The sequence below is a fragment of the Cyanistes caeruleus genome, chromosome 1 (assembly GCF_971803275.1).
Source record: "Cyanistes caeruleus chromosome 1, bCyaCae1.hap1.1, whole genome shotgun sequence".
NCBI lineage: Eukaryota > Metazoa > Chordata > Aves > Passeriformes > Paridae > Cyanistes > Cyanistes caeruleus.
The window spans coordinates 8,320,049-8,378,602 of record NC_141701.1 but is presented as its reverse complement, the minus strand read 5'-3'; the positions used below and the strand labels follow the sequence as shown (position 1 = coordinate 8,378,602).

Below are 58,554 nucleotides of genomic sequence, written 5' to 3'. Positions count from 1 at the left end.
CTGGGCAGAAGAAAGGTTCTGTCAGGACCTTTCTGTCTCATCTCCAGCTCACCTCCAAATGTATTGCAAAGCTGCACTACGAGGAATGGTATGAGAGTCTTGTAATGGGAACCTTGTGCACTTCCTCCTTCCCTTTCCATTGGCACTGGAGTGATTGAAGGCTGTCTTTCCAGCCCAATTCAGACAGAAGTGACAGATGAAATTTCAGTCATTTCAGTTATAAATGGGCACCAAAATCAAAATATGTGTCTCTAGCACCAAAGGAAAAGCAGCATTTGATACTGAAGGAGAGTTTGTGACTGCTGCCATATGTCACTTCTAAAAATGGGCAGCAAAGGAGACTAAGGGCCCCCACAGAGGGGCAATGAGAGAGGACATGTCCTTCATAATAACCCAAAAAGGTCTCACAGGTCGTATTTGGAGAGACTACTTTTCCTAGTATACCTTCTGCAAAGTTAAAATTTCTGCTGATTTCCTTTCCCTTTCCCTTTCCCTTTCCCTTTCCCTTTCCCTTTCCCTTTCCCTTTCCCTTTCCCTTTCCCTTTCCCTTTCCCTTTCCCTTTCCCTTTCCCTTTCCCTTTCCCTTTCCCTTTCCCTTTCCCTTCCCCTTCCCCTTCCCCTTCCCCTTCCCCTTCCCCTTCCCCTTCCCCTTCCCCTTCCCTCTTTCAAAGATGTACCCAGAAGCACAAGAAGCTGATGATTTCTTTTACCTTTCCAACATAAGTGAACCAAAAGATTCACTAGTGAAAGAGCACTACTGGCAGCCATAAATTAGATTCTGAAAAGTCAAATTCCTGCTGTTTTATCAGTGAATATGGTTCTTGTTGCACATGGGGCTTTTTGGAGAAAGAGGGCTGCAGGGAAGGATGTCAAGGCAGTGAGATCCTTTTCCCAGGCTCGGTGGCAGTGATAGATGTGCAGTGTAGGGTTATCACATCCATTTATTTTCCAGTGTTTAAAGGCTGTAACTCACCATAAAAATATAGTTTTTGCCTGCCCTTTCATATCTTCTTATAAAATATAGGTGATCTTCTAGTCTAAATTTGGCAAGTACGTGCTGTTGGCATAAAAGGTTACAAATAAGAAGTGATTTGGCAACAACGATAATCAAAACCTCTGTGGAATCAGCTTTCAGGCAAATCTTGAATGCAACCTTACAATTCATTGCTTTTTTTTTTTTTTTTTTAAACCAACCCTAAACTAAACTCTTGTTTGGGTAAAGGATTTCCTTGTCATCTAATTGTGTTCTGCTCACATCTGATCCCCAGGGACATTCCCTGCTGATGTAATGATAATGATAACATTCTTTACCTGGAAATTACCTGTGATTGCTGTGGTTTTGTTCTGTGATAGTGGCTCCACCGAACCCTTACAGAGAGCAGCCAGAGAATGACTTGTGTGCTCTTCACCTCCCCTGGGGGGCCCAGGGACATGTGAACATCACTGTTTGTTCTCCTGGGGTTCAGAATGTCTTTGGGAGGGGACAGGTGTGCTTGGACACAGGTGTTGAGACACTAAAGGTACCCACTGTTGCCTGTGGGATGGACTCACCTTGCAACAGCTCATGGGGAACTGCTGCTCGTGAGATGGACTTGGAGAAGCTCATGGAGACTGAATGCTAGAACAGATATAGGGGTACAAAAATGTGACTTGCTTTACAGATCTACTTTGCTGGTCAGTAGAAATACTAACAAATCAGAAAAACAAGCCATTCCTTCTACACCTGGATGTTTCTAACACTGCCTACTCACGTGCCTTCCCAAAATAAGAAACACCTTATCCTTTGCCTCACCATCTGTACAGAACACAGTGCAGCAGCAAGGTGAAGAGGTGCAGGACGTTTTCTGACCTCCCCTGACTGTCACAGTGACACTGGTGGCTTGGTTCTTTTCCACAGGACTGAGATTGACAAGAGACAAATTGTTTTCTTGTGCTCAGGCTCAGTTTATTCTTTCTTATCTATATTACATATATACAGACTACAAGGAGCTATGTACACTAAGCTAGTAAGGGAGAACAAAGAACCTCTCCAAGGTCCTTTATGTGTTGATTTACCCAATAATAAAATGCCAAGTAACTTATTTTCTTTAGTGACCAAATTACCTGACACCTGTGTGCTACACTGTGGATTTCTCTATCCAATCCCCTAATATTACCCAAAAACCCCAGAAGACAAAGAAGAAGGAGAAGAAGAAAAAGGACAACGCTCCAAATCCTCCATCTTGCATCTCACATATTAATATAACTAAAACTCCAAACTCTAACTTTTTCACCCAGTGGCTTAAGATAACTCTATCTAACTTACACACTCACATTATTGGTGTCTTAACTTTAGAAGCTGTCTCTGTAGTTTTAGGCTAAACTCAGTGGTCTCTTGGGTGTCAGAGCCTGGGAGCACAGATAGTGGAATATTTCCTGTACCTCTGACTCCAACACTTGACCATGATATTCTGGCCTCAGCATGAGATATTACCCTTTTCATGCCTAAATTTGCAGAGCTACTGATGCCCCAACTATCAAACAGACAAAACTTGAACTTCCCTTGTGCCGACACACAGAGGAGGCACTAAAGGCACTGCAAAGTATTATCAACAGAACTTATTAACAAATAACCAAGCAGAAGGATTTATTGCACATAAATTCTGAAACCAATTATATCTCCTTTGGGCCTTGGGTAATGAAAAGTCTCCTGTGTGTGCTTTCAAAGCACCATAAATCTGATGTATTCTTCAGTGCCCTCACCTAGAAAATGTGTCGAGTGTTGTAGGCTGCAGCAAGCTGGATGCACTGGTTATTGCCACCCAGATACTCTGAACTGGCAGCAAAACAAAGGATTCTATTTATGATCTGCACACCTTTTAGTAGTTTGAGGTTTTTTAGTTGTATTTTGATTTTTGGTGTGGCTGCTGTTGACTTGCCTTTGGTGAGGGTGTTTGTCTGTTTGATCATTTAAAAAAAACCAACATAATGGCTGCTTCCTGAAGGACCTATTTTGAGATGTATTTAATTTAATTTCTACTGTCGCTGCACATTCCATTGTTGGGAGGCAAAGATTTAGTTTCAAATAAGCATTGTTAAAGTGGAGGAAGGGCTGAAATGCCCAGTTAGTGTGTATTTTGACCTCCTGCTTTAGGGGAGGCCTGGATGAAGTTGTCCTACCCCAGACCCCTTGTGAGGAGTGGCCCAGGAGTTCTGATTGGGTTTGAGCCCCTGGAGTTCCTCCTTTATTGTGTTTTTAGTGGTCCCTGACACTAAACTCCACCCTTCTGTCCATCAAAACCCCTCACCCTGCCTGTGTTCAAGGCTTTCTGTCTCTGAATCTGAGTTTGTTCCCATGCTGAATAAGTGGTTTCATGAACAGATGCCCATCTCATTCCTATCCTGAGCTGGGTCCCAGTAACTTCCCTGGACGTGATCCTGTGGTTTCAGACTGCAACATTCCAGGATGCATGTGGATTCCTCTCCATGGCTAAACACTCCTCATAGCTGTAGTTGTAGAGAGATGGGAGGACAGAATCTTCAATGTACTTAAGTCTTTTCATCTTAAAGCATCTGAATCTAAATTGATCATAAATTTAAATTTCAAAGCGTTCTATATGCCAATCCCTTTGAAGAAAAAAAAAAATAGGAATAGTGGAGAGAATGTGTTTAGTTATAATAATTACAAGACTAAGTATATCTATATATAGATATAGATAGAGATATGGACATAGTAGCCTGGATAATTTTACAGATGGTGAGGGAAAGCATGGCTGAGAAATTGCCAGTGTCTGCAACTAGATCCAGCAAATAGGAGAGGTGGGTCAAAAAGCTAAACATAATGGCCAGGGTGTTTGTGCAGGTAGCCATTTCTGCTTGGCAGTTTTAACTTGGGGCTTGGGGGAGTGAGCAAGAAAGCATTAGCTCATTGTAGCTCCATTCTTAATCCTGAAATTACCTCCTTCTTTGTGGCCTCACTTTGTTGCCATCTTTCTTGATAGTAGCATTTGGGACTAAAGGCTTTATTGCTCTGCAATATGTCTTGCAATGTGCAAAATGTATCCTACATTTGCTGTACCAGGTCCAAGATCAACCAGACAACTCGTAGGGCATGCTCCAGCTCAGCCTTTTTTCCAGGTGGAGTTTTGAGCAGTGCTCTTTGCTACTTGCAGCAGTCATCCAAATTTTAATTGATTCCTCAACAAGACGGAAATGACAGACTGACATTTTTTCTATAGGGTCTGCTCTGTTGGATATCTGTGGAGAGACAGTCAGCAAGGTGGATTTCTGGACTACAGTGATGTAAGAGGATAACAGAGCTGAGGAATTATTTTTACTGAGAAATGATGTGGTGCTTAGCTCATGTGTGTCTCAAGCTGCTACTGCAGTCTTGGGGCAAAGGGAATGCACTCAGAAAATGTAAAACACCACGTAATTAAATCACCTGAAAAAGAATTGTTATGGGAGACTGAACTGAGGAGCAGCCATCACTGCTCTAGTTCTTGGTACTGGGTAGTACTAACCAGAGAATTAACAGTGGAGAATGTTTTGTGACTTCTGCTGCAGTGATGTGCTCTGCCTCAAGCCACAGAGCTGGGCACCACAGGGAAGAAGACAGAGAGATTTGCCAAGCTTTGGGATCCAGGCTGTAGGTACCAGTCATGACTTGGTTCCTGTACCTGGCAGCAAAATTCAAAGAGAAGAGGAGCAAAAGGACATAAAACCAACAGGAAATGGAGATGGGAGGTTGGCACACTTGACTGATGTGTGAGATTTGTTAGGTAAAGAGAAACAAGATCTGTGATTCTTTATCTTTTGACAGCAGCATGGAAGGATTGGAGAAATGCAACCAGAGCCAAAGGGGGAGGTTTATAATTCAACTTTCTGACCAGGACTACAAAGAAGGGGGAGGGGTAAGAAGATGGCAAGGGTTTGCTCACAAGAAGAAAGAACAGAAATAGCATCTGTCATAGGAAAGAGAGGTTCTTACTAAAACTCAAACTACTGAAGCTGTCAAGGAATCCCACCCTGGAGTAATTCACCTCCTAACTGTGCTGAGTAAAATGATTGCAAGATCTTAAACCATCTCTGTCAGAGAATTGCAATGGGTTCAATCAACTGTATTCATCCTGATGCCACTATGATCCCAGCTGGGTGTAAGAGCTAGAAGGAAACTAAGGCCCTAGAGGAAAAACTGTCTGTAAGTTCCTGCTAAGGGCAGAGGAGGCTTTAATTTCATTCTTTCTTTCCTTCTCAGATCCTTAGAAATATGAGGCTGAAACATGTTCCTTAGAAATGTGAGGCTGAAATGTGTTCTCAAGTCTCAAAGAGACTGCTTTTTCTGTTTTGCTCCCAGGAGAGGCAGTGCCTCTCATGTAGCACAAGAAAAGCATTTATGATGATTTGGTTTGAGATATCTGTTTGCTGCTGATGGACTGTTGCTGGGCAGGACATATCTTTATATTAATTCAGCCTGGGGATAAGGGTACATACCCCTCTTCAATTACATCTTATTTCCATGGAAACTTTTGCTGTTCTGAAAGTATTGTTTGTTTTCTTCTCTGGTCCACTCTGTTCAGCAACTTTCTCCATCTCCTTTTTCAGGCAGCACCTTTTCGTACTCTTTTTCTAATTAATTTCCTCTCGTCACAGTTTCTATCTTCTTTCAGTCTCCTCCCATTTTCTCCCAATTTGCACTTTTGTCTCTTGCTCTGGTTTAGTGTCCTTCTCTCTCTGTCCTCTCACTTTGATCTTCCATCTCTCTTTATCAGATTTGTCTTCTGCACAATCCCCTTCACTGCCTCTTTCCTTGTTCACTGCTCCCAGCCTCCCCTGGTGTAGATCACTGTCTTCTGCTGCAGCTTGTCTGGTGGCTTGAAACACAGCTGACCTCTCCACACAGGAACCAGAGATCTGAGTTTGATCCAAGAGACATCTTAAGACTTAGATGTTTCACTTGTGACAGCAGACACTCCAATTGCCTCTGGAGACTTGTCTCTCTGGGTCACTTAAGCTGTCACAGAGGTATCCAGTTAACTACTGCAGTTCTCCATGTCTGATCTATAGCTTCAGATTTTTTTTAGCCTGTTCTCTCTTTTCCTGTGAGTTGTGGGTGGGAGCAACCTACTTCCTTCTACACCTGGATCATTGGGAGGAAAAGGAGATCTCTGAAGGGAGCTTTAGTCTGCCTGGCTCTCCATGGAGACACTCACCTGAATGAAGCATGCTGCAGAAGAAGGCCTGGGCATGGCAAAGAGCATTCCTGAGCAGCAGGCGTCCTGGAAAATAGACAATTTCACAGTGTGACCTCAAATGAAAGGCATGCAAAGGCAGAGAGCTCTGGGGAAAAGTTTCTGCAGGAGACCAAGTGGTACAACATTTACAGAAAGCCACTGAGGCAATGCATTTATTAGATTGGAAGAAAATGGACAGCATTACAACTGCTGTATCTCCCAGGCATCCCTTGGCCCTCTGCCTCTCCAGGTGAGCCTCATTTGCCTACTCAGCTACAATCATAGAATGGTTTGGGCTGGAAGGAAGCCTAAAGTTCAGCTGCTTCCAACCTCTTTGCCAAGGGCAAGGACCGAGTCCACTACACCAGGTTGTTCAGAGCCCCATCCAATCTGGTCTTAAATGCTTCTGGGATGCCCAGTTCTCTGGGCAACCTGATCCAGTGTCCCATCAGCCTCACAGGAAACATTTTTTTCCCAACATCTAATCTAAATCTCTTATTTTTAAGTCTGAAAGTCTTTCCCCTTGTCATGTCTCTATCTGCCCATGTAAAGAGTCAGAGTCTCTCTTCATCTTTTTAAGTTGTTTCCTTTAGGTACTGGAAAGCTACCATAAGGTCTCCCTTGATCCTTCTCTTCTCCAGGCTGAATAACGTCAACTCTCTCAGCCTGTCTTCACAGCAGAGGTGCTGCAGCCCTCCTCTGGACCTGCTCTAACAGGTCTTGTGCTGAGGACCTGCAAGAGCAGCTCCAGAGGAAGGTCTCACAAGAGCAGAGTAGAGGGGCAGAATCCCCTCTCTTGGCCAGCTGCCCATGGTGCTTTGGATGCAGCCCAGGATGTGGTTGGCTTTCTGGACTGCCAGCATACACTGCAAGGTCATGTCCAGCTTTTCATCCAAAAGGAACCCCAAAACCTCTCTGCAGGACTTCTCTCAATGAGTTCTTCTCCCAGTCTCTACCTGTGTCTGGGATTGCCCCAGCAAAGTTGCAGCACTTTGTGCTTGGACACTTACTGAACTTTGTGAGGTTCTTGTGGTCCCACATCTCAAGTTTGTGCAGGGGCCTCTGGATGGCATCCCACCCTTCTGTTGTGTCAGCTGCCCTGCTCAGCCTGGTGTCATCTGCAGGTTTGCTGAAGGTACACTCTATTTCCCTTTCCATGTTTCTGACGAAGGTGTGGAAGGTATGGAAGAGTCCCAAGACACACCTGAGGGGCACCACTCATCACCAGACTCCACCTGGACAGAGGAGCCACTGACCACAACCCTCTGGATGCTTCCATCCAGACAATTCTTCATCCACATCAAATCCATGTCTCTCCATTTGGAGATAATCACATGACTGCTTCCATCCAGACAATTCTTCATCCACATCAAATCCATGTCCCTCCATTTGGAGATAATCACATTGTGCCATGTCAAAGGCCTTACAGAACTCCAGGCAGATGGCAGCAATCAGCCTTCCCTTGTTGCCTGCTGCAGTCACTCCATCATATAATGTCATTAGATTGGTCAGACTGAATTTTCTCCCTCAGTGAAGATAGCTAGATCTTTTTAACCCTTCAGATCTATGGACCAAGGCACAGGATGTTCTCCCTAAGCCTCATTAGTCTTCAGCTTTCAACTTTACAACAGGGCTTGACACTGAAAGCTCTTATCCTCAATTTGCAGTGCACCTCTGCAGATGAAGGAAAACGTGGTAGTAGGGTCTCTGGGGATGCTCTGCTATTGGAAAGCAAGAGGAACCCTCATTCTTCTCAAAGGTTGTGTCAAGACAGCAGGCAATTAAGCATAGTTTTAAGTGAATTCCTTTTAATCTTAATAAAAGCAGAGGAATTCCCCACAGAAAAATCATGAGTTCTTCTTACTGACAATATATGTGCCCAATATAAACCACAGCAGACTCAGAAGACATCATTTATTGTGTAAAAGTTCGCAGCTAAAGAAAAAAGAATGTCCTATATTTATAACTGGGTCTGTGCTCTTTTCCCTCTCTCCCTTGACTCCATTTAACATTCCCAGAGGACGTTCTGATACTAATGGGAAATGTTCTGGACTGGACTAAAATGACAGTTCTACTCCAGAAGATGCAGGTCATTAAACAAGATAAAGCAAAGGGTTGGTAGCCCAGATTACTACAATACTGCTCTAACACATACACAGCACAATAAAATATGATATAAACTCAGCTAATCTGTCAACACAGGATGAGTAAGTACTGGAAACCTGAAAGTTGTTTCAATTCTTCTCACATTAAAAATGCCTTCAAAATTGGTAATGTGTTAAACTGACGACCACTTGTGAAATGATACCATGACAGTATTCATGGCTCTCCCTGGATTTTTCCATCTGGCTGCATGCCTGGTGGCATCTCTCCCCCTGAAAATCCCAGCAAGCAGTGGAAGGGTGCTCAAAGACTTCCACTGCGTTCAAGTTTTTGTCCTGGAGCAAACCTCATGTCATTTCTTGTGAAGGTTTTGTCTGGCTGCAGCCTTAATACAACACACTGGACAGGACCCAGGCAGGGCAGGGAAAGGGACACAGCCCCTCTTCCTCTGTGCCCCTCACTCTCTCAGTTCCCCAACAGGGATGCTCCATTTATTCCCATACTTTGGCATTTCATTCTGCCTCTTGTTGAGTTTCTACACTGTTTTAAAGTCACTTAAAGGACTTATTTCTAAAAGATGGGACCAGTTGTACAAAAGGAAGGAAAAGTTCTTGTACCTGGGGAGGAACAACCTCATGCACCAATGCATGGTGGAAAACACCATGGAAACCACAGATGGAAATCAATTTTGCACTACAGGGGGGTCCTGGTGGGCACCAAGTTGAACATGAGCAAGCACCATGTGCTTACAACAGAGAGGTCAATTGTGTCCTGGGCCTAATCAGGCAGAGCACTGCCAGCAGGATGAGGGATGTGATACTTCTTTTCTACTCAGCACTGGTTGAGACACATCTGCAGTGCTGTATTCAGAGCTGAGCTGCCAAATATGTTTGAGAGTCCAACAAAGGGCCGTGAAGATGATTAAAGCAATGTGGCATTTTTGGTATGCAGAAAGGCTGAGAGAACTGGGACTATTCAGCCTGGAGAAGAGAGGGTTCAAAAGGATCTTATCAATACAGATAAATACCTGAAGGTAGGGTGCAGATTAGATGGAGCCTGTTTCTCTTCTGTGATGCCCAGACACAAAACAAGAAGTTTTGTTTCAGTCTTTGCCCCTGACTGAAAAGGGGGCATTTTTTTCAGGAGGTTCCCTCTGAACACCTGGAAACCCTTCCTTACTGCAAGGCTGACTGCATGCTGACACAGATTACCCAGGCAGATCAGGCAGTTTTCCTCATTGGAGATATTCAAGAGGCATTCATGCATATTCATCTGGACATGATCCTCAAGAAGTGGCTGCCTGAGCAAGGGCTTTGGGCTGGATGACCTCCCAAACTCCCCTGAAACCTCAGCCTTTCTGTGGTTCTGTGATTTAGGCTGTAGAAATGCATATGCTGCTCTGTACTTTTTCTTTTTAAAAGGAAAAAGGAAAAATGAAAAAAAGATTTTTTATTAATAGGCAGCAGCCAGAGATTCCCAGTAGCAGAGATCTTCTTCTTCCCCACACCACACCTTTGAGGGACTCCTCCATGCTTCAGGCATGATGAAACAATTCAATTTTCATGGCCAGCCAGGCCTTGACTCCTCTTCTGAGTCACAGCCTTTGCAGCACTGGTTCTGGGGAGTGGCAGGCTTTGCTCAGCAGTGTTGGCCTGACAGAGAGGAGCTGCCTGCTGGAAATAGAAGCACAAGAATTGATTGCACATATAGTGAAGGGAATAGCAAATTTCTTCAATAAGAATCAGGAATTTTTCACGCAAAGCACCCTCTCAGCCTGTCCAAGATGTTGCTGTAAGCTCAAATCAAGCCTCACTCTATCCTACCTGACAAATCCCTTTTGTTGTGCTGGAGGCAGCAGTGCTGGATGCTGGTGGCAGCAGCTGCAGCACAGCTGTGGTGGCAACAGGCACAGATTTGGGACCTTCACATCTGCCCAGAGTAGAGATCATGTGTTGTTCTTTCTCAAGAGGTTCTCCCCACAGGAGCCCAGGGCAGCTGGTTACAACAAGAGAGTCTTTCAGAGCTCAGTTTTCCAGGAAGGGATAACACAAAGTAAAATGTCATGAAGACCACATGATGTGTGGAGAAAAGCTTGAGGATCAGTAATGCTGTGAGAAAGCATTATGAACATCTGCTCTGAACAAGTCAGCAGCCCCAGCAGCTTTGCATTCAGCCCAGCTTCCTTTAGGAGGGGTTCCTCAGGCCCTGGTCCCTGCCTTGTGCAGGAAACTGCCATAAATCACTTGGATTTCTAGGTTAATGCTCAAGCTGAAGCAACAGAGCATTTCAGGATTCTCAGGATTTACAGCTCAGAGTCAATCACTTGTGTCAAGTCCTGCTTTTCTTGGGAAGTTCATTTCCCTGCTCCCTGAGGCAGCTGGGGGAGGGAGAAGCCATGTGGGCTTCACCTTTGTGGAAGCATCCTCTGCCACCACCACACTTCCCTCAGCACCTGGACTGCTGCTCACTGTCCTCCCACCTGCTCAGCAGGGCCAGGCTGTGCCAGCATCCTCTGTTGCACAGCCCACCCCATTCCAGGTAGAGATTTCTGGTTTTCATCCCAGAAATGACATTTGTTTACCAGCAAAGCAACAAGCATTCATTCATTGTCCTACTCAGGTGGCAAAAACAGTTTATTTGTCTAATACCTGACTCTAGGAGGTGACCTTCTGAGCTTATTAAATTTTATCTGTCAATTTGCACTGAATTTTCCATAATTATTAATCTGTTATCACTTGGTAGTCTGATGGAACCTTTAAGAAATACTTCATAAGAGTGCATCCAATTTCTTTTCCCCAAGCAATTCATGAAAAATATCAAAAAATCACAGCAGCTGTTTTCAGGTGCCAGGACTTAAAACGAATTCCTTTCTTTTAACTACTGTCTGAGATATTTGTGGAAAGTATTAGTAAGCCTGAGTGACCACAGACATTTGTGGCTTTGTGAAAATTGACTTTTGTTTCAGTAAAAAAAGAATAACCATTAAAATAAATATTTTAAACCCATGGCATGTTTTCAAAACCCACAGAGGTCTCTGGATGAAGGAAATGTTTTTTAAAATGCCCTATTTCAGCTGGAGGAGGGGGATTTCAAGAAGTTACAAACTTGAATATTTCTGGATCATGAAGCTATGGAGAAATGATCTCCAGCTGGCAGAAACACAGAGCAGAGCCAGCTGAGATCTTTGGAATTTTAATGTTTGCTGCTTGCCATGGGGGCAGGCTCCACTCCTCCTGGGATTTAGTGTGAGTTTGAAGGGAAGGTTGTCCCAATCCTTGGTGGGAGCAGGGACAGATTCTCACAGGTGGGTTGGGCTTTGCTTGTGCTGAGAAGTTGCTTCACATTCTGTGGGAGGCCAAAACCAACATCTCTGCCTTCTTGGAGATGGTTCTTTAATCTCCTTACAGAAAAAGCTGTGTCTTGCTCTTTTGACTCTGGATGATTTAGGGTGAATTTTTGACGATGCTATTCAAAAGAAATGTTAAAAATTGTAGCTTCAAGAGATATGGGAATTGTGTTTCTGCTTTCTTCTCTCCCCTTCACTTACTCCTTGATTTACACTGCACCAGCTAAGTGGCACATACTTCACACACTGTGCAGTTTCACTATCTTCAGCAAGGCTGCATCTGCAACAGTGAAAGGTGAAATTTCACACAGCAGTTTCCTGTCCACTTCTGAGAAGGGAAGTGTTTGTGTCTGGGGGTTTTCTTTTTTTTTCTTATTTCTTTTTTCCTTATTTTTTTTTTTTCTTTCTTTTTTGTTTTTTTTTTGGGGGGGGGGTTTGTTTTGGGTTTTTTAAAATTATTTTTTGGTGTTTTGTTTTTGTTGTTGTTTTGTTTCTTTTTTTTTTTTCCCTCCTCTCTTTTTCATTTTCATCTTAGCCATTTTATGGGTTAAATTCTGTGGCCTCACATCAATGCAAGCAGGATGTTCCACCAGCCTGACTGCAACCCATGTCACATGCCACAAGCACTGTGTACATGTATCTGTTTCCCTCTTCCTCACTCCTCTGACTCATAATGGCTCATAAAAATGTTGATTTTAGATTAAATGTCAGATGGGTCATCTTTTACACAGGAGAACTTAAAATCACTTCAAACCCTGGACTTCCTTACCAGTAGCAATGAAGTTATCTTTAAGATGTGGCTTCAACTGGATACTATCAACATTTTAAATAGGAGAAAAATATGCATGAAAGGAAAAGGAACACTGCACACATAGACAAATATTCCCAATAATTCTGGAATTACCACTGGATTGTCAGTTTTTAACTGGAGTGTACAACTGATGGATAAAAGTACATGGACAGCAAAGACAGGACAGTTGGTTGCATGACATCTGTCTAAGGAAACAAAATGTTCAAGCCCCTTCTCATTGCCCTGCTTTGCCCAGGAATGTGTAGGTGCAAACCCTTGTTTAACCAGAGACCATTACCATGCTGAGTATGGTATCAGTAACTCATCCACAGCCAGCATGTAACTCCCAAATATTTTCATCTTGGACACATTTTTCAAGTTTTTGTCGTGATAAAGTCTTGTTTATGCATCCTTTCCATGTGCTGGGCAGCAAGGTTTCATGAAAAGAATTCCCCTGGGGTTCAATGAGGGGAGTTCAATTCATTCCTGTTGATGTTCCTTGCTTCTGTGGTTGTCCAAACTAAACCAGGATCCAAATTTTTAAAGGATGACTTAAAAGATACATCTCACCCCTCAATGACACTGGGATCTAAGTGCTTAATTTACTTTTTTAAAGAACATGAGTGATGAAAAAAACATGACATGATTTTTCAGGGTGAGAAATGGATGTTTTTCTAAGAGGAGGCAGCAATGGTAGACTTAAAAATGGAGCCCTTTTAAGGATTAATATACACATTTCTTTTCCAGATTTTCAAAGCTTCATTAGTAATTCTGGGTACACAACTTCTTTTATCAGACACACTTGAGAGAGCACTGAGCATGGTGAATCCTTAAAACCCATGTCCCTCCAAGGTGTCTCAAGACACCCATCAAAAAATACAGTCAATTTGGAGCACAAGTCACTTCACAGATCTTTTATTGCTTCTAAATAGCTGCTGTCATCCTGTACCAAATCAATACAGAAACTCCAGACATGCCATCCCAAATAACTGCATTTGGGGTGGAGTTATTTGGTAGCAAACAACACTGTATGCCCTACAAAACCCTTAAAGTATAATAATGGAAGCACTGAATTATTTGTGAACTGTCATTTCTGATTTATATCAAATGGAATATTCTCCTCCAGTCTTCCTAATTACCAGTATATTTTATTCCCCCTTTTTTAAACAATATCTGGGAATATTTACTGAATGTCAAATACCTTATTTCATATAATTTTCAGTTTGGGAGATTAGATCATTGGTAGTTCTGGAGATGTTGCTTTGAATTATTTGGAAGGTATAAATCTATAACATTTAATGAATTTCAGGAGTATTTTTTCATTAAAAATGTATCACAGGGGTTCAGTGTGTGATTTCTTGAGTCACATTAGGCATTTTTAATTAATTTTTGAACTTGGCAAAGTGCTTTTTCTCCAGTGTGAATAAGTTGTCTGCCAAAGGGAGCTTGTGATACTCTGAAATGTAACTTAGGCTGTCTAGCTTGTGCTTTGACTTATAAGAAGGAAAAAAGGGTTTGGAGACACACACGTGAGTGCTGCTCTATGAGACTCAAGTGCACATTATTTCCCATTATGAAAATACTCTTTTTTTAGCAGTGACAACTTCATGATTCCTAAAATACTAAACCAAATCATAAATGAGCTATGACACAGTCCTCAGTTTCCACATAATAGCATGTTCTATATTCTATAAATTAAGCTGACAGAAATTTCATTTTAAAATGAAATCACCAACTCCAGCTTCTTTTTTGGTAGAGTTGTTTAAAAAAAGACTTCTAATGGACATGGTCAAATGAATTGTTTTTCCATTGAAAAGCGTAAGTTTTTTCAAGACAGTTTGATGTTTCACCAGGAAAAGCTGTTTTACCATCTCCCAGCAGTCAAAGAGGATATCAAAGCTGTTATGAGAATTTCAGCTAAGGGAACTGCAGACAGGATAGGGGTAAAGAAGGGACAGTGAATCTCCTTCTTTACAACTCCCAAGTATCTGTCCTGGATACAGGGAGTGAAGAGGAACCAGTGTTTAATCCTGCAGAAGCTGACAGCAAACATTTAGATTCATCAGAAAACAGTTCACAGAGGTTCTCAGTAAAAGGGAGTGTATATATGTCTCTTTGTACTTTTACCTACAGCCCTTGGAAGATGTAAAAATCTTGTGGAGGAAGTATTTGCTGATCTCTATCAGCAGTTTAATGAGATGGGTGACTCAGTGTTGCTCTAATTAATGCATGGAAAGACCTTTACTAAAATACATTTGGTATGTTTCCTCCTGGAGACAGGAGATACCTGCAACAAGCACATCCTCCCAAACCTTTCCTGGGCACTTGAACTTATTAGTGAATCCCCTACTGATACTTTTACTAGGGCAGGTACTGCTGTAACTATCATGGGAAATGTAGGGGAGCCAGAGCTCAGGAACTCTGGCAATGGTTTTTAATTTCATCTTGTGTTATGAATCAGCCATGAATCCTAGTGGTCAACCATATGCTAAAGGTCTGCCATCTCACCTAGGCTGTAAATAAAATGTTCCTGCATGAAGGAGATGGGTAGACCAGCCAAAAATGATAATATAATCCTCTACCTCTCTGATATCACCTGTAGAGAGTATGGGGTATCTTTGGGGTCTCCTTCTTCCACAAGCTTGCCATCATGAAAATTCCCTAATGTTTTCACACTGTTACTTGCACAAGCAAGATCTTAGCTCAGTGGGGAAAAAAAAAAATCCTACCCAAATGTGTTGCAATGAAGGAGATGACTTGAGTGGAATAAAAACCCAGCAGTGGCCTAGCAAAGCTTTTTGAGGCATTTACTCATTAAAGTTAGCTTCATGCCAAGATTTTCTCACTGGAAGGGTTGACAGGGTTTTCATAAAGTGTTAGATGTTCACAGCTCTGACATCTGTCAATATTTTTGGTCAGCAGGTTCAGAGGTTTTTAGTACGAATCACACAGACAGGCAGAGAGCCTAATCAGAAAAACTGAATTGCATTGGTGACAGTGGGCTTTAAAGAAAAGTAGAGACTGACTAAAAAAGGTTTAGCTGGAAACTGTGACTGCAAGAAAGGACTGGTATTACTCAGGGAACGTGAGACAATTTCTCTGTCACTCCCCAGAATTTGTATGATTGTTGCTGGGATACTTTGGCAAGAGCTACTGGCATGGGACAGAACAGAGAAATCTGATCTGGGGATGTGTCCTGCAAGCCAGGCAGAGAGAGGACAGTGGGGCCACCGAGCAGTCAGAGGAGGGCTCTCATCCTGGAGAGGAGAAGACAACAGTGCATTGTCTCTATTAACATTTGCAACTCTCCAATCAGCAATGACCCAGGAAACCACAAACTCTCCATTAATGGCTTCACTACTGATGATTTGGAGATGAGTTCACCTTCCCTAGTCTTTCCTTCTTCCTGTGTAGTGATTTTTTTGATTCTTTGCTGGGCTTATTTACCACTGACTATTTTATTTTTTACAACCATTTTTTCTAGGTGTAGATTTGGCACCGCTGATTGACAACATCTTCTGTGTGGTGTATTGCTCTCGTTTGTGTCTCAGGTGACCACCCAATTCCTCTCTCAGTTCCTCTCTTCAGCAGGACAGGGCGAGAAAATAAACTGAAAAACTTGTTGGTCAAGACAATTCAAGTTTAATGAAAGAAAGCAAAGGCCACACATGGAAACAAAGGATATAAAAAAAAAAATGAAAATCACTGCTTTCCATCAGCATATGATGTTCAGCTAATTTCTGGGAAGTAGACCTTAGTATGTGTAGTGGTTGCTTTAGAACACAAATATCTTAATAACATATGGCCTGCCCTTACCCTTTCTATAAGATTTTTTTGTTGAACATGTCATCCTGTGGTATGGGACAGCCTTTTGGTCATCTTGGTCAGCTGTCCTGGCTGTGTCACTGCCCACAGTGGGTCCTGTCCACACCCAGCCTATGGTCTTTGAGGGAGGAATTGAAAGAAAGATTTGATACTGTGGGAATTCAGCAACAGCTGAAACACAGGTGTGTTTGTTATCAGCTCTGTGCCAGCGACAAACACAGAGCACAGCACTAGCAGGGAAGGTTTCCTGCTGTGGGGAAAGTTAACTCCAGCCCAGACAGACCCACTACAGCCCCACAGAGAATCCAGGTTGAGCAGGGAGCTGCAGGTGCCTCTGCTGTGAGCTGGAAATCTGTTCTCAGATTTAATACAGCTACCATCCCTGTCAAGGCTTTGAGCTGTGACACTGAGGACAGGGACTGGTGTGAACTCTGCCTTGGGTTTCACAGGAATGTGCCCTCAAGGCAGCCTTGGACAATATTTCCTGGCTGTGTGGAAAGCTTTATTATCCTAGAGAGAGTCCTCAGGAGGGCTCTTCGCCTTCAGTGCAAGATGTATCACAGACTAATTGTATCTGCCTGGGCCAAGAGATAACAGCTCCTGCACCTGGAGTGGAAACCTGCTTGTCCTGTCCCTCTGGGGCCAGGCTTCCCCAGGCATCTCCCCACACCTCTGGGAAAACACAGCCCATGAACTCCCCCAGACTGGCATCTCTTTAGGAGCAGTGACTGTCAGGTCTCAGGCCTTTATGAAAACACCAAAACTGTTGGAGTTTGCTCCTTTTCACTTCTTTTATGGCTAATAAGAAGGAACTAGGCAGTGGGGAGAAGCTGTTCTTCCCAGCTGTTTTTAGGTATTGCAGGATTAGATGAGTGGCATCCTGCTCTCCCTGATCTCCCTCTCCACACCACTGAATGAAGGGTGCTGAGGAAGACTTTGTCAGGTGTAGCTTTCTATATGGTAGAGGTCTGTAGGTTCTCTTAAGACAGGCCTAGCAGCATGTGGAGGTATCTTTGTGGCTTCCTGGCTGTGTTGGAGCAGATGAAGTGCAGTAGCTTACAGCTGATAAATTCTTCCAGACTGCCTGGCTCTGCCTGTGCCATTCAGTATTTTATCCAAAATCCCACAGGTGTTTCCCCCACTCCTTAGCCAGATACTTGTTCTCCTTGAGTTATCTCACACTCATTACTCAGGAAGAAAAGCTGAGAGAATAACTGAGAAAACCTCTTTTAAGTCATCACACAACAAATCCAAGGTTTCTTGCTGATTTAGCAATATCTTTCTGTTGTGTCAACAGAGGGCCAGCCAGGCCAGTTCTGTGAGATATTTTTGGTCATTGACAAACACTTTGATCTATCAGATTTATAGTTGTCTGGAAAAAGTCCTCATCTGGGGTTCATCATTCTGATTTACACTGGTTGAATCCTTGCTTTGCTATGCCTCCCAAATCAAGACAGATTTTTTGAGTGCAGTTCCTTTGTTGCTTTAGGAAAAAAAAAAAAAAAACACAAAAATATACCCCACATCCCACCCTATAAAATAAAAATGAGTCCAGGATGAACAAAATAGGCCTCAAAAAGGAAGACATTGTCTCTTGGAAGAAAATTGAAATTCTTCTAAGTGAGAACATTATAGCCTATGGCACTGTCATGTAGCTGCAGTTTTATAATGGACACAATATAATGAGTGCTGTTCATGAAAGCTGGTTATTATATCCTAGCTGGAGGTCATACTTTGGCATATATAGTGCCAGTAATTTGTATACAGTGGGAGTTCTGCTGCTCTTCTGGTTTTCTTAGGTTAAGTCTATATCATATCGTGTATCATTTTCAAGCTCATATTGCTTCCTAAACTACCCCATCATCCTCAATTCAGAGATGAGCATTTGGAGCTCAGTTTCAGCCCATGCCCTTAAGCTCCATTGATGTCAAAGCTCTTTCCTTGATCAGTTTGTTGAGCAGTTTGAGTGTGTTTCTGAGAGGATTGTTGCTGAGCTTGGATGCAAGGAGTGCCTCCTCTGGTCTCACCTTTTTGGAATCTTCTGCTCCTGCTCTGGGTGATGTTGGACATCAGGTTTTCCTTATGCACATTTTTTTCCATGTATTGGAGTTTAAGTAAAAGCTGTTATTGAGCTGTTCAGTCCTTTCAGTGAGTGACAGGGTTTGGCTTATCCTCACAAGGGTATTGGCACAGAGACTGTAGGATGGCTGCAGGAAGGAAGATTTTTGGCTGTCAGTGCCTTCTGTGGTTCCATCCAGGTAACCATCTGTCTCTCTTTAGGGGCAAGGTACAAACCATTAATCTTCCACCTCTCCTAGGGTACTTGGAGGAGTCAGAGAGAGTCTCTGGGAGATGCTGCTTTTGAGTTTGTTATGTGGCAAGAATTCTACATGGTGGAGTGATCATTGAAACAAAACAACTTCTGTTGACAGGTTTGACTGTGCTCATTGCTTTTGTTCATCTTTGGGAGCTCAGTAAAACCTCCAGGGTTTTTGCTTGAAAACTTTACATTGTTGTCTGTTCAACTATGACAGAAGGGAAAATGGCAACTATGCCAGAAGTTTTATTGAAGTATAAAAAAAATGAAACAAGCAATCTAAAATGGCTAATAAAATGGTGCCCTGTGCCCCAAGCTGCAAGCAAGAAACCTTACTTTAGAACTGATACCTAATCTAGCAGATAAAGCCGCTCGTGTCCATACATAAAATTAATTAGGCACAAAATACTCTTTACAGGCAGGTAGTCTGCATTATCTGTGAGGTTTTATTCTTTTTAAGTAAAGATAAACAGACCCAACATATTAAAAATGTGGGTTTTTTTCAGTGAAGCCTAGCCTACACTATTTTTCTCTCTATCACATAGCAGGCACCTTAGGTTATGCATTAAAATTTCTGATGTGCTGTGGATGAGAGGATATCACACACCTGTGTTCTCTCTAGTGTCTCCTGATTTGAAGCTTGGACTAGGAATAAAGAAATTTTCTGGCTCTGCTCATGAGTGTGGTGGGTCTGCTCCAGCAAAGCCTGCTGAGTGTTACCCTCACCAGTTGTCTCAGAGAACAAGAAGCTGTATATCTCCACACAGCAGTAGGAATACTATCACCCACATTTGTAACATCTGTTTTCCTTCATATTATCACCATATGGCAGAATAAGGGAGGGTCTCAAGTGTACCTCCCTGGATGGACCATTATGTCTTCAATTCGTGAAAACTGTGCTATAAGTTCCTTTCCTTTATGTACCAGCTTTTTCTTCAAGTGCAGTCCCCATCTCTTCTACACAGAAATATCCTGATGCTTCTATGTCTCTCCTGCTTCTTCCCATCAGGGTACTTTGTTCTCTTTCTAAGCCCCCAGGTTAGTCAAACAATATCTGCTGCATTCCCTATGGCAGGGAGGCTCATCATGTCACTTAAGATGCCATGAACCATGTGGACCTCGAGATGAGAGCCAAACACATTTGCACTGCCCACTCCCTGACTATGGTTTAATATTGTGGGCAAGGAAAGGCATCCATGTGTTCCCCTAAAGCAGAGACAGCAGCCAGAAATAATTTGCAGTTGAGTTTTCAGATGTAAATAACATTACAGACTGCATGCAAATGTAACAACACCTCTGCATGACAGGGCACTCTACACTGTTGGGTCTACAGATACTCACCAGCACTAAGACAGGCTTAGCTACCAAAATCTCATTCTCAGCAATTTTCCTTGCTCATTAGGAGGCCCACCAGACCCATGGGAGCAGGATCCTGCAGTGCCTTCATGCTGCATTTTGTCATCTGCTTCTGGAGGAAAGCTGTGGGATAGAGTTTGAACATTGAATTGCTCATATCCAAAATATGCATCACTTTAAAACTAGTAATTATTTCTGATATATTCTGGCATATCTGGGGAAAGCTTTCAAAACACATGGAAAGAAACACAGTAAGAGATGGTCCATCCAAAGGAGCCAAGACATCATGGAACAGAGTTTCAATTTGCCTTCAACAGAAGGGGTTTCAAATCAGGGCAAGTTTGTGCTGTTATTTCTTGCTTCCCATGGCATCAGGAGAGCAATGGACAATGACTTGGAAAAGGAGGAAGATCAGCTTGGGGAGTGGTCCTACAGGGCAGCATGGCCAGCAAATCATTTTCCAAGTAGCTCTGCGTTCTCTCCTACAGCCCCAGCTATTTCCAAGGTGCCCTAAAGGAGCCTGGACTAAAGAGGAAATAAGAGTCAATAAATGCAGCTTTATAGCAGCCAAGTGGTGATGTCTATCTGTGTCCAACAAATCTCCAGTGCACTGGGAAGTAGTTTCCAAGCTTCTTTACTTTTTCCTTTTTTTCTCCAAGGAAGTTGCTAATTAGAGATAGTGAAAATGAGCAATAAGTTCTTTCTTGGGATTTTTAAGTTCCAGAAGTGCCTCAAATCAACCTGCACACAATAAAGAAAATGATAAAAGAAAACAATGCATTGCCTTATGCAAAAGTCTCCACATCCCACTTTTCTTCAAAGCCAGGCACAGTGGTAAATTAGGCACAAAGGGCTTTGTATTTCTGTGTGGTGTGGGTAGCAGCTCCTAAAACAGCTTGAAGCCCTTGCAAGGCAGGCTGTTCCCAGCAGAGAGGAGCAGGAGCAGCCGGTCTCAGCTGTGCTGCACGCAGGATGCTCAGTGCTCTGGGGCAGAGCAGATGGGAAACAGTCCCAGCCTCTTTTTTATTTGCTTGCCTTTATTTCTGAGTGTAGATAAACACTGGGGGACTGTGTTCACAGGGAAGTGCAAACACTCCCATGCAGCTGAGGAGAGCCCTGCTCCAGGGCAGAAGGAGGGAGGCACCGATGTGACCAGCCTGGGAAGGTGTCAGGGTGGGTGTTGTGCCAAGGCACGTTTGGCACCCTCTCCATCAGCCCCCAGGAGGGCACAGCCACCGTGTTAAGGGCACAGCCACCGTGTTAAGGGCACTCTTGGGGGCTGGACTTCAGCTGGGACATCTGACCTTGGTTGCCAACATCCTAATCAATGGATCAAAGTACAAGGAGGCTGCTCTGCTGGCAGACAGCTCAGTGGCCAGGCACAGAGTTCCATTTTGATCCAGATCTGGTGTCTGGAACTTTTTCATCCCTAATATACTGGTATGGCTGAATTGAAAAAACTTTTTTTTTTTTTTTTTTTTTGCACAGGTAACACTTATTTCCATTCCAAAGCAGCAATGAAGACAATGGGGCTATAGGAGAATTCAGCTGATTTTGAATGACTTCTTTCCAAAAAAATGGGAGCAATCTGTTTGCATTTTGACATAACATTTCTTTTGCTATGTTATATTTTTATAAGAAAAGGAAGGACTACATGCTTATGAGATTTTTTTTTTCCACCTGCATCATCCGATGTAATAAAAGACATTAATTCTCTCTATAAGTCATGCTTGTCCATAAAATGAAATAATTTTCAAAACAACAAAAAAAGTGCCATTTCATTACTGGTATGATTAGTGCTGCTTAGATCAAACTGCTGAATTTTCTATTTTTTATTTGAGACATTTTTATTTTCTATATTCTTGTACAACAAAATATTATCACATTATTTCCTTTCATTTTCCAGCTCCACAATGATGCATGTTCCAGCAGAAAAGTATTTTCAACTCAGCTCCTTTTAAAAACCCATCAATTATTATAATTGTCCCAGTGCATCCTAAGGACATTTAATTAGTGGTAAACTGGAGAGAGGCTGAGCATTATAATTTAGTAGTTGTCCAGTTTTCTAGAGTCCTTTGCTAAATGTTCTAAAGTATCTGTATCTAGAAAATTGAAAAAAGAAAACCCACTCACCTTAAAGTAGAGGAGAAAGGAAGCCTGTAACTGCTCAGGGGACAGATTAGTGGCTGGGTGTAGAACAGCACCATAGAGGCAGTAGGTTCAGGAATTCCAAGTTAGAACTGGAACTCCAAGTCTACCCAACTACCTGGAGTAGGAAAGGAAATATTTTAGGAGCTGGTTTCTGTATCATTAGTGGCTTGGGTCAGGTTCTCAGTTACTGCTTACCCAGATCATCCCATTCCAGCGACTGGAAGGTGGCAACTGGCACTGGTGCCTTTTATTCCTTGATTCCAGAACAGCCTTGCCATGCTTTTCATGGGGTTCCCATGCTGTGCTCCTCTCTCTGTCACCGCCACTGATGCCAAAACAAAATGATCTCTATTTTTCACTTGTGAGAACTGATTTAGTGCTAAAGCAATACAAGAAAAAAAAAAATCAAATCTATGTCTATCAAGAACTCATTATTGCAACAATGGGGTATTAATAATTTGTTTCCGCTGGAAGAAGCAGAAAGGAAATGTCAATAATATTTACCAGGATGAATACTCTCAGAATTACTGCACATTTAATTACAGCTTTGGATTTAAAAGTCTCTTTTCTCTCTCTCTCTAAGCAAACACAGTTTATTCAACCAGGAACAGAGTTACTATCTCATCAGAAACAACACAAGATATCTCATATCTGCCCTCCTGGGAACCAATTTCAAATATTTGTGAGGTAAGAAATCATTCCAGGCTGATATTTTAACTGTATTTTGAGCTGCTAGACATTGTTTCCTGACTGACTGTTTCAGCTTTTCCTCCCTTGCTGCAAAGCCTTGCTTCCATGCAGTCTGGAAGTCTAGCTTGGCCACTTGCCACTTCTCCTTCCACCCCCTGGTGAAAGGACCCCTGCTCCCAGGAGTGAGCACAGCAGTGGCAAGGAGGCTTGGGCATGGGCATTGCTCCCATCATGGACTGAGAGCCTTCTGAGCCCTGGGTTGAAGTGATTTGACAGGCAGGAGCAGCTCAGCAGCCTGTAATTGCAAGAGGAGTGAAAGAAGCCAGGCAGCACAACCACAGATGTGCAGCTGAGGTAAATGACAACACTGGCACTGAATTCACCCCGGGACTCCTCGGATGGCAGCTGCAGAGTCACCCCTGCACTACTTTCTTTGGGTTTCTTTCTCATTTAGCTTCTTCTGGAACTCTCCTTCTCTCTAGCTCTCCTTCTGAAGTCTCTCTGACTCCAGACACGTATCCCAGGAAACACGCTGGATTTCCTCTGGAGCAGGATGCTGCTTGCAGCACTGGCTGGGTTTGTGTGAGCTGACAGGACCAACGAGAGCAGGACCTGCAGTGCAGCTGGCACTCCAGAAAGCCCCCAGAACACCACATCTCACTGAATATGCCACAGATACACCTTGGGCTTAAACCCTGGAGGTGGAGCTGGGAGAAAACCCAGGGTACCTTGCAGAGTTGCACTTTGTACCTAAATATGGGCCTGTACAGGGTGAGGTAGCAATTTGCTAATTGAATTAACACCAACTTCTAAATCACACCAGAAACATCTTACAGTATGTCTGTAGCCATAGGCTGAGAATGATTTAGTTATTAGTGAAGATAATTAGGCCAACACTAGACTGTCATTGCTTCTTTTGAAACTACAAGTCACATTTTCTAGCCCACAGTATCCAGATTTCTATCTAGATCTGCACGATTTCCTCAGGATTTTAAGTCATTAAGTGAGCCATTATTTTTTCTCTTAGTTTCATTAAACAATATGACACAAACTGTGTGCAGAAAACTGCTTTATTTGCCAACAATTAATTTTCTTCAAGCATTAAAATAGCACCTGATCAGCTTCTCTTGCAACACACAGCTTGCCTTGTTAATGTTTCAACAGAAAATTTGTTCTGCTATAGAGAAAAATAAACATGTATATAGTTCTTTCTGACCCCATCCTATGACAGACCATAAGAGGTATGTAGGCAATATCTATAAATCATTAAATGCCTACAGAAAGTGAACAGGAACCAGTTTTCCCAGGTGTTTTTTTGTTTAGCAAAAACTGGATTACATCAAATTACACACAGAAAGTAACTACTATTCACACAGCACATGGAGGGATTCCAGTCTGTAGACTACTGCTACTGACATTATTTTTATACTGAATACAAGCTTCATCTGCTTTTTTCTTCTTCTGCCCAAATGAAATAAAGAAAAACTCCTCCCCTCATGGGATTTTTCACCTTGTCTCGAGCCAAATGTTCTCTGCTCTTTCTATTTTTACTGGATTTTGTAGACTGTGTTCCCTGGGATACGAATTTTCCAAAATTCCTGGAAAGCAAGTAATACCACTGCTAAACTTTCCCAGTTATCAGAAAATAGTACATGCTGTCTCAGGTATTTTCATCTAGTATCTTTACCTTCAAAAGATCCATGTCCATTCAAGACATTTTTTTATCTTTCATATTTGCATTTTAACAGGAAAATTAGTCCACCTGTGGGGTGGTGCAGCACATGGAGAGGCTCAGACTTTATCATTTTTAGCTGCATGTTGCTTTTGCATGGAGGAACAGAGGGGAACTTCAATTTATTCGGTGTCCTGTTTGATTGACATAAAAGCCTGAAAAGGGGAGAAATTCTGAGCAGTGTTTTGAATGCACCTCAGTGTGTTTTACAGCAAGTAAAACAAGGCAATCTCCAGTTAACCATAACATTATGATTTAGCATGATTAGGACTGCCTAGCTCCTTTCTCACTGTGACCAACCAAGAGCAATACAGAGACATCCACAATATTTCCTTGCAAAAGGAAACAGCTGCATCCTGATGTGAAGGAACCTGACTTGGACTGTCCACTTGGTCTTGTTATAGCTCCAGCTACACAGTCTGAGAGCACAGGAGTGAGGGACAGGCTTTGAGCCTTAGGAATTCACACTCAGGATACTCACTGGAAGGTTTTGGAATGCTTTGGAGAACAAAATGTTCTGGGGCACAGCAGGTGGGTTTGCCAAACTGTGTCTGACAACCTTTTAGCAGTTGGCATAGCTGATCAACAGGCATGGGCCTGACATTAATGTTTGCTCTTACAACTCCTTGTAGACACAGTATGTCTGCCATACATCATGGGTCAGTAATATTGAAGATACTTTGGGAAAGTTATATACTGTTTATGGGAGCTTTGCAGTACCTAAAGGGTCTGCAAGGGAACTAGAGAGGGACTTTTAACAAGAGCATTTAATCATAGAACAAGGGACAATGGCTTTGAACTCATAGAGTTTGGATGAGAAGTTATGAATAATTTTTTTTTTTTTACTTTGAGGGTGGTGGGGAACTGAAACAGGTTTATCAGAGCCCCATCTCTGGCACTATTCAAGGCCAGGTTGGATGGGGGTTTTGAGCAACCTGGTCTAGCAGAAGGTGTCCCTGCCCATGGCAGGAAGGTTGGGACTCAATGAACTTTGATCTCTTCCAACCCAAACCATTATATGGTTCTAAGTTTATAGATCTAAAGTCACCCCATCTGCTTGTGTGTATCTGTGTGGATAGATTAACATCCTGGGGCTTATCCAAGAAGAACTTTAGAAGTCCTTTCCCTTCTGTGATCCCTCTTTGACTTGAGCTGACAGGATTTTCTGAGGGCCAGGTAGACATGATATGTGGCTGACACAATTCTTAGAATTTGGCCCATGCAGAAGCTATCCTACCCACAGCTGAGAGTCAAGAGGAAGTGACTAAATCCTCACTGCAGGAGATGGTGATCTGCCAGGCTCCATAAACCCTAGGACATCTCTATGCAACCTGTAGGTGGTTGAAAACACCTGCTGATTCACTAAATGGAGAAAATGCTGCTGGGACACATTCTGCAATGGAAGTGCCTGTTGGAAGGGGGTTCACATTTAATAGAAAGAGTCATAAGGAGCCACTGACTCTGCAAAAGCCAGGTTAAAAATATCCATGTGCCGACATCAGCTTCCTTTCACTTTTTTCTTAGAATAGCAGTAATGACCTTGGCACAAAGCGCTGCCTGGAGCCAAATGACCAGCAGGGATTAATGGCCCTTGACTTAATTTCTGCCCATCAGCACCTCCCAGCCAGTCATTAATCCTGCTGAAATGCTCTGTGCATTGATTATTATTGATTCATTCATTGATTGTGTCCAGGGTCTGAAGTTAGAAGCTGAAGTACTGAAGGCACCCTGGAGACTCTTCTAATAAGATGAGTTTGCTTAATTCATAGACTATTTGAGGTGCTTTAAAATGAAGCATCATAAAAAGAGGTAGAAAAGGCAAAGAGCACTTACAGGACAATGAAACCCAAATTCCTTGGGCTATTAGAGTTGATGGCATGTATCAAACGACTTCAAATAGGTTTAGTACATAAAGCAGGAGCATGGAGGAATTTGATGTGTATGACATGTGTCACTTCCCACGATTCCAGGTAAGAAAGCCCATCAGATAACCTGGGGGTAGGGCAGGGAAGGCATTTGTGGGGTCAGTGTCCCACCTCTCTTACTGAAGACATCACTTCATTTGCCTTCAGAAATACAGGCATCCTCATTTTCTGCACGTTGCCTTGACACAGTTAGTTCTTCTTCCCCTTGCACTTGTTTCTGTCTGACCTCATCTGTTCTTCAAGGAGTTTGATCTGAATAATTAATATCTTACTCTTCAGGAAATCAGACTGACTGCTTTTAATACCTCCTTTATTAACAGGATTTGCAAATTGCAAAAGAGAGGAAAAACAGTTTGAAAGACAATATGCTTTAATAACCTGACACCTCCACATTTTTTCTTCAAGTTGCTCTTCTGGGATTCAGTGTAAAGGATAAATTAAAGGTAGCAGTATCATCTTTGGATGAGTTATTTCACATCTTTTGATATTCCAGTATATATCAAATGACAAGAATGTACACGAAAGAGAAAACCTGTGGTGGAAAGTGTTTCCAAATGTACATTGCTGAGGTGCTTCCAAAATGCTGATGGCTGCCAAGCACTCCATGGTGATGCAAACAGCATTGGACAAGTTGTCCTGCTTCTGAAGAATGTGGGTAGATTTTTTATAACAGAAAAGAAATAGAGTCATGTTTCTAAGGAATTGCTTCTCTGTTCCTGACTTGCAAGGCATTTAAAAGAGCTCAGTTACAATGACAAAAGCCCCCGACTTCCTTGATCAACAGGAGGAAGAAGTTTTGAGTTCATAAACGCCAGAGGGTTCTAGTGCCTGCTTATCTCTGCCCACTCACTGTTGACACTGTGACTCTGCTCAAGTTTTATAACTGTTTTCTGTTTCACACACTTTACCATTAAAATATGACTACTGTTCTCTTCTTGCATGGGATACATACATATTTTAATATGTAGTAGAGTGCACTGAGTCTTTGGATAGGAAAATCTCCCACCCTGCTATTGTGAACAGGCAATAAAGGGTTCTCTTGGTGAGATTAACTCTCTCCAAAATATCAAACTGTGAACTATTTATTCAGAAACTATCAAATTCACATAGTCAGTTCCTTACAAAAATACCTTCTTGTGTGGGAGAACAAAAAACAGACTTGAGAAAGTTGTACTCTCTGTGAGTCTGAGGTCAGTTCTCAAGAATATTTTGCTTGTGAAACTATGGATCTACAGTAAAAAAATGTGATACTTTAGAGATATTGTTCCCACATGAATAAATCCATCAGAGCTCATGAGGGTCATCCTCAGTCAATTGGAAGAAATAGGTATTTTCAGGATGTGATTTTATTGAATCTGTTTTATGCATCCACCTTAAGATGAGGTGGCACCTGAGATCCACTACTCTGTTTCCTTTTAACACTAATGGGAGCTTGGGCTGACTGGGTCCCTTGTGTTTTTCTAAACATCCACACTAAGGCAGAAGAATCTCATATCTAATGCATGCCAAGTGTCACTACAGTCCAGTGATGACATCCACCCTCTAGTGAGCAGGAGATGAATTGACACAGCAGGGGTGCAAAGGAGAGACTGGATCCAGATTGTCATTGAGAGTGGAACACTCTCAGTTTATCATCCCTCCATTTTTTTTGTAGAACAAGGAGTGTACAACTAGACTACTGTTTTTTCAGTCTCATAGATAAAGTGTCATATTGGATAAAGGAAGATGAACTTCCTGTACACATTCTCCTGTGCTTTAGGAAAAGGTGCAGAGTGACTGTGGAAAGTCCCTCCCTGAAACCCCAAGATAAACTCCTTCATTTGGAGAGCTGTGACGCTGTCTCAGTTTGACACCCATTAGGAGGAATGTTCACATCCTTCTGGAAAACTGAAGCAAGATAGATCTTGTGGATCTCACTCTAAGATATTTGATTCTTCCTGACCTACAGTGATAGCCTTGGAGTCTAATGGAATCATGTGAATTCCATGAGGTGGAAGACATCTAAAAATGGAGTGATGGCACGTCTACATCTAAAAATACATGATGGCAAGCTAGGAAAAATATACAGCTTCTGTGGTTTTAGCCTTGCTTATTTATGTCTCAGTGCAGCGACAAAGCCTTGCTATTTCCTTGCTGCAAACGTTTTGTCTCAGTGTGTTTGGTAAGCTCCTTTTCCAGTGTGGTATGGGATTGAATTCATCTAGAGAAATACCAAAAATGCAAGAGCTGGAAGTCTTCTTAACATATGGAGATATACATGCTCAAATATCGATGAGTGCAAAGCATGTTTTGTGACCACTTAATTTCTTCCCTTTTATTGAATCTAGTGAATTTTGTCTGGTTGGTTTTGTTGCTTTTGGGATCCTGCCACAGTTAATAGTGATGTAATTTGGCCACGCTCTGGAATCTCCACGGTCTACTCTCTCTGCTCAGATATTCAGATAATTTGTTTTTCTTAGCTCTGCTTTCTTCCCATTTTTATTTTTTAAAACTGCTGAAAGGCTTTTGGAATTTTCACAGTCCTGTTCAAAGATAAGTGATAAAGACAAGTGTTACTGACAGTGCCATCCTGAGCAGAGAGCTGCCACATCTTACCCTCATTCCCAGTGTCTTTATATCCACAAAGCTGTGAGATTCCCAAAGTAAACAAATATATTATTTTGGAAGACAAAATATATTGGCAGGTAAATCTTAATGAAATTACCCCTAATTAGCACCCCCAGCAGATGACAAATCCTTTAGTCACAGCAGAATGTCACTTGAAAATATGCATGCTCTTGTTTTGCCTTTGAAAACAAAAAAAAAATCCTATATATTGGTTTGACTCTATTGCCGTAATATTTCATTAGAAAAAGGGGGAAGAAATGAGTGGTTAAAGGCAGGAATGGATATGAAAAAATGAAAAATGGCTTTGGCAAAATGAGATCTACTTTGAATGGAGCATTGCACTCCATTCTGCAGCCAATTTCCTTTTTCTAACAGGTACTATCTCACTGTCTTCCACTCCCACCAAAATTTCTTCATGAACATTATTAAGAGGCTTAATTGTGAATTGCAATGAAAAGCAACATGTTCACATGTTTATTCAGATCCCTTATCTCCATCTGGAAATGTTAATTGGAATTCCAACATTAATTGGAACTTCAACATTAATTGGAAATTGCTGGAATATGCCCAGGCTGAGTTGGTTCTCTTTGTCAGATAGAAGATGTTCCCTCTTGAGGGCCTAGGAAGGGAAATTGGTTCACTCTTATGCCAAAACATATGGAAAGACAAACAAAACAAGAAGAAACAGAGAAGGGATGATCAAGAGGAACACAGAATGAATCAATTTTTTCTCCTGCCCTCTGCCCCAGATTTCCAAAATGCTAAGTGCATATCTCCTGTTTGCTTACACGGGCACTTACTCTGGTCTGAGAACGTATCCAGGTCTGAGTCTTTACTCTGACCACAATCCAAGCTTTGTTTTGGCACTGTAGAGTGAAACAACTGGCTGTAGTGGATTATGCATTCCAGTTTTTACCATGGCCAAACTATGACATAGTAAACCCTCAACAGTAAGGGCTATTGTTAAACTACAGAACACAAGAGTGTGAGGGCCTCAGAGAAGACAAACAGAGTCCTTGTTTCAAGACAAAGGAGGAATAGGTTCATCCCAATTAAAAGTTGCCCTTGGGTCAATGTAGAGCCCCCCAGGGCACTGCACCCACAAATATGTCATTATTTATCTTGAGCACTCCCTATGGCTACATGCCTATTGAAAAGTTATACACACAAAGGTTGATTGCCAACTCATTCTAAATGTGTCAGGCCTCCCATTTGTCATGATCCAACATTCAGGGACCACACAGACTTTGCAGCAACCACAGAGAAGGAGTTTTGCTCCTTTTGCTCAAAGCTCAGATTTGTCCATGCATGCTTTTGTTCCTGTTGTTGTTCCAAACTACCTCCCTGGGAATGAAAAGGGACAGGTATCCTCAGAGGGCAGCTGAGATCCTCAGGCTGCTGAAGTGCCTTCAGAAAATGCTGCTTTCTTCTGTTTCCCAGAGCAGGAACAGGTAGGTCCATGAGTGATTAAAAGCATCCAGAAACTTCAGATGATATGTTCTGTGTATCCAAAAGCGGTGCCAGGCCATTCCATCCGTCTAAATAATGTTTCATATCAATTCCTATTCTTTCTATCTCTAAATACAGCTGGTGGTAGAGGGAAAGCACTTTAGATCACTTTACATTCTGAATATTTAAATTATACCTGGACTGATAAATTTTCATTGTAGAGAGGAAGTCAGTAATATAATTACATGATTTAAAAATACTGGGATCTGATAAATTTTAAGTGTATTTGTGAAATTTCTTTATTGACAACGACTCTTGGTCACATATTAAGTGGGGGTTTTCCTAGGATCCTCTTTAACTGTTCAAGATAAGAAATTGTCACTGTTACAATTTAAGTTTTTATTTACATTTCACTCACTGCAATTATCCAAACTGGGATTTGGCAATACCTTAAAAAATGTGTACGACCCCTTTCCCAGTTCAATAATCGGAATTCCCCCAACTCCATCTGTTAAAGCTGAGGGGCTGCACAGGTGGCACACCAGCTGAGCATTCCACAGCATCCTCCTTCCTGCACAGGGCTCTTATCCACTGGGACTGCAATAAAAATCACATTACCATATTGTCTATACATCACCACTGAGAATATCTGGATGGTAAAGTTAACCATGTGGTTCTGTGTCTTTTTGTATCTGTTTCATGTTTTGGTTCTCCTTATTTTAGCTAGCACAAGTCTTTATGCTTCTAATTCTCCATACATGAACAGTTGCTTTTCTGTGAAATACATCTCTTTAGTGTAAATATTTGAAATAAGAATGTTTCCCTCTATATTTTTACATAAGGTTTTTAATGAAAAAATTGAATTAAAGATCTCTTTATATTCAGACTTTCCTAGTATTTTTTTTCCTAATTGCAGCAGAGCACTAGCTTTGAGTACCTATTCTTCTTGCCAAGTGATGGAACAGGTTTTCTGCTTCTTGCTTAACTGCATTTGTTAATTGCTTTTCTGGATCTTTTAATTTTGAAAATATGTTTTTTCTCTTCCCTCTGTTTCCATTTTTTTTCCTCTTTTTTGTTTATCCACCAATTTTATTCCTTCAATATCTTTGCTCCAAATTTCTTTTCAATAGGTATTGTTTTGTTTTCTTTTTATCACAATCATTGGCTTTTTCTCTCTTTACTGGAATTGTATCAAAGAATATTTTTGTCATAGCTTTGAAATTTTTCCTTTTCTTCTAGAAAACACATGAGTTAAAGTCAGTGGAGCTTACTAAAAAAGGAAAACTATGAAGTTTTATGGCTATATGTGGCAAAGAGATTTCAGCAAATACAGTCCACTCAAGGCAGGCTTGAAAGCTTCATACAGCTTATTCTGAAGTTTAATTTGATTTTATGATTTCTTCCTGCCATACTTAACGTCGTCTGAAGCTAGGCAAGGTTTAGTGGTTTTGTTTGTTTGTTTTTTTTGTTTCTTGGGAAAATTTGATTACCAGAAGTTGCCAATATTTCAAAATTCCTTGAAGAGTGACAGGATTAGGAGAGCATTAATCCTCTCGGTTTGGTGTGAGCCTTTATTGCTGCCTGTGTGCTATACACAAGTTTTGCTTTTCCTACTGCCTTGCTTAGAATAGATAACTTCAGGCTCCTAATAAATATTGCTGCCTCCTAAAACCTCTGGGTATTTTCTCATTCTCCCTTGCATTTTACATGGCTCTGCCTCAGATTACCTCTGAAATCCCTACACAACTGCATTGTCTGATCCAGCTGCAGCTCAGCTGAGTTTTCTGTGGGCTGACACAGGATCAGATTGCTGCTCATGAGCAGATGTGTCAAGCTGCTCAAAGACAGCATCTTTGCGATGTAAATTCCTCTTTAGGCACTGACTGTGGTGCTCGTTACCATAGCACCTGCACCTCCAAAACATTAATAAAGTAGACACTGCTCCAAGAGAGAGAAATATCACCACTTCAGCTTTCATGGTGCAGGAAATGGAGTTATGCTAAGCTGGGAACAGTGGGAGCTTTAAAACAGTAGCCCGAGGTTTTTCCCAGATTAAAGACTGAGGGAAGTCACCAGCTCAGCTCTGTTAAGTCCCTGCTCTGAAATTTGTCCTGGAGGAAGCTTCTACTGTTTACTGGTTAAGCACAGAGCCTAAAGATACAACCTAAATATACTAGCTAAATATCATGCTGGTGCACTGAACAGAGCAGGGATCAGCAGAGACAGTTTTCTTGTTACAGAATTGAAGTGAACCTTCCCACTGAATTTGATGCCCCAGAGCTGCCCAGCCTCTCTGCTCTCTCTCCCCCTCCCCAGGAGAGCTTCCCTACTCTGTGTTACACTCTCCTCCAGTTTGGAGATGGTTCTTTCCTCCCTGTCCCGTGTGCTCAGCAAAGCCAGCAGGCTCTGGAGCAGCTCCCTGGGGTACCTCTGGCACCCTCAGCTCAGATTCTGCAGCTCAGAGTGGCTCCCCAGTGCTAGGGGTTGGCACCTTGATGCTCACCCCTAGAGAACTGTGACCACATTCACTCTTCTGACTGAGCACAGAAAAGGTGTCATTTAGACCACTTGACTTTAACTAGACCTGCAGCTAAAAGTGTTTGATGGCAGACTTTAAAATCTTCCTGCATAACCCCTATAGCCAAGATGTGACTTGTGTGAATGCTAATGAAATTTAAATGTCATGAATGAGGTGTCATTTAGAAATTGCTAAATGTTCAGAACAGTCAAGGAGGTCCTCAAAGTCATTTGAATACTTATTTCCTCGAAAACAACAGCACCCATGAAGCTAAATCCTTTGGGACAGATGTAATTTGTGTTATTGTGGGATGTTGGAGTGAATGCAGAGCAGACAACTTGCTGCCAGGCCTAAGAGGAACCTTACGTTGCTGCGTCTCCCAGTTTTCCCAAGCATTATCTTTCAGCTCATGATGCCAAGTCTAAGTTCCCAGTGAGTATCCAGACTGCTCAAAAAGCAAAAATAAAATTTGAAAATATTAACAGACCACTTGAAATACAGGATACTGCTCCACAAGAAAGGAAAATCCGCTTTCACTTCTCGTTAGTATTTCTGCCTTTAGTGAAATAATGCTCACTGACAACCGCTTGTTCTTGCAGTTCTTCGTTTTAAGGCCTTTGCCATCTGGGATGCCTAACTCTTCCTCTTCCAGGAGAAGACATTAACATCTGCTGGCATTGACCTTGACCTTCTTTACAGTGTAATATTCTTGAAGCATTGCATTCTGCATACTTTACACACCAAATCCAAACAGTTATACACTTTCTTCTCTTGGAAAAGCATATTTTGTGACTAGTCATGTCCTTAGGCTTCACTATCTAGGAGAATAAAAATAAATTATGCTTATGTCTCCAAACTACAATACTGATATTTTGTAGGTAGATCTGTGACTCTTTCATGAATTGTATTTCAGAGTTGGGTACAATATGAAATGAAAAATAGGTATATGACAGCTTTCTTATTTAAATGCATATTGGGGGTGAATGTTCTTGTGCTTCTTCACAGCTTTTCCAGGATACAGCATCAAGATGAGCAGCCACAATGGGCAAAATCTGTTTAATTTAAGTTCTATTGTGCCAGTCTGAAACACTTGGTATTTCATAAAGTTTAAGACAACAACATCAGTCACATCACTGCTAAGCAAACATAGAAATTAAACAAGTTTATAATTTCATAGGTCACATTCCACCAGTAGTGCATTGGTGGAGGAACCCACAAACTGTTGGGATAATTGCTTTATCTCTCCACTTCTTGGTTTATTCTTCCTGATTTTTCTCTGTCCTAGATAAATTATATCTAGGCTTTGAAGGAAGCAGTTCGTCTCCTCATCAGCTGTACAGTGCCCAGGGGGAATTCAGTCCTGCACTCTTCCTTTCAACTTCTACCTCCAAAGGCAACAAAAATCAGGAATGGTGGTTCATTAATCTGTGATGCCTCAGCTGGCATTTAACTTATCTTCCTTTAGACATCTCCACTCTACATTTATTCATTTGAGATGGTCAACTTGAGCTGTCTTTATAGTCAGTGTGGAGAAGAAAGTACTTTTGTGATATTGATTCCTCTGCCTTGTTTTGGCTCTCAGCTTTAGGAAAAAAGGAATTTTACCTTCAACTCTCTGTATAATAGCTGCTGGATCTTCACTGGGCACATCAGAATAACCAGGTTAGGCAGAAGTGACTAATTTAGGCTAAGGGAAATAGTGTCACAGCTTGGTGATCATCTTCTGTTTAGGGGTGTGAGTAAGTCAGTTTTTTGCTTGTTTTGCACCCTGGGAGCAGAACAGAGGAAGTTCAGCCAAAATGTTTCCCAATATCTCTAAGCCCTACAGAAAATTTCACAGATATCGATTCAACTGGACTTTGCAAATTTGAAGGACACTGTGGTGAAAAGAAGGTGAACTTGAGGATATCAGCCTCTGATTTTATGTTTCTCTGCATTTAAACTAAAAATAGAAGGAGACTCAGTTAAAATAGAAAGCCTCATGTTAAAGATGATGTTGATAACCCCCAGTACATGGTGAGGGCATTCCCACCACAATAAATCCTTCAGAAACTGTGATTCTTGCACAACCACAGAAGTCATGAAGGATGGAAGTGAGGTCACTCAGTCTGTCACTCTGGCTCCACTTGTCTTCGACCTGACCAAATATACAGATTTATTTTTTTTCTTGAGACTTATTTTTGGTTCAAATGTGAAAGATATTAGAGATGTGGAAGATTTCATCAGAGTCTATCCAAGAATGGAAGTCTTCAGCTGGTATAAAATGCTATCACTCTTTTGAAACCATAAAAATATTATGTATCATATTATCCTATAGTGCCTCTTTTTACAAGCAAATAAATTTTCAGACTAGAGGAAATGGCAGACAATGATGTTGAATAAAAAAGTTATTTAAAATACCAGCATTTTTCATAGTATCATCTCTACATTCTACAACAACAAACAACAGCAAGATGGGGTGTAACATTTAGATTAAAAACCTGCTTTGATAACTCCTGAATGAAATGCCATTGCTTTAAGGCCAATTTTACTATTTTAGGCAAGTGACTCAGTTTTGTTTTCAGCTTGAAGAACACAATATTGTACAATGAAATGATCTGCAATGTACAAATAAGGCTCGGTGCTATTTTGGAACTACTTATTTGAGCAAAGCTACCAAAGTAGAAATCATTTGCTGATGATCAGTGCTGCGTGTTCACTGCACCACAGGAGGTGACTTCTTCTAATTTCATTTTAGCCAGAGTTTAATTTCCACTTCACTGTTTATTTGTAAACATCAAGATGATACAGTCCAGATCTTTTGGATGATACTGTTCCTGAAACAACAGCTATCTGCAATTACAAGATTGAATTAGCTTCAACTTCATCATCATCTAACTGCTGAAATGCATGAATATATCTCCCTTAATAACAGCTTGCATCAGTCATTTCCAGTCATTGTATCTTTATTTCTGAGATAAGACAAAACTGCTTCTTTCTGCTGAGCAGAGCTCACACAGAGCCGAGGCCTTTCCTGCTCCTCACCCCACCCCAGCAGTGAGGAGCTGGGGGTGCACAAGGGGTTGGGAGGGGGCACAGCCAGGACAGCTGACCCCAGCTGGCCCAAGGGACAGGCCACACCATGTGATGTCATGCTTAGTGTACAAAGCTGGGGAAGAAGAAGCGAGGGGGGATGCTCAGAGTGATGGCATTTTTCTCCCCAAATCTCAGTTACATGTGATGGAGCCCCCATGGGAAGTACTGAGTGACTTCCTGGGTCTGTTTTGTTTGTGTGCTTTTGCCTCACCTGCTGAGCTGCCTTTGTTTCAGCCCACGAGTTTTGTCACGTTTACCTTTGTGATTCTCTCCCCGTCCCAGCAGGGCAGGCTGAGCAATCGTGTGTGTGGGGCTGAGCTGCCAGCTGTGCTAAACCACGACAAACTGATGCTTCTGAGATCACAGAAACAGAGCACAGAGTGTGCATCAAGCTTCTTTGAAGGGGAAATAACTCCTGCTCTACACCGACACGTGGCATGCAGAACACTCTCACAACATTTTATCAACACGTGCTGAAAGTGTTCATCCCTCATATAGTCCTGGCCTTCGTGACTTTACAGTAAGAAAAGGTGATTTTTCTTAGAATTCAAACTGAAAGAAAAAATGTTGTCACTGATTCATGCTCCCAGTCTCATGTTGATGAGCAGCAGCATGTTTGTGGTGACCAACATCAGCCTGGCAGCCAGGAATAGCAATGCCTCTGTTGAACTATGAGATGCAGGGTCCATAACACCATCTGTTAAGCCTTTTTTGTGTCTCTCACAATTCTTTCAGGGTGTCTAGGTTTCCAATATGTATTTTTGTATTCTTTTGGGTCTGGCAGTGATGAGTGTCTCCATTCTGTCCCACCTCTGTGAATCATCAGGTCATTCTTTATCTCTGGGTCTGGGCGTGTTGTGAAGCTCGAGGCAATGTGCGGGGTCTTGCTGACTTCTGTGTGCCCTAAACATCCTGAGAGCCCTGTCCCTGTTTAGTGCTCCTGCTGGTGTCTCCACACCCAGACATCCTCCATTTCCACCACTCTTAGTCCTCCTGTCACAGTGCTGCACACCCTGACTAACAGAGCTGTGTGATCAACATCAAGTTAATCCTGCTTTATTTCGTTATCATCTTTCAGCTCACCTAGTGCACTGCATTTCAATCTAATACAACATGCAACACAGGATAAAATTTGATTTTTATTCACTTTTCTGCTTGCTTAAAACTCTTGAGAGGTTCTTTTCATTTTCCAGGTAAGGGTGATTTTAATTTTCTTCAGCTATTGAGAACTAAATTTGTACCTAGTCTTTGCCAACTGGATATGGTCACTACAATAAATCACATCTCTGATTAGTTGCTCCTTTCTGAAATGGATGTTTGAGGTGAAAGAAATCATCCTTTGATGAAAAATGTGGGTTTTTGCCACTGGCAAAAAAGAACTTAGATTTGCATACTCCAGTCAGTCGAATCTTTGTTAGTTCAGGTTGCAGAAGAACCTTTTACAGAAACACATTTGGAACCATTTCCAAATGCTCAGTGAGCCATAAAGACTCACAACATGCTCTGCCTGTCCAACACTTGTCAGACACCTTCTGCTGGCCTGAGAAGGTACAGAAAATCAAAGGAACTTCAGCCTGTAAGGCTTGAAATAATCTGCATAATAAACTTGAATAGTTTGAGATTTAGAATGCTTTAGATGACTGATCTAAAAAATAAGACATGTAGTGCCCTATTCCATCTAATCTAGCACCAGAGAAAAAAGACATTCCACTCTCCTTTAACACTGTGGACATCCAAGGTATGGGAGATCTCAGCTGGAGCCTTACTTGCCTTTGGAGTGAAATAAACTTCTACCCCAGCTCTGAAAACTTCAGGAAGATTGGGGTCTGAGGTTTGTGCATATACATCAGAACAAAAAATGAAAGTTTACCTGACCATTTCAGGGTTTTTCTTCTTGTTTTTTTCTTCAGGAAAGACAGGAAGTTGAATAACTAAGCTATGATACCTTTCCTCAAAAGCCCAGACACCTCCTGCTCAACCTGGGCACTGCAATGGCTCGCAGTACGCTTTCCACAGTCAAGGCACAGAGGTGAGCATCAAGTGTGCCACAGTTGGAATAGTCTCACTCTCTGACTTTTAACATAGCAGTACTTCAAAGCCTTGGAAATCAAGAATGATTTGAGTGTTAGATAAAGGATTTTACCAATAGGTGCTTAGGGAGAGATATCCTGTGTGAACAGTAGGCTGTGGTTTGAGATATTACCTTCCAGAAGCACTGGTATTATTTCATGTTCCCTAACCTCATGGAAGTGAAGCTTTTGGAAAGCTGTTGTTCCACTGCCTGGATGAACTGCAACAAGCAGTTTATGGAAAAAAGATTCAACCTCTCATTTGCAGCTGCAAGGCGACACAAATGCCATGGAAAAGCAGCGTCCAAAACAGAGGCAAACAGTTTTTGCAGTGGTCACCACTGTTGAAAGCCTTATGGAAGCAGCTGATACTGAATGTCCTTTTAAGCCCATTGAGCCTTGATCCAGCTGTTAAAAATAACAATGTTTTTCATCCTCCATAATAATCGGATCTTACTGGGCAGCGCTGGAGGAGCAGTTGCATAAAAAAGCTTTGGTTACATAACAGAAGTGTGCTGTACCTCCCGAGCCCCAGAGAAACCAGGCAGGTCTGTGTGGCAGCCTCCAACATCACCTCTCCCTGTGCTGCCACTGGCACCTGCCAAGGGGCCCTGGCACCTCACACCTTTGCAAAGAGCTGCAGAGTGTTGTGCCATGCCCAGGGCTGGTGCTGCCTCGCCCTGCTACAGAGGAAGGTCATGGGAAGAGGCTGCGTGTCTGCCTCTCATGATCTGTGTATTATCTTAGTCCTCTGGTGACTCTGGCTTTGTACAGATATTCTGGACTTTGCAGTCCTAAGCCTCTGCTCTCTGCTGCAGTGTCCCATGGGGAGGCAGGGCACAGAGCAGGGCATTCACATTTCCTGGTGTCACAGATGCTTCCATGGCAGCCACCTCAGCCCCTCTGCTGCTGTCTGGAGCTCTGCAGCTGAGCACCCACAGCTCCCCTGCACCACCTTCCTCACTCCTGCTTCCCCAGGAGCATAGCTGACACCCTCCTGGGATATATTCTGTGGTCACATTTTCGGGTTTAGAGATCAGAAACTCACCAGCAGCAATGCACTTAAGAGCATGCAGAAGCTGAAACATTCAGTCCCTCTGGAAGTCAGTAGGACATTTCCCACTGGTGAGTACTTCCCTGGATTGGTCTCAGCCTGAGCATGAACTTTGCTATTTCTCTTACAACAAGATTAACTAAGAATGAATGAAAGTGGAAACAGATAAAACTTTCCTTTTAAAGAAGCTGAAAATAAAGACAAATATTTCCCTGAAGATTTACCAGCAGTAAGGTTGGATAAACTGTTGTAAAAAAATGTGAGACCAATTTCCACAGAGGTTTCCTGCCTGCTTTAAGCAGCAAACTTCAGCTGATATTTTTTTGTATGCACAGAACTGCACTACATGTTGCAGTTGGGTTTTACAGGATGTAAAAATCCAGAGGCAAACGACAAAGTAATAACTGTCCAAACTAAGAGAAATTAATTTAGCTGATCTTAACTGAACATGCATAGGCAAGATGGAGTTTGTTCTATTATTATCTCATGCCAGGAAAACTCCAAAGAGTTGAGAGAAGAGACTTATCCTGTGAAACACCTGATAAATGCACTGCACCTCAGGGCATTTTTTTAGGTCTTTGAAGTCGCATCAGCCTGGTTTGTGTGAAATGCAGTAAAGATGGGCACTGTTGGGCAGTGTTAGCTATTCTCTGTTTCATTGCTCAGAACAGCTTTCCTTTTCCAATGCTGACTGTGATTGAAGCCAACCTGCTGCTATGAAAGGCTAAATTGCCTCTTTGAGGGCCCTTTGGCAGACACAGCATGTGAAAAGAGCATCCAGGCATTTTGGTTACTCACTTATACCACAAGAATGTTGAAGAGTTTCCAGTTTGGAAAGTACAGCACCAATTCCACACCCTCTGAACAGGTTAAAGGAGGACATTAATGCTGGACTGTTTATTTTCCTCAAAGACTGCCTGTCTCTGATCTTCACTGGTACCCACCATGGGCAGAACTTGGAGGAAGATTGCCAAAATCTGTCTTGCTGAATGTGTGGTAGATAGAAAGGCCATGCTTGAATGAATGATCAGTCTGAGGCAGGTGCCTTCAGATGGATGAGTGAGACTTTGCTTGTCACCTGAAGCCTTTAGAAGAAAGAACCATTGGATGTTATTCAGCTCCAAAAAGAGCAATCCAGAGCATCTCAGGACTTGCTGTGAATGTTTGGTAAGTCTCAGCAGTAAATAGATGCATCTGGCAAGATCACCAGACATTTCTCTTTTCAGCTGCACATGGGCTCTGTCAGATCCTATGGCTTCAGTGAGATGTCTGAGAAAGCAAACCCACCTCAAATAAAAGCTCATAGGTTTTGATCTGTCAAAACCACGACAATTTAAATTGGCATATTTCACACAGCCCTGGTATTTTCCTTTCTCCTGACTGCAGTTTTTATCATTTAGGGTACCATTTGCTCAATTTATTACAACGTGCTCCTGATTTCATTCTCCCACTTTGCAGCCCTGGTGCATTTTCTTCCCGAGAAGGATCACAATATAAATCACTAGGTCAGGGAATAATGAGTTTAGTATTTTTTAAAAGCCTCCCACTGTAATTCAGGATATCGACTCATGATTCAGCAGGTGATGGGATATAATAAGGGGACATTTTTTCCTTTAATTGCTGTTGAAAATGGAAAAAGGGCAAGAGAAAGACTTAGTTTTCTGAGACAAGGATTTCAGCTTCACTGGGCTTTAGTTCACTAGAATCACCTAATATGCTTGAGCATAAAGAGCTGGACAAAGCTAAAAGGAAAAATAAACTGATGAAAGTCTCCAGCAGGACTTTCTCCTCCTAGTCTGAAAAATAGATTAAATATGATTATAGCATTAGGTAAATAGACAGTGAGAAAAGGCTGACCTCACAGTCTGTGAGCTGAATGGAAGGGAGGATCTCCTGTCTTCCAGCCCTATCTCTTCCAGACCTGTTTGCTCATGACAGCAGGGGTGAGTGTTCTAAGAATCACAAACGCAAAGGCCAGGAGGGACCATTAGAGTTATCTCACTGAACTGTTGCAAACCCAGTTTTGAGGTATTTTTGCCCAGTACTTTCTGCACTGAGCCAGTTGAGTGTGGTGAGGGTGATCAAGGACACATTTGTGGGGAGCAAACGGGCTGACAGGGGCAATGGGTGGGTTGTGGATTTTTTCTCGGATTAGAGGTCGGTTGAAGTGGTATCACAGGATCTAAGGAAAGCACTAGAACCTCTCTCAAAAACAATATGCAGACAACAATCCTGCCACCAGCACCTCGTGTCTCCCTGAGAGGGGAACTCTGAGTTCCTGCACAACCCTCAGTGGGAACAGAATCATCACATTTAACAAACTCATTCCAGCCTTTGGCTGCTGCCAGGTCCATCCTTGGCCCACCCAGGGCCTGTGTCAGTGCCACCTCCAGCTGCTGACCCTGCAGCCACCCAAAAGACATCAAGATTTGACAAAGATTCTTGCAGGTAGATTTTGCTGTTACTAACTCTTTCACTGTACTAGGGAGGGAAATCAACCTGATGATTCCTGAATTATTATAATGAAATTATTTTTTGAGTATTTCCATTCCTTTAAATCAAACTTAATGCATATCACACTGCCAAAAGGGTATTGTGTGGCAGGTGGGATAATCTCAGAAATAAAAATGTTTTGACTGACAAAAAGTAGCATATTAAAACATCCCATGCACAGATGTTAAAGCATCTGAAGGAGTTGAGTGGCCATTTCTCTGGTGAAATCATGCTAAATTGTTGTAACCCACAGCAGATTTACATAATATGTTGTTTATTGTATATAAAATCAAGGAATTCCCCTATTCAAATAAGTATTAGATATACTCAAAAACCTCCTCTGTTACCAACCACTTTACAGAAGTGGCTTTATTCCTTGAAATAAACAAAAACACACCAAAACACCTCCAAATCTAAACCATGCACAACAACCTTCATAGAGAAGTTCAACTAGGCATACAGAAATTAAAACTCAAGAACAAAGAAAGTATTTTTCCTGTTTGTTTCCCCTGGCCCTCTGCTTTCCCCTCACTCCCTCCTGCCTGCAGCTTTCTTATCTGTAGCTCATTCTTTCTCTCTTCTATTTGACCTGGGGTCAAATGTATCATTGTTACCATTATATCCTTAGTAGTTTGCATTTCTCTGTGAAGTCTTCACCCAGTTTGCTCTTTACTAAAGATTAAAGAAGGATTTTTTTCATGCTGTTTTGAGGAACAGGAGCGTGAATATCTGCAAATGTCTCTAGTACATTCCTGTGCCAGTCTCGCTCTCTGTGCCTTCTCCACTTCCAGGAGGAAAAACTGCCAGAAACTGCCCCTGGAGTTTCTGTCCCTCTGTACACTGAGGGACATGAGCACATTTGCAGAATTAATGGGCTGTGATGACATCCCAGTGACCCTGAGAAAGTTGCTGATATACTTAGAGACAGCAGAGCAGGATGACAGACAAGATACCTGAAATACCTGAATCCTGGTCTGGCGCTTCCTGATCTGCAGCAATGCTCAGTTCAGAAAGAAACTCACATCACCCAGTCTGCACCTTCCCCTCCCTACTGAGCAGAAGGGCAATACTGATATGAATCTCGTGTCTGCAGGTCAGTATCTTCTGCATTTATGACTTATAGGGAATGACACAGCTCGTGGATTTGGCTTTCAGGATGGAAGGGAGACCTTTCATGGACACTGTCTTGTACTAGTGCCAATTAGTAGGAGAGTAAAAGCCAGTGTAGCTGCAGTGATGATATTGGGAGCTCCAATGGATGTGCAGGAGGACAATATTGTGGAGAGGATTTCTGATGTGTGCAGAGGTGTGGAGTAGAAAGAGAAAATAATATTGCCTGAACGGTAGAGGAGAATGAAAAAGGAAAGCTAGGCAGGGAGATGGCAGGAGTGGGGACTTTCCCAGATGAGTACATTGTCTGAAGAAATATCCTACTTTGATTGCTTTGGTGTAGACTTGCCAGTTGATTTATTTGATTGCCCCTAGCTGTCAACTGGCAGGGACTGCAAATAATTTTCCTCTCATCACCAACTCACTGGGACTCATAATTTTATAGATCTTCCATAGTTCTTCCTTCACTGTTTCTTCTACCCTTGCAGTTTGATGAACACTAATCTCCTTAGCTGCTGTTCATTTCCTCAAATCAAATTTTCCTTCCCTTTGAACATTTTCCACTTTCTAGAAAAGTTTTGCACAGTCTACTCAAATGTTCAGGGTTGATCTGTGTTTTACCATAATAAAGTTCTTTGCTCTTTTCCTTATTTCTTTTCTAACAATTAAACTTTTTTTTTTTTCCTTGTATTTATTTTTTCTTATTTTTGGGGGGTGGAGGGAAGAAAAAGCTGGCTCCTCAGCACTGAGCTGCTCTTTCCACGCAATTATTTATGAGGTAGGGCATGAGCAAGTGCACAAGAGACAGGAGGGAGAAAGAAGTGCTGGAATGTGATTGCCTAGAGGTGAGACACTTGGATCAGACATGCAGACACTGCCAAGGAGCCAGAAAAGGGACTAGTGGGTGGACAGCATGTCCAGTGATGAAGCTGGAAGGGAAAAAGGCTCCACTGAGACACAGAAAGAAGGGCACCCAAGTCACCCAGACTGGGTTTCAGGAACCCTGCTCTGCTCTCCTTCCTCTCTACCTCCTGTTATTTTTCCCAGCACCTCCTTTCCTCCTCTCCACTCCTCTATCCCAGGGAAGCTGAAGAAGCATGACAGCCTGTCAGTGATGGAGGGCTTACGGGAAGGGCTAATTGCTTTCTCTGCTTTGTTCAGATGTACAAATACACCATTACTTACAATCATTACCCAGTCATCATCCATCATACAGACTAGTTCTACTTTCCATGCATTAAATATGTCACAGGGCCCAAATTTGTCACTAATTGTACAAAAGGCTATGCAGGCCTCTGCTAGGAGACAGTAATTTGTTAATATAAGATATGGGTCTTTGGCTTTATCTCAAATTTCCAAATGTTACTGAGGCAGTAAGATTTCTTATTTGTTTAAGAGGCAGCACAAGCCTCAAATTTCTGTCATTTTTATGAAACCATATATAAGTCACAACAATTCCCATGTTACAACATTGCTTTCCATTATAATAATTATAATACAATAATATAATAATTTATATATTACTATAATATATTAATAACTATAATAACTAAACTATAAAGTGCAATGCTGAAAGAGGTGTCCATTTCTTCCATTTATATTCAAATTTGTTCACTTGAATTTTCCTCGTCTTTTTGGTTCCCAACCAATTTAAACTGTGTTTCAGAGCTGCTAATTTTTTCATCAGTTCATGATGCTTTGTGGCAGCAGAAGCACAAACAAAACAGTGAAAAACTGAAAAAAAGGTTTGAAGGTTCTACTCTCACTCTCAATTACATTTAGGCAATTACAACAAAATGCAATAGACCTGCAGGGCAGTCTAGGGGCAGGAACTGACCTCAGATTAATCTTTGAAGCCAGAATATCTGTAACTGTTAAATGTTTTCATTTTCATGCTGTAGTAACACATAGAGCCAAAATGTTGGCTTCAGTTCCTGCCCTGCTTCAGGTACTTTGCAGGCTGGGGGCATGTTTTAGCTATGAAAATGCCTTAAAAGGCATAATTCAATAAATCTTTGTTTTTCCATTTAAAAGGTACATACCTACAATGGCTAGCCACTGGCCTGTGTGAAAATGGGGCAACTTGACAATGTCTCTTTGCTCTAAGGATATTTTACACTTTGTCTTGAAGATTTCGGAAAACATGGGTGTGTTGTAGCACATCACTTGAATGTGAGAGATTTCCAAGTCTAGCTGAAATGCTAATTGGAATATGTACATGCCAGCTATCAACATACATTCACACATAAGAGAAAACTGAGTGTCAGCATCAGAGAAATTCTTAATCCTCGAGCTCTTCTGGCCTGGTCTGCAACCATTTCACAAAGCTCTTTCTTGACCAATTTATTCCCTCCCTGATTAGTTTCCTGAAAGTTATTTTATGGTTGGACTCAATGATCTTAAAGAGCCTAAATGATTCTATGATTCTATCAGACTCCCTGGTGATCATACCCTATTTTTGCTTGGAGCTGTACAAATGATTTCAATGGGAAGAGAGCACCGAGGGGCTGGGGCTCACACACAGTGCAGACTCTAGCTGTGATGTGGAGAGTGGTGCAACCTCCAAGTGTTCTCAGGTTCATAATCAGCTGCCTCTCAAGAGGTCTAATTTGTTGGGGTAGAGATCTGCTGAGGTGATTATGGAGTGTCCTTCTTCAGCAACATCTCGGGTGTGGTGATCTTGGGAATCCCTGCAAGGAGCTCTCCAACATAAACATGCCCTGGAAACGTGGATAATGCATCCAGACACAAGAGGAGATGATGTGAAGATGTTCCAGACAAGATCTCATGGCTGGTTTATCTTCCACTCTTAGTGCAAAGTCTGTGAGCTGCCAGTGAACAGACTTAAAGCACTGATCTGCAGCCAAAGCTGACAGCACACTGGGCAGAACTGAACCTCCAAACCTCTGTGTAATATAAATTGTCTGCCATTCCCAGAGGTCATCTTGTCACTAAAGTCAGCAATTTACCTGCAGTTTCCCATGGGACACCTGGAGAGCATTACCAGCCAATTAAATCTACATATATATAGGTTAAAGGATGACTTTTCCTGCTGAAGCTGTACACCCACCCTGTCAGCCTGGTCATGACGTCAAGCCAGTTGAAGCCAGAGCTGTCCCTCAGCTCTCCAGGTTGCTGTGACAGTGACCTGGGTCAGCCACCACAGAGTTCAGACCCTGAATGAATTTGCCAGGCCTTTCAAATAGGATTTTCTGCCAGTGCCAAATCCAAGCTATTGCAGCCAGGTTCTTATGTTAAGTTAGTGTATTTGAAAGTACATTATGCTGTGGTCAATGATGGAGGTACTCAGTCATGCCTTGGTAAAAAGGATTAAGAAGTAAAAAAGATACCAAGGGCTACCAAGAGAAATGGCTTTCCTTTTATCTTGTGATATTTTTCAAATAAATTAATTTTTTGGTGGTGCTTAATACTAGTTTTAATCCTTCATGGTTGCAAATACTGAAAGTGCTACTTAGGAAGGGAGGAAGCTGCTCATCTCTGGTTCCTTGAAACCACCAAGATAAGATAATAGCAAGATTTGTATTCTCAGCATAGACTCTGCTTTCTGAGTTGTTTAGAGCAGCACAAATAGCAGTTTTGAGCACCCCTATTCTGAAGGGGGAATAATTCATATCCCTCCCTGTCCCCTGCTTTCCAGATTATGCTGATATATTTCCATCGTGTTTGCTTGAGTCTGTGTATCTCAAAGTCATGAATATGCTGCCAGTTACCTTTCAGAGCTGTGTGTAAGGTGGCAGAGATTTGCTGGCTGAATGAGTGCTGTCAGAGTAGACAAAATCAAACCTTCGTGTCCTGGCCTTCAGCAGTGCCATCATGATGGATGGGAGACATCTCCTTCCTCACTTTGCAGATTGATCTGCTCCATTTAACAGTGTTTGGATAATGGTTACTCTGTGCTCTGGGGGAACAGTTTTCTACTGTGTCCTTAAAGCTAGGGGCAAAAATTATGTTTGTTTGTCTATCTATCTATCTATCTATCTATCTATCTATCTATCTATCTATCTATCTATATCTATATCTATCTATATCTATCTATCTATATCTATCTATCTATCTATCTATCTATCTATCTATCTATCTATCTATCTCTCAAGTACCCCACAAAAATTATCTTAAAAACTCCAGTCTTTATTAGTGCCAACAATGAAGACACACCACAAAAGGACTTTTTCATGGAATCTTCTCCTGAAACCTGACACTCTCTGCTCCCTTCAGTGTCACCAATCACACAGAAGCTCAAGTTTGGAAAGTTCAGAGATGTAACTTCTTGGATGTCCTCCTCAATGCCACAACCTCCCTTAAATGTGCTCACTCGTTTCTTCATCTGAAGTGTACACCCTCTACAGAGGAAGGAATTCAATTTCAAATGCCAGTACATTTCTGGGTGTAGATAGTTTTGAGCATATAACATAGTTTTGAGCTCAGAGCTGTGTTCTTGCCTTATACCTTCGTGTTCAGCAGCTTTCAGAGAGTGTCTGCTGGGAAGGTCCATACTGAGCCAGGCAAGCTGTGGTGCTGCAAGGACAGCACAGGATTTACAGGACCTGAAATCTCTCCTTACTTGGTTCAGATGTCTAAACAGAGATGTTTAATGCAGTTTGGCTCCCTTCACATAACTCATCTGCCTTCCAGCTGCCTCTCCAGGAGGACACAGCTTTTCCATGGGCCCTATATCACGTCTGCCAGTGTTGTGTTAATATCTAAGAGAGCTGAAAAAGCCTAAAACAGACACCTGAAAATTAAGTGGTACATCCTGAAAAATAAAATATATATATAGTGCCACTATAAAAGTGGCAATAGCCACCCTCATCAAAGCAACTGTGTGTCACTGCAAGTGCCTTGCAGGTGGTGACAGAGATGTACAGACCACATCTCTTCCCCTGCTCTGACAGTGCAGGCGCGTTATGCTCACCAAGGGCAGCACCGTGAGGACAGTGCCTTTGTGTGATTTGTCACAATTCCTCATTAATTTCTGTGTTGTCCTTTCAGCTTGGGAAGCAGAATAGCTTTTAGCAGAAAAGCTCTGCTTTTTCTTTTCACAGCACAGTTTCCTGCCTTTTGCTAGCTCTGTTTTTACCATTTGAACATAAAATGCATTTACAGTGATTCATGCTTTAAGGTGACTTGAGTGATTAGAGCCATATTTTCTAATTGACGTTTGCTTTGTCCTTGTTAGCCATCATTTGTAATATGCTGTTTTCTTTAAGTGATCATAACTATAAAAAAAAAATAAATAATAGTTATGCACTTCCAGGATTTTGCCAACCCATTACCACTAATTAAGAACATTGTTTAGTGTAAGCTGGACAGCTGGCATACACCTAGAGAAGCATTCATTTCCCAGTCTATTGCTGGTGTTCCCAGTGTAAGTTGTCCATAGGAGACACACACACTTTTTATTTCTCTCTTAAAACGAGTTTGTTTCCAGGGTGGAGAGTCTCTTGTCTCTGGTTCAACAAATCAAGCAAGGGGAACAGCAGGCTAACGAGGCAAAAAAGCAAGATGATGTTGCAGTTGATGCAGTATCCATGTAACATTTGCTTTTCCTTCTTTTCCAGCTGTGTTTTTTCCACCAGATTTTAACATCTGCTTTTTTAGAAATTTGGGTTCTTTTGCTCTAAATTTCCCTGTCTCAGCTCAGGTAAATGAAGCTTTCATTTCCTCAGCTGTTCTTCTGTTTCAATAGGGATGTGCTTTGCCAGAGTAGATGTAGTAAACATGATTTTTCCAAAGAAAAGTGCTCATTTCCTGAGGAAGTGTGCATTGCACTCCCAGATAATGTAGCCATTTGACAGCTTTGCTGAAGATTTCTGTCTTCTGCATACCATGTGAGTGAGAAAGATTTAATTAAATTAAAGCACATTGAACTCATCAGATATAGAACAACTTTTAATAGCAAGACCATGCTATATTAAAATTTCTTGTTATTGTTTTAATACTGTAATTATTCTTACAATAGTTTGTGGTTCACTCCTTTCTCCTGTTAGTGTGTTAAATAAAGATGCATTTACCATAGTTTTGCCTTGATTTTTGCCTCTTGCTCATCTTCCCCCCGACTAGAACTGCATTTAGAAATACAAGAAGATATATAGAGGGGAAATCTGTCTGAACAAAATAGTTCAGAGTCCAGAAAAAAACCCAAAATAAAATAAAAGAGGCAACATAGGGAAATTTAAATATTGTTCTGATGGTTTGAAAGCAGAAGCTTTTCCCAGTTTGCTTTGCCTGTGCTGCTTCAGTTCAAGGGCTTGGATCAATAGAAAATCATTCACTGGCTCCACTGGGCTTTTGCTCAGGTCCTGTGTACAATTCCACTGCCTAATGAGCTCTCAGGAAGGGCAGCAAGCCTTGCAGGCAGGATCCAGGGACAGGCTCTTGTAGCTCTCTCAGATGAACACAATGAACAAAACTTTGCAGGTTTGAATAGCCACTGGGTTCATATGAGGACATGTTCCACACATCAAATGCATGGGCACCACATAGTAGAAAATACTACAGTATACTAATTTTAACGTGGGCTTTAATTTTTAAGGGAAATGAGCCTCACAGCAGCAGGTTTAAGAGACCTTGAGCCAAGGCTGGCTCAAATCCTGGTAGGAGAGTGCACCTGATTTAAACACTGCCTTCCAGCAGGAAGCACAAGAAGAGCTGAGGTGCAAGAGCAGTGCTTGTGGCAGGATTTGCAGAACCCTCCATACTGCAAGCGAAAGCAAGAAAAGAAGAGCAGCCCTTTGAAATCTTCCCACCATTCTGTCTCTCAGAAACATATTTCCTGGAGATGTAGAGAGGTCCAAATGCAATTACTTTCACCATCAGGAAGAAGAGAAAAGCCATGTCAGTGCAGCAGCACATTTTATCACCACCCTGTCCCCAAGTCTTACCAAGGCTTGGGTACGCAGTCCTACACAGTCAGAATTAAGGGGGGCTTGCAATCTCAAGCAAGGCTGTAGGCAGAGAATTGAGATTCATGTGGCTGCAGGCACCTTGGAAAGGCTTCACAAAGCTGTGAATCAACCATAGGCCACTTTCAGGGTCATCCTGATTATAGAAGAGATAAATGCTGGGTCACTTGTCAGAGCAGCAAGGGCAGCAGCTGTGCCAAAAGCTTTGCTGAGCTTGTGCAAACCTGGACACAGCTGCAGTGAGAAGGTGTAAGGGAAAAATCCAGTGATGTGGCCATGAACTGACAGCAGCTGGGGCCACTTTCATGGAAAAACATTTTCTCCAGTTCCTGTTTTATCTCATACATTGCTCACAGCTTTAAATAATTACAATAAAATTATTAGTATATTTCAGTGTAATCTGAAAGCTTTTTTGTGATTTAGGATTTACCCTGAATTTACATGAAAATCCAGAGTTTGGCTCTCAATTGGCCTCCTCTTTCATTGACACACTCTCAGAATGGCTGGGGCTTTGCTAACCAGGACAGTGGGAACTTAGGGCACCAGCGTGGCTGGTGAAACCAGCAGAGGGTTGACCTGGCCTTGGGCAAGATATATTTTCATGTCTGAAAAGTCCTTTGGAACTGAAATAACCTGGTGAAAGAAAATCTCTCTCATTTGTGCCAGCCATGACCAGGTTCTGATGCCCAATTCTCCTCCCTGAGCACATTGGGATAAAGCTGATTTTCTTCCTAGTTGCTAGTGTAGAGCTGTGCTTTGAGATGCATGACCAAAATAGAATGATGGTTTTTTGACTGCAGAGCAGAGCTTAGACAGAGCCAAGGCCTTTTCTTCTCCTCACCCCACCCCACCAGTGAGGAGGATGAGGGTGCGCAAGGAATTGGGAGGGGACACAGCAGGGACAGCTGACCCAGGGGATATCCCACATCATACGGCATCATGCTCAGCACATAGCACTGGGGAAGAAGAAGAAGGAACGGGGAGATGTTCAAAGTGATGGTGTTTGTCTTCTCCAGCAAGGTGTGATGGATCCCTGCTATCCTGGGATGGCTGAACACCTGCCTGCCCAGGGGAAGTGGTGAATAAATTCCTTGTTTTGCTCTGTCTGCATGTGCAGCTTATGTTTTACCTATTAAACTGTCTTTATCTCAACCCACAAGTTTTCTCACTCTTCCGATTCTCTCTGACATCCCACCTGGAGGAAATGAGTGAGCTGCTGGCTGGGCTGAACCCACCACGCTTTGGGGAGTGTTTTGTTGCTCGGCTCTTGTACGTGCACGTGTCGCTCCGGGGAGTGGAGCTCAGGAAAGGCTCAGGAAAGTGCCAGTGCTGGTCAGGAGCTCAGAGCCCCTTAGGCAGTATGGCTGCCAATTACAGGATGATGAAATTGCACAGATCATCGCTAGCATTTGTGTGCTCAGGAGTTCACTTCGCAGTCAGATCTGATTGAACACAGCTGTTCCGAGCGCGCAAAGACGAAGCAGGCGAATCAGGCTTTGCACACAAAGCCTGACAGCGGGTGCTCGCTTCCAGAGTGAGCCAGGCTTTGAGGCAGCAGGAGGGAGCAGCTCTGAGCTCTGCCATCTGATGGGTTCATGCAGGGCTTCATCTGGCTGTGGGGATCCAAGCAGGATTGAATCACACCTTCTGACAGCGCCCGTGTAAGCCTGCCCTGGGAAGAATGAGACAGGCAGCTGATACCTGCTCCAGAGCTGGGAATAATGGCACTGCTCCCCCTGCCCTTCCTGGTGGCAAAAGACATCTGTTACCTGCTGGCAGGAATCTGATGCTGATGAGGGATAACTTTCCTGGTTAACTGTTTCCATGTCACAGCTCCAACCACCCCAGGGGCTGTGTGTGAGAGATGTGCATGTGTGCATTGAAACAGAACGTGCAAATTTAACCTTTCTCTTGCTTCATATTGCTTCAGCCTGCAGTCATGGAAAGACACAGATTCTCTGGACTTAGAAGGGTCTTGAAAGGTTCATTTTCTTCCTGAAATCCTCCATTATTTTCTTCTTCTCTAAGGCATTTAGGAAAGAGTATGTGAAGATCCGATTTGCCAGGCACATGGTGTCATCCAGGCTGTGATTACTGAGCTGCCTACATGTTAGGGGGTGGAACAACTTTGCTTGGAATCAAGTCTTTATGTTATTTACAGAAAAGCTGACCTTTCAGAAAGTTATTAATCTATTTCTACTGCAACTGAGCCAGGTGAGCTTCCCAGTTGTTTGTATCCAGACTCTGAGATAAAGACCAAAGATGTAAAGATGAGAGCAATAGTTTTAATTGTTTATGAAGCTATTTTATGTTTAGGTTTATGAAGTTATTCCTCTTTGCTAACTACAACAATTCTCTTAAATCCTGGATAAGACTGGAGCTTCAAGGACAGCTAAGGTACAATAAGAAAACTTACCAGGTCAGGGGCTTCCCTCTTTCTGCTCCTCCACGTCACCTGCAGTGGCACATCAGTATGTCCTTGGGAAAACAAACATCTGCACATGCAAGTGAGCTCTGGTCCTGCCCATGGACACCAGACCTGTAATCTTGACCAGTTTTCATCCCTCTCTTTCTTCCTGGTGTTCCTTTCTGCTCTGGTGGCTTGAAATTGGCAACATCTGTGAGCTGTAAATATGATTGTGGTTAGAGACGCATCTGGTTCAAAGAAAATTGAAAATTATATCTGAAAACTACTTTCTGGGAAAACATAATGGGTTACAAAGTAAATAATCAATTTTCATTTCAATGATTGTTTTAATAAGATGTCATTATGTCTTCCTTATGTTCTACTGGTGCGCACTGCATACACTTGTGTGAGGGATTAACTCCCCTTTCCCTTCTCCTTTCTTTCAAAATACAACTTCTGGCAGAATGTGGCTGACTGAAAATCGAGTAGGATGTTGTGCTCTTTAATACCCACAGAGCTCAAACTGATGCTAGAAACCCTTTGCACAGCATCCAGCTGATGTGCCTTGGAGCTGATTTGGAAGGGGCTCCTGTTGGATGGGAAAGAAGCCTAAATCCAAAGCGCTTTGAAATCAAAGAGGATCTTAGAGTGGCTTTAATGGATTTGAATCAAGCCTCTGCCCAGGCTGAGACTGCCAGAGGGAGATGGTCACCACTGCAGAGTTGTGCTGCAGAGTGTTGTGAAGGCGGTCACAAATCCAAGGGAGTTAGGGAAGTGTATTCTCCCTGTTTGCCCTTATTTCTCCCAGGATCTCATCTTTCTCCTCTCATATCCTGCCTTTTGCTTGGTGAGAGTATCCCAGGGGGCAAAGCAGGTGAGGTACTCAGCTGGGAACCTCAGGAGTTCCCAAGGGGCTTCTGTGCTGGGATCAGCTAAAGTCAAGGCCAAGCACTGACTGGGTCAAATCAAGAACAGCCCCAAAACCTATGTGCATGCCTACAAGAAGGTATCAGCTGCCTTCAAAGGAATATCCACCTGAAAATATGATTGTAGGGTAAACAAATTATTCAATACACGTCAGCCAGTCCTCAGCAAATTCCTGTAAGTCTGCACTTTCAGTCTTTGCTAAGGAATGATTTGTGATCCCCTGCAATGAATGATGGCTGGGTGTCTGAGATGGGAGATGTTCACTAAGGACAAGCTTCAGTGCTGAATTCTTCCTCCTCACCTCGATGTAGCATGTTCTTACACCTAGACACCATGAACAAGATGTGAAATGCTCATGAGAATTGCTGCTGCTCTGTGTCTATATGGTGGTGGTCAGTATATCTTCCTCTCTGAGGGTATATGGGCAGGGTGAAATCTCCAATGTACTATGGCAGTGCTGGCTTTATATATAAATATATCTTAATTCATGCACTACAATTACTCAAAATCTACCCCCTTCAAAATGTTCAATGTTTTCAGAATGTTCATGATTTTTCAGCTCGAAAACAGAATTTTTTCTCCCTTTTATTTAGGCTGATGAGAAAAACCCAAAACAACAGCTTATTTCTTTGCCCTTCTTCTTTCTTCTTTCCATTTATTTCTTCAGCAGAAGAGATGAGGAAGGCCCAGATCTCTGCAATGTGCAGCCCCAGGCATCCCAGCTGGCCCCAGCCAGGAGATGCTTTGAGGGCTGGGAGCTGCTCAGAGCACCAGGCACATTCCACCAAGTTCCTTGTCTGAATGAAAAGCTGAAGTAGCTTTTCTGTGTAGGGAGGATTGAAACCAGATCCTGCTATTAAATTTGTTAAATGGAAATGTAATGATTTATGAGAGAGGTAGTGAACCCTCAGAAAGAATTCAGTAATAATAACTGGGTGAACGGCAGTGTGGCAAGGTTCCACAAGTAAATGATCTGTTAAAAAAAAACAAAACAAAAAACAAAACCCCAAAAACAACAAAAAACCCAACACATTGAAAAAGCCCCAGCTAAACAAAGAAACTAGATGTGAACCCGATAAAAACTTTAATTATTTCTAATGAGATCAGCAAAGCAAGGAAAGGACTGACGTGGCACTCATCTGATATAACCAATAAGAAGCACAGGCAATATCCTTTTACAGTCACGCTTGAGAAGTTCAAAGCCATGCAATGTGTTTAGCCACACACCAGTACTGCTGGCAGATGTGGAACTAAATCCTAGGGATTTCTTTAGGAAAAAAAAAATAATTCAAATGTCTCCATACATTTATATTTTCCTGGAACACATGTCAAAATTGAAAGGGTACTGAAAGTTTAGGTGAGTAGTGTATTGAACACTGTGGGGTCACTGTGCCATTAAAAAAGTTTGGCTTATTGATGATACCAATTTTAGCCAATTTGGAAAAGCAATGCTCTGACTAGAGTTTGTCTTGTAAGAAAAGGAGTGAGGATGTCTGGATATGCCTTTGTATGTGTTTAAATCCCAAGAGTCTTCACTTATTAAAAAAAGAAAATAAAATAGAGGGGAGGCATTGTGGCTTTCCATATTACTCTGCTGTGTGTTTTTTGGGAACATGGCAATGAATGCTGCAGTTCAAACCAGGGCTTAATGAAATGAAAGACCCAGAGCTGAAAGGGAGCTGCTTGTATGAACCTTTCCAGTTCCAATCCATCCCCTGATTTCCCTGGGACCACAGGTAGCTCACAAGGTCACTTCAGTTAGACCCTCAGCCAGGAAAGGAAACCCAGATCCTGAGAAAAGAAGGAATAAAAAAAGCAATAGCTCTGAGACAGTAACCACATATTGCTCTCAACTATAATAACACATAGAAACGTGTATAAAGATCTGGCTCTGGGCTCTGTCTGACTCAGGGAGAATTGCTGTGATTAGCCAGACTCCTGGAAAATAATAATGGCCCACTGCAAATGGAAGGAAACTTTTTTATGGGTTTTATTGCTTTTTTTAAAGAGGGCAGGATACCTCCCCTTGCATTCCTTTGCCTCTGTGGTTTTTCATCACTGGACTTTTAATATTGCAACTCCATCACTTCCCACACACATACTCACTTTTTTTTTTTCCTGTTAGTTGATTTTATTTCTCCAGCCACTCCACACTGTGTCACACTGTGTATAAAATGGAATATCTACTTTTGCTACTGCCCTGAGAGCAGCATGGCATCCTGCTTAACAGCTGTGGCCACTAATTCACTGCAACTGCAGTCTGTCTTCTCAGCATCAGCTACATTTCTTTTCCATATGCTAACTCCCTTGCAGCTTAATTTTCCCGTTACCCAGCAGTAACATTGAGTAACTGTGTTGGGCTGTATTCAAATGCAAATTAATATCCCCTTCTGCCCATTAACTCTGCTGTTTCTTGTCTAGCCAAAGCAACTGGAAACAAGCATGTATCTTGGTTCAGTGGTCGGACAGAGGGGCCCTGTTTGGGCTGGGATTGCTGTTCTTCTCCAAGAGCAGGCACAAACAACAGGCTGCAGAAAGGAGAGGTCCTTCATCAAGATGTTTCTTGTCAAACAACCCCTGAACTCCAACCATTCAGCAAACACCGTGTCTCTCTTGAACTCCAGTGTTTGACGTGTGTAACTCACACAATGGCTGTGCTGTGCTCTAGACTGGAAACATCCGGTGGATTGACATCCAGAAACCTTCAGATGAGGCATGGGGGAAGGGAAGATGTCACTGAGCAAGGCATATGACTCAAATCTTAAAAGTTGTTAAGCTACAGAAACCTTTAAACAGAGCAGGCTGGAAGAAAGCAAGTTCCCCAAAAGTGGGGATGTGGGAGTGAATGCTGAGAGCATGAAGGGAGTGGAGGGGGAAAAAGGAGAAATATATAATTTTAAATTTTTTTTTTTCACACTCTTTGGAACATTTGGGATAACTTTCATTCACAGCTGTTTCTTTCTCAGGATCACTCAGAATCAGAAACATTAGCATCATTTCAGGAGGAAAAAGATGGTGCAATTCCTTTGAACCCCTACCCCGCCCAAGAAAATTGAGCTCCACACATGTGAGCCACTAGCACCAAAAATTCCTACATATTTCTTCATGCCTTCATGTCTCACTTGGATTTGTTTTCTTCTCTGGTTTCTCTAGCCTTCAGTCACCTACTGGTCTCACCTTCCCCTTCCCAGCACAGGAATGGGCAGTGTGTGCAGAGAGCATCACTCCATGCTAAGCAAATCTTATGTTTTACAAAGAGCGTTTTTGTAGTTTTCTATCTTTTTCTGAATCCTATTTGGAAAAAAAAGCAACTTTAAGTTGATTTCTTCACTTTGAAAATCCCAACAGCAAAAGAGATACAAGAACAGGGACAATATCAATCACTTAGATGCCTTCAGTGCATAATTAACAAAACTGTGAGGCAAATCCATGGTTCTTGAACCCATCCTGAGAGTAGCTGAAGCTCAGCTGTTGGAAGGCATGTCTTGTGGATGGAGTGCATTGGTTAAAAAAGGATAGGCACCACTTTCCTGACCACAGTTCCAGCTGGCTGAGTTGGTAACAGCAGTCATTCAGTCAGGAGGCATAAAAAAGCACCTCCCCCTTCAAAGCAAGCCCTGCAACACTGATCAGAAATCTCAGATTTCTGCAAAAGGCTTGCAAAATGTTATCTGCAAAATGGTTTGCACACCAAAATCAAATGCTTAAAGGTATTTACCTAACGCACAAATAATGAATAAATAAGAGAGATTTGTAATCAGGTCACAAAGAGGAAGGGAAGAAAATAGTCCTGGAATAAATTTTTTGCCATAAAAAGAAATCACTGCTCCTTGGAAAACCCACACCTTTGAGTTCATGATGGGTAAAAAGACAGTTGTTTAAATTTCCCATTTCTGAGTTCAGAACACTTCTTATGTTCATCTTTATGACCATTTCATGCGTAAGAAGCCCGTTCTTCCAGTGCAGGATAATGAATGTGTCAGCCCAGATAACTGCTGAAATTCAGCCATCTGCAAGATGTTGCCATGGAAAGAGCCCATTGCTCAGGAGTTTTTGGCTGTGGATATTGTTCTGGAGATTGTACTTTCTGTACAGGACCTTGTGGTTTTGGTGCCCTTTGGAGAGAGTGAATTCCATGGCAGATCACTGCAGTTGTTTAACCTTAGGCACTCCAAGAAGCAAAGGCAACACTTCTTCAGTCTGAATGTGTGATACCAGAGAAGGAGGTTTTGTTACATTTTCTGATGCATTTTCTGGACAAAGATGTGAGAAGCTAATCCAACAATGGCTGAAAGAAATCCAACAAATGTTGCACAAAACAACACCTTTTATCTCTGACCTGCACAAAAAGGACAGCTATAAACTAAAGGCAGGAAAAACAACCCTTGTCCTGTTGGCCTTTCTTATCTTTTAAGAGAGGCAGCAACTGGATTCCCAGCTTTGAAGTCAATCAAATGGTGGGCCTGCTAAAAGTGATTAGCACATGCCTCATGCTGGGACATCGATGAAAAGAGAGCTGGGAACACAGTCCTCTGAAGTGGGAAACCTCTGAGGCTGTGGGGTCACAGAGGGACACGTAGATCCCCTCTGTCAGCTGCAGCAATGAGACTGAGCAAAATGCAGGAGTATTTCATGCTGCTGAATGTGCCTATCTCATCTGCATCTTCAGCATTCCCATCCTCCAGCTCTGAGCTCTCAGTGCATCCTGAACCCCTGGATTCTCCCCCCCAGTCCAGAAACTCATTTCTGACAGAGACTGGCATCAAATGTGTCAGATGAAGTGAAAAAAACCCTCAAAATGAACGATAATGGAATAACGGGCCAGAGGGGAAGGTTCTTCTTAACAGCCCCTGAAATGTTCAACAAAAGCAGAGCACGAAATGACAAAAACAGAGAGAAAATTGGCAGCAGGATTAGCCCTGCTAGGACTGCAGAGTCCCGGCTACCAAGAGCCAGAGAGCAGCAGCGATACCAGGGTGCTGCTCTCCCACTGCAGGATACAAATACCTCCCACTGAAACCAGTGACATTTATTCACGTCCCATGGCAATTAAATGGAGCCTCCTGTCTGCTTTTCCTGGTGTTGCTGTAGCAGGGAGATGGGAGGGGGTGCAGCATGTGTGTGTGTAATTTGTGCTCTCTGTTTGAGAACACTCAGCTGTCATGACAAACTGCAAAAACCTTGTCAGCACAGGAGAGAGGCTGCAGGTTCCTGGCAGAGGGAGAGCCAGAGGCACAAGGCTGTGTGCAGGCATTGGGATTGTTTGCCTGACTCCATTCCCGTTTTCTCTCTTGCTGGCAGGTCAGCTCATTCAACCAAGCTCTCTCAAGTGCTCCTCCTTGGTCTCCCTTGCATTTTGAGGTAGAAGAAGCCTTCTCACTTCAGTTTCCTCTCTTGCTCTACACACACAGTTATCAGGATGTAGGGAATGTCAGGCAGGCGTCCAGAGTGTGGGCTAAGAAAACCTCATGCTGC

At 42.3% G+C, this 58,554-nt stretch overlaps 1 long non-coding RNA gene across 1 annotated transcript; it reads right to left on the bottom strand.

Annotated features, from left to right (window-relative positions):
• Nucleotides 1–26,743: 26,743 nt before the first annotated feature.
• On the bottom strand, nt 26,744–29,938 carry LOC111925228 (uncharacterized). The gene is made up of 2 exons (XR_002862127.2): nt 29,855–29,938; nt 26,744–28,969 (listed from the first exon to the last, which is right to left on the bottom strand). It is a non-coding gene; the product is annotated as an uncharacterized LOC111925228 (long non-coding RNA).
• Between the last annotated feature and the right edge of the window lie 28,616 nt (nt 29,939–58,554).